Raw genomic sequence first — 68,060 nt, 5'->3', positions numbered from 1 at the left:
TGTCCTTCCAATATTAAAGGGACTATTCCAGGATGCCTTAGTATGTGGCCTATAAGTCTGTCTCTTCTTTTAACTATATTTTTCCAAATGCTTCTTTCTTCATCTATTTGCCGCAATACCTCTTCATTTGTCACTTTATCCACCCATCTGATTTTTAACATTCTCCTATAGCACCACATTTCAAAAGCTTCTAATCTTTTCTTCTCAGATACTCCGATTGTCCAAGCTTCACTTTCATATAAAGCGACACTCCAAACATATACTTTCAAAAATTTTTTCCTGACATTTAAATTAATTTTTGATGTTAACAAATTATATTTCTGACTGAAGGCTCGTTTCGCTTGTGCTATTCAGCATTTTATATCGCTCCTGCTTCGTCCATCTTTAGTAATTCTACTTCCCAAATAACAAAATTCTTCTACCTCCATAATCTTTTCTCCTCCTATTTTCACATTCATTGGTCCATCTTTGTTATTTCTAATACATTTCATTACTTTTGTTTTGTATTTGTTTATTTTCATGCGATAGTTCTTGCGTAGGACTTCATCTATGCCATTCATTGTTTCTTCTAAATCCTTTTTACTCTCGGCTAGAATTACTATATCATCAGCAAATCGTAGCATCTTTATCTTTTCACCTTGTACTGTTACTCCGAATCTAAATTGTTCTTTAACATCATTAACTGCTAGTTCCATGTAAAGATTAAAAAGTAACTGGGATAGGAAACATCCTTGTCAGACTCCTTTTCTTATGTTCTTCGATTATTACTGTTGCTGTCTGGTTCCTGTACATGTTGGCAATTGTTCTTCTATCTCTGTATTTGAACCCTAATTTTTTTAAAATGCTGAACATTTTATTCCAGTCTACGTTATTGAATGCCTTTTCTAGGTCTATAAACGCCAAGTATGTTGGTTTGTTTTTCTTTAATCTTTCTTCTACTATTAATCTGAGGCCTAAAATTGCTTCCCTTGTCCCTATACTTTTCCTGAAACCAAATTGGTCTTCTCCTAACACTTCTTCCACTCTCCTCTCAATTCTTCTGTATAGAATTCTAGTTAAGATTTTTGATGCATGACTAGTTAAACTAATTGTTCTGTATTCTTCACATTTATCTGCCCCTGCTTTCTTTGTTATCATGACTATAACACTTTTTTTTAAGTCTGATGGAACTTCCCCTTTTTCATAAATATTACACACCAGCTTGTATAATCTATCAATCGCTTCCTCACCTGCACTGCACAGTAATTCTACAGATATTCCGTCTATTCCAGGAGCCTTTCTGCCATTTAAATCTTTTAATGGTCTCTTAAATTCAGATCTCAGTATTGTTTCTCCAATTTCATCCTCCTCAACTTCCTCTATAACACAATTTTCTAATTCATTTCCTCCGTATAACTCTTCAACATATTCCACCCATCAATCGACTTTACCTTTCGTATTATATATTGGTGTACCATCTTTGTTTAACACATTATTAGATTTTAATTTATGTACTCCAAAATTTTCCTTAACTTTCCTGTATGCTCTGTCTATTTTACCAATGTTCATTTCTCTTTCCACTTCTGAACACTTTTCTTTAATCCACTCTTCTTTCGCCAGTTTGCACTTCCTGTTTATAGCATTTCTTAATTGCCGATAGTTCCTTTTACTTTCTTCATCACTAGCATTCTTATATTGTCTACGTTCATCCATCAGCTACAATATATCATCTGAAACCCAAGGTTTTCTAATAGTTCTCTTTATTCTGCCTAAGTTTGCTTCTGCTGATTTAAGAATTTCCTTTTTAACATTCTCCCATTCTTCTTCTACATTTTCTACCTTATCTTTTTTACTCAGACCTCTTGCGATGTCCTCCTCAAAAATCTTCTTTACTTCCTCTAACTCAAGCTTCTCTAAATTCCACCGATTCATCTGACATCTTTTCTTCAGGTTTTTAAATCCCAATTTACATTTCATTATCACCAAATTATGGTTGCTATCAATATCTGCTCCAGGGTAAGTTTTGCAGTCAACAAGTTGATTCTTAAATCTTTGCTTAACCATGATATAATCTATCTGATACCTTGCAGTATCGCCTGGCTTTTCCAAGTGTATATTCTTCTATTATGATTTTTAAATTGGGTGTTGGCAATTACTAAATTATACTTTGTACAAAACTCTATAAGTCTGTCCTCTCTTTCATTCCTTTTGCCCAGCCCGTATTCACCTACTATATTTCCTTCCTTGCCCTTTGCAATGCTTGCATTCCAGTCTCAAACTATTATTAAATTTTCATCTCCTTTTACATGTTTAATTGCTTCATCAATCTCTTTGTATACACACTCTACCTCATCATCATCATGGGCGCTTGTAGGCATATGGACGTTAACAATCATTGTCGGTTTAGGTTTTGATTTTATCCTTATTACAATGATTCTATTGCTATGCGTTTTGAAATATTCTACTCTCTTCCCTATCTTCTTCTTCATTATGAAACCTACTCCTGCCTGCCCATTATTATAAGCTGAGTTTATTATTCTAAAATCACCTGACCAAAAGTCGCCTTCCACTTCCCACCGAACCTCACTAATTCCTACTACATCCACATTTATCCTATCCATTTCTCTTTTTAAATTTCCAGCCTACCAACCTTTTTTAAACTTCTAACATTCCATGCTCCGAATCGTAGAATGTTATTTTTTAATTTTCTGGTGACCCCCTCCTTAGTAGTTCCCACCCGGAGATCCGAACGGGGGACTAGTTTACCTCCGGAATATTTTACCAAGGAAGGCGCCTCCATCATTGCTATATGAAAATGCAGAGAGCCACATTTTCTTTGAAAAAAAGCAGCTGTAGTTTTCCATTGCTTTCAGCTGCGCAGTACTCAGAGGACTGAGTGATGTTGATATGACCGTTTAAGTCGTCCTGACTCACGCCCCTAACAACTACTGAATGAGCTGCTGCCCTCTTTCAGGAATCATTCCTTAGTCTGGCTCTCAACAGATACCTCTCCGATATGGTTGCACCTTCGGTCCAGCTACTCTGTATCACTGAGTACTCAAGCCCCCTCACCAACGGCAAGGTCTCATGATTCATAGAGGAGGATCATTCTATAGTTTGCTGTAACTTGTGGAAGTACCAGTACCGAGAATAGAGAAGGCTTCCATGAGGATTGGGATGGACCACTGATTATATGAATGCAAGGTCAGGTAATTGACCTATGAATTGGTAAGAAGTTATAGTTTTTTGAGGAAGACTTTTAAATGATGAAACAAACAACTTCTACAAATACATGTAAATGATAATTTAGTCGTAACCAATTCTAAATTTAAAGATAAATAAACAGGTTACAGCTTACAGGAATTAAAAATATTTGACTATATAACTGTTGTTGGGAACTGAATTGTTGATATCCTTGATAACTTCACTGTTAACTACACATCATTACAAGAAAACAAACTTTTAGCACCCAACTTCTTTTGTTTTTTTTAAATTTATGATTTACCAATGTTTTACGTTTAAGTAACCAATTCATTTTTTTTTTTTAGTTTAACCCTGCTGTTCTGTATTAACATACTGTTTGGATCAGTGATGTGTATTTTTTATGAAATTATTTGTATTTTTTATAAAAATAACAACTTTCTGGTTAAAATTATTTATTATTAATATTATACAGTAAAGTAAATAATAATACTTATGTATTTATGAGAAACAATATCAATAAAATGAATAATGAAATCAATGACACCAAATACATTAAGTTGGGTAGCTTATTGTTCTACATTTTACAAATTTTGAAGCATAATGTTTTATTGCATTAAATAAAAATTAAGACAGTAAATGTAATGGATGAAAACATTAATTAAATGAAAAATAGCCTGAAATATGAAACTTTCACTTCAAATTACTCAATATAAAAATATAATGCAAACTTACAAAAATATTTAATAGTCAAGATAATGGTAAGTCAAACTTTTCTTGCATAAATGTTTACTTTATTTAGAATAAATAATGTTCATTTTATTGCCAACTTTTGAAGGACAAAGCTTGCACCATATGCATTTTGTCCCTTTAATTTTCCCATCAGAAGTTGTTGGAAGAGGCCTCCCTTATCCACACTGGGTAAAATTATATAATATAATATATGTATTGTTTGAGTCATATTGGCCTGAACAATACATTAGTACAAAACTAAAAAGTAGGTCAATAATAAAAAAATAACATTAAAAACAGTCATGTGGCTACATCCTTCAAAATAAAAGTAATAGTCCTAAAAACCTAAAGTAAAATCTTCAGCAGAAAAGAAATGACAAAAGCCCTTTTGCTTTGTATTGACCAGAACATTAGGTACGTGTCTAACCCAATCTAAGATTTCAGCTTATAAAGTTCACAAAGAGTTATGAACAGCTGCTTATACAAAGTATTAAAGAATTCAGCTTATTTCACTCTCAGAATCAAATGTTGGAATATATCCCACTTTTGCCTGAGACAATCTTACATATTCTATTTCTCTTATACCTTTGAACACAGAAATTTTGGAAATTATAAATGTCTGTTGTACAGTATCTAGAAAGTTGCTGTGTAATGAAACTTTTCAGAAAATTTGAGCTTCACTAAATAGTATACTTGTCACATTCACAAAAGATGTGTTCAAATGAGAAAAATGTGTTCCTCTACTGAAAAACTATTACTTTTCTTGAAACTATTGATTTAAATAAACCAAACGAAACAAAGCAACTTTAATTACAACTCAACAACTGACATGTTAGTTTATTAGTGAGCAATGCCGAACGAACCCATAGGGCAACCAACTTGACACCAAAAGAACAGAATGCACCACATAATTCTAAACCATACTGCACAGCAACTTTCCCAATGTACTGTATTTAATTTATTCTTTTTGATTGGTAAATTAAATTATTATAACACACAGTAACTACACAACTAATATTTGGCATATTTCTTAACTACTTTACTTCTGAACACTTTAATTAATTGACACGTTTTTTGATGAAGAGGGAATAAAAATGTTCTCTTCATCAAAAGTTCATTCAGATAGGATCTGATGTGGTAAAAAGATGAAGTTATAAATCAAATTACAAATGATGCAACAAAGGAAAGTTCAACCATTTAAAGGTGTAGTATATCTTAATATTATGAAACTTGGCTTTAGTGAATATACACTTTAGCTATTAAGCTTATTGTCTAATCGTTGGATGTAAAGTGCTACAGATTGACATATAAGCCATTCCATTCATGGCTGGTAACAGAATTTCCAAAGAGGGGTGTCTAGTCTGAAGTTTCATGTAAAACAGAAATTCCACACTAATGCACAGAAAGTTTTTTGCCCTCTCCTTGAGAACAAACCCCCTCCTAACAAGATAAGCTCCCTCTCCTCAAAAATGAACTCCCTCTTGTATTTCTTATAATTTTAACTAACTTTTTTGGGGATGTCTTTTATGCCAGTTTTTATTTTCACATTAGTATAAAACCTTGTTTCGTAATGAAATTAAAGTAATGAAGATTAAAAAATTAATAATATGAAGTAATGTACAGCTGCTGAAATTAATCTTCAAGCTTAAACGCCTAGTACGGTGCATGTTATTCAAACTGAATACATTCAGTGTAATTTTCACACACAGAAACAAATTGCTTTCTTGCATAAGTAAATACAATTTATTATTTTATGTTACTGTACGATATATGAATTACTTTTAAATACTTTCTAATTCTGCAGTTTGTACTTTATAAATGATTAAATATTTTTCCAAAAAAAGAGATGTTATGATATATTTTTAAATGTTATAAAAATGTAGGCATATTCTCAACAAGTATTATAATTACATCAGGAGACAAACACTAAATGAAATTGTTCGATATATATATAAACATAGTTTATAATCTATTGTGATTTTAATTTTATTGTAAAAGTAAACACAGACAAGATTTATAACTCAGGAAAGCATTATAACTCAGGAAATGAGTCACCATTCTCAGAATCATATCAAGAAACAATATAGCTACATTGTTAGCTATGTGCTCGTAGTTTTCAAATACAGCCAGGCCAATGAAAAAATAATTACCCATAAGCCAACGTTATTGAGTGTTTGATTATAAGACAATTAACTAGTTGCTTTTTGTAAATTCCATGTAATGAAAATTAACAAATTAAGTGTGCATTTGTGTAAACTCCATTTCTTTTTATACAAGTTTTGACTGAGAAAAATAATCACACTTTATAATCTGTTGTGTATTTTTAGCATTTTATAATTATGAGTGAACTTAATTCTATCATAAAAAAATAAAAAATAAAAATGAAGGTAATACATTTTGATTTGCATGTTATAACATTTTATGTATAGGCCTACTATTATACAATTCCAAGCTTCACATAGTACATCTGTAATTCTTGTCATGTTTATTGTTTTGAAAAATACATAACAAATTTTTTCACAGAAAATGGTCGGATATTAATTAAAAACTTTTCATTGAGCCAATTAAATTTGATATAATATATATATAATCAGATTAAATTTAAAAATGAGATAACATTCAAAATATTAACTAGACATTAAGATGAAAAATTGTGTTCTGCAACCCAATACTAACACCACAATACATCTTACAAAGGACCACTTGCTGTTGGTAATTGAGTAATGTTATGCTAAAAGTAAAGTAGAATGATAAGAATTGTGGTTGTCACTGACGTGGCACTAAGCATTAAGATTGGATGCACCGTCTGTAGATTGTAAATAGTTGTAAAATTTTCACTTTTGCACAACTTGCATTACGAAAGTCTGAAAAATTCTAAAAGTCTGTAAATTCAAAGACAAATAACAAATACGATATTTAAAAAATAAAACTAACAACTAAGTTTGAGATTAACAAAGTTCAAAAATGAGTCTCCTTGGATCCTTTGAAAACTTATCCAAAACTTAATCTTGAGTTATTGTGATATCTCAGTGGTGTTCAAGTTCACCAATCCTGTGTGCTTCCACTGCATTTCTGAGATAAGTCTTCAGTCTTCTTAAGGATCTTAACGACCTTTCAGAGATTGCAGTTATGACTGACAAAGTTTTCATTACCTTGAAAATTACCTTTCATTAAACAAGTTTTCATTACCTTGAAAATTTGTTTTACATGTGGGAATGATGAGCTCATACATAATTTGCTTTGAAAGCATCTGATAAATTGAGTTTTTCTTGAAGAGCAAATTGTCAGCATAACTTGACTTCACCCAGCCATGCATTTTGCGAACACTAAAGCAAGTTGTCATATGTGTCATACAGATGGTTTGCAGCTTCATCTACATCCATCGTGCTAAAATATTAGTTTGCATGGTATGGTAGTTAAAATGCTGAAATTCAGAAAAAATTTTCATGCTTAGAAAATCTGTCCATCAAGAGCTTATGTTTCAAGAAAAGGTTTAAAAATAAAAAGTCTGTAATAATCTTCTGGATCCTTTGCAGGCACATTACTACCATGAGTTTGTCGTTGCGTTATCTGTGACGTCTTTATTTCAATATCATACTTCTGACAAAAAGGACGATATATCCTGCTTCGCAGTATCAAAAGTTTCCTTGAACTCAGAATATGATCTACTAATATCTTATTTAGTGCACTAATAGTCATGTTGGCTAACTTAATAGCCTGCAAAAGTTCCATATTCTCTTTTTGAAGCTGCATAATCAGTTGTAGGGTAATAATAGTGTACAAACTGCATCACTGCAAGAAATCTGAAAATCAGCACTTTTCAAGTACTCAAAAGTCTGTAAGCTACACTTGCTACCTTAGTCCACGTAGTCAACATTTTTTGAACTGCTTTAAAAACAAATGGCTGTAACTCAATATATTTTTGAACAGCTTCATGATGTTCAATGCAAGATCCTGGACATAATTTCTTCAACATTTTATGCTTGGGCTTAAGCATCTTGCTTCTTTCTTCAGCTTCAGTCTCTTCATCTGCTGCGCTGCCATCTTCAGATTTTACTTCTTTCAAACAGAGCCACTTGTCATTTTGGGGTATTAAAAATACATAAACAGTTTCAATCGTTTCTAGTGTTTAGAATGTGCACAATTTCACATGTATTTGAAAATCCCAAGTTTAGGTAATGTGACACAATGGAAATGCATTGTTATTTTATATATTTTTTTAAAGGTACGCATGAGCACTATGCAATTTGCTGCTTATTGCAACAGCCCCATCATATTCCTGACTGATTAAATACTCAATTTTGATGCAATTTTTTTTAAAATTCCATTAGTGTGTCTGCAAGATTATGTCCAGTACAGTCATTCACTTCAACAAAACTTAGAAAAGCTTTGCAAATCACATTTAGGTCTTCATAACAGCAACACATGGCTACTGACAACCGTTCTTTCCCAGAAATACCAGCCACCTCATCTCCTAGAACCAAAAATGTCTCAGATTTTTAACACGCTCCACAATTTTTTTTTATTACTTTATTACTGTTTCAATAATTGATTTTGAGTTTTATTGCTAATGTATTTAGCATTCTTCAAATTAGAATGCAACTCTAGTTTTGGAATGACATTGCAGTAAGGCTTGAAGATCACCATAATTTACAACTGGTTCCTCTTCAGTAATATCTCCATAATTTTCACTTCCTCTCAATGCCTCTTAATGTCCTTGTCTTCCATATAGTAATACTTTTCTACTACTGGTTATAATTTATTCTTATTACCTTCAATTATGTTCTTATTGCAGTGCTCTACTTATACATCCACTGGTAAAACAGTTCCCTGAATGAACCTGTCATCTAGCTTCTAATGCGATTTTACTTTTCATGTGGTACTATTTTGTTTGATGACCACAAAACTTTTCTAATATTTTTATCCAATACTCTGTTACTAACTCAGTTACCAAAGCTCTTAACTTTTTGTTGTCCATACTGCCAACTTTTGACCTGGCAAAGAAAATACAATATTTACAAAGTGCTCCATTCAGTTTTGGAGAATAATCAAGCCAATCAAATTCCTGGAACCAAACGTGTTTAAATTGTAAATTGCAGTGTTTTTTGTTAATCAGAAACTGGAAATTATGTACTGGAATCAAAAGTTTAACCAAGTTCATTTGGATTATCATCGAAGCGCTTTCACTCTTTTTAATCTTTTTACAAAATCCTCAATATCTACTCATACTCCAAAACTAAGAGAAAATTATAACATGAGCTTACTTTACTGTAATTTTTTATATTTTCAATTTCTTCATAGGCATTTTCATATTTTTCTCGTTCATTTTGTCAGTTTTCATTGGCTCCACATCCCTCTTCCTGATTCTGGCCATCTTCAATTGAGTTCAGTCCTCTTTCGATTTGTCCACCTAGCGGTTTTGGCTCCTCTGCAGCGACACTTTACTTCTTCTTAAAATATGAATCTACAGTGTTATTCTCATTTGATTGTCTCTTCACAAGAAGAAACTAAAGCGAAAAAACCAACTTTTATACATGCAAAAATTCTCTTTGGTCCACTTATACATCTCACACACATGGTTGCTTTCTATACACCAAAAGTTCAACAATTTGAACACCTTTACACCTCAGTAAATAAATTCACATTTCATTAATTACATATTCACAAATATAAAAGCATTTATTCTAAGCAAAAAACTGCAAACATACCAAAATTAAACTCCAAAACAATGAAAAAAAAACACAGTACAACAAATCTCTGGATTCAAATTTCAAAACTGGATACATAAATACTGTAGGATACTGTTAATCAATGCTGATAGATGGATAGACCCTTATGTTCTATTGATAATTTGATAAACACATAAATGAAAAACAAAATATTACAGGATGTACATTCCTAGGTTCGATTCATGTCAGAGAAGCACACTGTGGCATCTGTGGGGCAGGAACTGCAGTCATACTTAATACACACAGTGCAAGTACGAACTCGCCATCATTTCTCCTCTACAATAATACTGTTTCGGCATGGCGCAGTATGATGAAGTATAGGTCATGTCATGCAATATAGTACTTTGTTATATAATTTTTATTTGCCCTTCTTTTTTCTTTCTTCATCTTTTTAAACTATGATTTTTCCTGTCTTTTCTACTCATTTTTCCTTTTTTTTTGTGAAGGGGGTGTTTAATACTCAAAACACCCCCCCCCCCTCCAAGCTACCAGCTCTGACTCCACTACCAAACACACTTGCGGTTCTTCACAAGTCCTGTAATTCTTAGCATGGATCTAGCACGATCCTACATAACCTAAAGAATCCAAAATAAAAGAGATCAAGGATTAGAAGACAGAGGATGATGAAAAAAGAACAATTTTATTCATTCCATGGAGGAAATGTGACATGACAAACAATTTCCCCCAGAGGACAGTCTAAGATCTACTTCAGGTAGTTAGGTGGCTATTCTGTCTTTAATTTCTCTGGAGGAGCGGGCTTTAAAAACTAGGATGGGACAGAAAATTATTAATCAACAATTGTGACCAGCTTACATATAGCTGTAATAAAAAAATATTTAAGTCACCTAAAGCAGGTTTAATCTTTCTAATATAACAGTTTCACTCATCTCTGAAAATATGTGGCACAAAGAAATTTTATTGCGAACCATTTAGTCTACAAAAAAAAGTTACACCATTGTAAACAGAACCACCAGTAATATAAATATAACACTGATAGACAAAAAAAATCTTTTTAATGTTTCTCTAAGTGTGATACCATTTCTTGAATTGATTTTTTGCGTACATTACAGATCTGTAAATACAAGTTTTCTATCCCTTAATTTTAAATAAATTACTCTTCAAAAAAAATTAAGGGAAAATATAATTATAGAAAATCTGTAAAATTTATAATTTTGATTAATTAAAATTTTTTTAATTAAAGGTGTAATGTTATTTCTATTTGATTTTATAGTAAACTCACCACATATATAATAAAAGGCATCAACATCATTTACATAATTTCAAGGCATTTCGACACTGCACTGTTAACAAACTTAAGACAGCAATACGACTGAAAAAAATTAATTCATTCCTAAATCCCCAGTGCTTAATACAAATAACACAGCTGTTTTTCAGCTACATGTTTTGACCTGCACAGATATGATTAATCTTGTGCATTAATCTTGTGAGAGGGCTCACTCTTCAGTATTAGATATAATGTCATAATAATATGTGACTATTATATGATTTAATTCTTTGTCTAGTATTGTTTATTTATAGCTTACAAATTATGTTAACAAAGTTAAACAATAAAAAATAAGCTAACAAAATACAATATAGGAGCTCAAAATGCTAACTATACATTGAAAAATGAAAAAAAATCCTTTAATTAAAATTTAAATGTTTTTCAAAAATGGTGGGTAATAGAAATATTCTGAGTTTATATTCGTTTTTAGCATCAAAAAACAGATTAAAATCATGTATCACATGTTAAGAAACAAAAATTATGTTTATCAGTGTAATCAGTCTACACACAAAGAGTGAAATTTGATTTACTTGGAATTTATAAACTTGATGGTGCTAATTATAAAGTGTGTACAAATTAATCTGAACACTGATGTTATTTAATAAAAAGTAACTTTGTTTAAAAAAAAAAATCATACCTGCACAATTTGTGAATATCTAGTAATCAATATGTCCTCCTTTATTCATAATCACTTCTTGTATACGATTTGGCATTCATTCAATGTATACTAGACATTTTTTGATTTCATCAAGAAATCATATAGATATTATTGCTTTAATAACATTTTTCCAGTTTAACAGTCCAAAAGAGCCTTTTTTGCACACTGTGTATGTTAAAAGCTGCTTTTCAGCTGGCCATTGACTTTCGGTCCAGCTGCAAGAAGTCAGCATCTAACAGTTGTCACATGTAAATCTGTTCCACTGGGTGCTATTTTTCTTCTTGATTTAGGTCCACAGCAGATAATTTTGGATCAAGTTTACTCTCCTACTAATAATCAATCCTGTGTTGGAGTAGTTTTTCTTTTACACCCAAATTTGCCTTTCCTTTGTGGTGAAAAGGAACCAGTTTGTTTAGATTGTTTTAAAATAACATTCACTATCCCTAGTCCAACACCACACTTAGAAGTTATTTGTCAGTGTCATACTAGTATGCTCAGAAAGAGAAACAATTTTTGAACGCTTTCTTCCAAGATACAGAACAAAAAATACAAAAATTTGATTTTGTAATAAAAAATGAAATAAACTTTCAAGAAAACACTATTTATAACATGAAAGCTGGTAAATAACCAAAGAACAATAACCTCACATTTCACAGACAACTTCATGAAAATCTTAATGCTTCTTTACAAAATAAAAATATTACAGTGTAATATTTTTATTTTGTTGTAAATATTCTCTCTTCATAATGTTAACACAAATGCAAATAAAAATAATTTTTCAATTTATTTAAAATAAATTTTATAAATACTTCAATATAACTGAGTGCAAAAAATACATTCTTCACATTATAAAAATATTCATTATATAATATAAAGAGATATAAAAATACTACATGCTAATAATCACAACATATAAATGTTTTTAAAAATTCATCACAAAAAAGTGCAATATGAAGTACAAAGACACCTGTATTTGACTAGAAGGACACTTATTAAGTACAACATGAAATCAAATAATTAACAGCTGGTATAATGATATGTTAAATAATAATATATTGACTAGCATCATCTTAAACTTGTCACAACATCTTCAGAATCAGAACATGCACTTAAGGGACGTTTTCCACCATTTGGTGGAGGGAGTACAACATCTAACGATTTTTCCAGTTCCCAAGCAAATCCTGAAACAAAAATTAAATATAAAGTATTTAACATATAATCAAGTGAAGTTCTTAATGGTTATTGAAATAAATTGAAAAATAAGGTTACACATCAAAAACCATTTACATAAAATTTTTCCTAAAATCTAAACCAACATGGCAATCTTGATTATTATTATTATTAAACACTCATTATTAGTGGACATCACAGAAAAGTATACAAAAAAAAAAATAAACAAAAAATAGTAAACAGCAGTACAGAGTTCTTATAGATTAAAAAACAAGTCTTTAAAGGGATTTTAGAATAAGAATAAATAAGTAAAGTAAAAAAAGAAAAATACAAATAAGTGTTATTCTAGGCTAGTGTTTCTCAAACTGGTGGTTGAGGTGATATAAAAGGGGGGTTGCGAAATTAGTTTACAACTTTACAGTGAACAATAATGAAATCATTTATTATAAACATTTACTTAGATTTATAAGTACACATGTAAAGAAAATAAATTAATTAGATGGTTGCATTTGTTTTTCATTTAAAAGTTTCTCAACACGTGAATCTATGTTAGAAACACATAAAAGCAAATTGTTTTTGTGATAAAAGACATTTCCAATATTTAGTCTTTAGCACAACCGTAGACATAAAACCCTCTTCACAGAAGATATGGCAAAAGACATTAATATTTTCAATGTTTCGGTAAAAAATTTTCATATTCACTTCGATGAGTAAACTAAAATGTACCTAGATCTTCAGATGCGAATTGCAGTTATAATGTTTAATCAGGAAACATTTCGATGAGCTGGATGTGAATCTCAACTAGTAACTTATCAGCTGCAACATGTTTTCATTAAATGGATTCAGTACCCATCTCTTTAAATCATTTTTATTTTTCAGGAAATATTCCGCCAACTGAAGTCAGCTCATGCAAATGCATCTTGATGCTATCCAAACTGTGATAAATAATAGTGTCTTCTTCATTCAAATTTTTCTCAATTAATCGTTAGTGGGTGGAAACATATCAAAATTTTTGCTTTGAAGGTGAATAAACCAGATATCAAACTTCTTAATGAAAGTATGAACTTTGTCATTAATAAGATGTTTTTATCACATATTTGTAAATTCACATTCAAGTCATTTAAATATGAAAATACATCAGCTGGTAAGCCAACAGCAACATATACTCATTATTCTGTAAAAATATTGAGAATGGAGTTTGTTTATCCTGGAAAAATATTATTAATTCATCTTGCAATTTCAATAACTGGGTTAACACTTTCCCCTGTGATAACCATCTATCTGACATCTATATGGAAAAGAAGAGATTTTTTCTTTTAGCACATTTCATCGCATAGTTTAGAAAAAGCCTATTCTGTAATGATCAACTTATAATAAAATTAACCACTTTCAAAGAATTTGTTTGAGATTTTCCAGCATATTTTTTTTTGATAAGAGCATGTCTGTGAAGGAAGCAGTGCGTCCATTCCGAATCTTAATTTTTTCAGAAATCCACTGTTCTTTCCTATTATTGCCTTTGCACCATCACTACATACTACAGACATTTTGTCTAGTCTATGTTACAGTTTTTAGTAGCTTCATAAAACCATTAAAAGACATTGTCTGTTGCATGAACAGGTATTGATTTGCAAAACAACATATTTTCTTTGACAGATCTGACCCTATTGCATTCACATTTCACAAAACATAAGAACTGAGAAATGTTTGCTGTGACTGTTGGATCATCAAACTGAATACTAAAAAATTTATTTGAACTCTCGATTCACCTTGATACTGTGTCATTAGAATGCAGAATCTTTTTCAATTTTTTTGCTTCTTCCACGCCTATTAAAACACTGACTATATCAATTGCAGCAGGTAATATGAAGTTTTCTGCAATTGTATGGGTATTGAACATCTTAGCTATTCTTAATGGTACAAGATAAGATGCTTCAATTGCACTTTTACCAGTATGGCTTGAATTGCTTCAATTGTACTTTTATCAGCGTGGCTTGATTTATAAATAGAAGCTTGTTGATTTCTCAAAGTATGTAATTTTCTTTTGAAAAATTCCAAAGGTTTGCTTTTATGATCCCGATGTTTAGTTTCCAAGTGTTGAATTAATTTTGATGACACAACGGACTATGGCTTTCCTCCAATGAGGTAAAACCACAATTTAAATAATTGTCATTGTACAATCTTGTTTTTTTACCAATTGATTCACTGGATGTAGATGGCTCACTTCATTTTTTTACATATTTATTCATTTTCCATAAGAATCTAATTGAAAAATGAAAAAACAGTTACAGTTTTTGAACACACACTAAAACACCAAAACCTCAATTATTATTTTCAATGAAACTATGCTTTTAAAAACTGTAACTGTTTTTAAACTGTAACTGTAACTGTAACTGTAACTGGTAGGACTTATTAGGATAAGTCCTACCATGTTGTTCACACCTGAGAATCTATTTTCATTAGGTCTAAGGTTTTAAATAAAATTTAATACGAATATGGTACCATTACTGCTTTTCTTTGTGAAGAAGAGATGTATAACCGACCTTTTATGTAGTTTCTCAAATGCATTTTCTTCTGGCTGGTCAATTCTATCTCAAACCCTTATATCAGTGTGGACAATTGTCTTTCTTACCCACCTCCCCCACCAAACCCACTCCTCTTTGTTTCGAGAGAAGCTGGAACTACTGACCAATGCCTCTTATTCACTTGAATGGGCAGAGTAAACAAATTTTTTTTTTTTAGTTTTTGTGCAATGTATTTTTTTATATTATTCAATTAGTGAGTTTTTGTTTTTGATCAAATAATTGAGTTCACAACAAAATTTAAGATTTTCAATTAGTCATGATCTTATTTAGTTATGTATCGGTGGTTAAAGTCTGAATGGATAAAGTTCCACAGGAAAATTGTGTATGTATAAATAAGCACTGATCATGCTCAGACAATGTTGGGAATACTTAAAAGTTTGGTCGCACCACTTGTGAAATGGACACATTGTTGTATACACCGTAAAAAGTATTACCTATATGTTGTATGCGCTCCAAAATGAAAACCGTACTAGACGAGACAGTAAAAATTGTCAATTTTATTAGTTTATTCTCTTATTTAGGTTATTTCTACTCTTTGTTATAAAGTGGGAAGTGATCACAAACACTTATTATTGCATTCAGAAATTTGCTGGCTGCCTTGGGTAAGGTTCTGATGCAGTTGCTTGAGCTTCATGATGAAGTAAGGTTGTTCCACATAAATTCTAAATTTGAGTTAACAAACAATTTAAATAATTTTATATGGCTCTCTTATTTATTTATTTGGGTCTTCCTTATTTTGTGGACATTTTTAACATCTTGAATACTCTTTAACTCAAGCCTTCAAGGTACATCTGTCACCATGTTTTCTGTAGAAGGCAAGATAGAGGCAATAATCAAAAAATTTAATTTGTGGTGCAACTGTTTGGAGAAAAGAAAATATGTCTCTTTTCACACACTGAGTGATTTCAGCGAACAACCCTTTTCTAGTGATGTAGCTGAAAGTGTGATTGAACATCTTTCAATCATACTGATTCATACCTCACTCAAAAGGTCATTTCAACTTGTCTGCATTTTCTGATTTGTCTTGAAAAAATGATTGGATGAAAATTCCTTGCTAGATTCGGAATATGACGTTCCTTCTGTTGAAGAAGAAGAACTTATTGAACTGTCTTTTGATCTGATGTTCAAAATCGTATTTTTTATTTATTACAGTTACTAGAGTTTTGGTTCCAATCTGTTTATCCTTTCTTTTACTGTTCAGCCTCCTGAACCACTGTAAGGTATTACTTCAAAGGATGAATGAGGATGATATGTATGAATGCAAATAAAGTGTAGTCTTCTACAGTCTCAAGTCAACCATTCCTGGGATGATTGGTTACTTGAAACCCAACAACCAAAGAACATTGGTATCCATTGAAATTTCCAAAAGGGCAACAATTGGTCTGCAGTCATTTGTCACTATATCTGCGACATCAAAAAGGTTGGGAAACGCTGTACTACAACAAAGTTGACCAAAGTTTTCAGTTTTGTCAAGATTTCTGTTTGTTATAGAGAAAGCTCAACAATAAAACAATATTCTAACCATTTCTGATCTTTCATGTACTGTAATAATAAAAAAAAGTGAAACGTAATAACTTCATATTACACAAACCTAAGATTTTTTAAGCCAAATCATCAGTTTTAAAAATGATGACAGCCCTACTTTTGAATGAAAAATTTGTCTTTTGTACTGAGACAAAAGACATTTATTGGAAAATTTTAACTCTTTCTTTCTGAAATCACTTTTAACTCTTTCTTTCTGAAATCACCACAGAACAGCTTATCATTTTGAAAAAAATTAATTCTTCAATCTTCTATGAACTACCATCTTCATGATATGTTTTCAGTATTTTTCTTATATTCTGTCTACTAATGAGCTATCTAAATTGAAACTTGGCATATGTCAATTTGTTAACACACCTTTCTTCTCACAAATAAGTTTTAATTTTTTTCTTAACATAAAAATTTATGCTTATAAGTTTTTCATGAAAATAAATTTTAAACAGGTTGTGATAAAAAAAAAAATGTAACTCTATAGTCAAAAGGCAGTGTACAGACTACTTCATGCCAAGAATAAATCAGTAACTGTATATCTATTTCTCAGTTAATAGGTTAATTACAAGTTATTTTTTCTGTTGTACCATCTTAAAAAAAAAATCATGGCCATGCAGGTAACAAATAACTGACTCACTTAATCAAAGAATAAAATGGATGTGAATTCCCTGTTCTGAAACATAATAATAAACAAATTCTTATGATTTTCATATGTACTGATTGTTAAAAATCAGTATAAGCTTGGCAGTACACAAGTAGATGCTCTAGAAATGTGAAACAGATTTCTAAATTGTGTGTGTCAACTGCAACTGAGGAATTAAAATATTTATTAATTGTTTTATATAAATGAATATGAATATTTAATTTGAATTGTTTTCATGTAAAGTGACCAACAAGTATTTCCATTAATGCAAAATTTCTAGAAAAGAGAAATTAATATGTATTAAGGTATTGCAAAGGATCTACTTACATAGTGCAATCAGAATCTGAATTTTTAGTATTTAAAATAAATAAATTTACAACACAAGGCTGCAGTGTGTATGTTACTAGTCCTCAGTAAAACTTTTAATATACTATATTAAAACAGTTTTTGATACTAACCATGTTGTGATGGTTTTCCATTTGAAATATGAGCCCATGGTGCAACTGAGCCACGTTGACGTATGGGTGGTAGAATGCCAGTATGTTTTGTTTCAGGTGAAGATACACAATTCTGATTTAACTGCACATTATCATCTGTAGGAGCTGTACGATTATTCTTTCTGAGCATTTGTAATTTCTTTTTCTGCCCGGCACTTTTCTGCCTCAGGTGTTCTAAAAAAAAGAACCATAATTTTCATTATTATACAGGTAATGGTAAACAAAAAAAACACTATACTCATAAAAGAGTAAAAATTATAAGTAAATGTAATATAATATCACTATATTTCTATGCTAAGTTTTTTAAACACGGGTGATGCATATATGGACTGAGTAGCTTCTGCCATGTTGGAATTTCTTATCAATTACTGGGAGGGTGTACTTAATTAGGAAGTTGGATAACTTAATAATATCAATTATTAAGAGCTCAGCTTTATCTATTGGACACTTTATTATTAGTAGCTTGTTGCCGGAAAGTTCTCTCCTGCTCTGGCAGGAGAGAACTTTCCTGCCAATGTGATGCAATGTGGTGTCCACCACAATGCAATTGTGTAACAACTGTCTTACCTTATTAAAGAATTGGAGGATCAAATCTCACTTTCAAATAAAGTGCAGAAAAAAATGTGTATATGCAATTTAATAGGTGTATAAGGAAATCATGTGGTCCACATCAGATTTTTTTAGAAATAGCTACTTAGGTCCCAGAAATAAAATTTAGACAAGGGATTGAATTTAATTTTTAGTAATCATATTTCATTATCAAAATTAGATGAACTGTTTTAAAGAAATCACAGCTTTAATACAAAACCTTACTCTTGTACAATTGTCTAGGAAAACCAAAAATGTAATTTCTGTACTGAATTCAATGTAAAAACAAACTGTTTATACACTGTAACTACACTGTGTAGTAACTGTCTTACTAGAGGATGGAATGTTTAATGAGGAAACTCATTCAAATTATGCTACATAAAAACATTTTTTTTTTTTGCTATTTTGGGAAAAATAGTTCTCCAAGGTTACTTTTACAATATAATGTAACTTAAGATTGTATTGCATTTTACGCAGAAATATTTTGTTCTAATTAATATATCTGAGTTGTTGAGTAAACTGGGTTCTGCTACAATCAGGTATAACATCATTCTGTACGTCAAATTTAAAACACAGTACATTTATCAAAATATGGTATTTTGGTTTGCAACTGTCAAAGATTTAAAAGAAAATTTTCCTAATTTTTTTTTTATATGTGGAGTGATGTAATTTTCCATTGTGAGCATTATATATGTAAAATATATGGTATATTATATTATGTATTAATTGTATTATATATATATATATATATATATATATATATATATATATATATATAAAATTATAATTAATTATGTTTGTATAATTTTTAAATAATGTAAAATGAGATGCAATAAAAAATAGCTGGCAAAATATTGCATGACTTTCCTGGCTATGCCAGTAAAGTAGTCATGGTTTCCAAAATAAGATTTAAGAATCACAATTCCCAAATTTTGAATAAAACATTTTTGATTTTAGAGGCTTCCTTACTCTATGGGAAAACTTTAAAAAATCTATTTATAAATAAATGATTTGTAATAAAAAAATTAATTTAAAAGAAAATTGTTTAAAAATACTGAAAAAATGAAGTGTAACTTTTATGAAAGAAATGAAAAAAATTGCTTCTCATTTTGGGTTCGAAATTAATATATGTGACAAAGCTAATTTAATTTTAATAGCTGTTTAAGTGATGAAGAAAAGTACAAAAAAAGTTTTTCTAATAATAAAAATTAAGAGCTGGAGCCAAAATATATATATATATATATATATATATATATATATATATATATTGTCGCCTGTTTGTGTGGCTCAATCAGGATATTGAGAGAGTGACAATTGAAATTGTTTATATAATTACAAATTATTAGTTTAATATCATAATTAAAATAAGACAAATCAACAATAACAATAATAATAACCACAAAAATATTAAAAAATGTCAATAATAATAAACAATGATTACATACAAAACAAAATTTAATGTAAAGTCAGGATTTATTTACAGGTAGTTAAATATTAAAAACCAGAATTCAGTCCTGCAGACAAAAGACATTATCATGACTGCTAATATTTATACCTTTAACTGGTAATGTATTACTACGAAGATAAGATTAGACTAAAGTTCTTGTACAGCAAATACCTTTCCTGTTCTCAAATAAACTATCCTACAGTTTATGAATGAGTTTAGTACTTTATCTCTTTCACCAATTGTCTATTGGTAACTCATCGAACAACTTTCTGTATTCATGTACTGTCCATACTACAATGCATGTGATGTCACATCGAACACACCCTGCACCCTGTAGTATTACATGTTGATAGATAACGCTGTCTTACAATTGTGTTGAATGCATTGCATATTGACTTCTTAAAAACTGATCTTAACTTGTCTTTCCTGGAGTATTTATACTCCTATTCTCTTGATCAGCAAAACCAGACCCAAGTTGAAGCATGAGAATGACTGTCCGAGTTTTTACATTTTCCCATAAATTCCTACTCTGGTCCGGTACTTTTTCTCATTGAATAACATCTGTTGAGGTGTGTCAGCAGACAGTATTATAACAATTGTTAACAGACCTGAACCTTAGAAAAAAAGATTCCTTTTAGTCCCCTTCTGGATACCTTCCATTATTATATTTTCTACTACTTTTTTTCTTAATTGGCAGGAATCCGTTCCTCAGATCTGTTATATCAGTCTTGTTACAAAATATATATATATATATATATATAAAACTTTCTGGAAATTCAAATAATTCATCAACATACTGATCACTGTGCCACTTAACCTCAAATAACAACAAAATAACCACCAAACACAGTAACACAAAACCTAAAACTAACACCAAAAGTCGACTTTCGTGGGATCCAGCATCATCAGTCAGTACAAAATTCTACAATTACATCAAACAAAAAACCAAAAAAAAGATAAAAACTTAAAAATTTATAAACTGGAATGATAATCCAGTATCATTATCATTCCATTAGGCAGAGAGTTGTTTATGTTTTTCTAAATGTCTTAAGTTTTTATTTCTTTTTTTGTTATTTTTGAGTAATTATAGAATTTTGTACTGACTGATGATACAGGATCCCACGAAAATCGACTTTTGGTATTAGTTTTAGGTTTTCTGTTTTATATATATATATATATATATATACACATTAGAAGTGGGGAATAAATTTTAAAAAAAATTTCTCTAAAAATATTCATATGTAGGTTATGCTTAAGAAATTTGCCAAAGAAAAGTTTTCTCTAAATCTAACGGCCCCTTCAAGAGAACCTGAAATTAAAAAAATTAATAAAGTTTCAAAAAACTTTACTCATTTTGGATTTGGGATCTATATTTTAAAAAAAACTATTATTTCTTGATAACTCTGCATATGATGTAACATAGATTTTAATTTTAAGAGATGTTTTAAGAGGTGGGAGTTGATTTAAAAAAAACAAACTTTTTTGGATTATTTAGATGTGTATTGCAGGTAACAAATTTGCTTTAATAAAGTTTTTTTCTAAAAAGCCTCTGAAGAAAATCGAAATTGGTTTTTTCAAGAAATTGCCTCACCCCCTCATCAAGAGGTGGTGAGGGGGGCCTGTCCTCCTAGACCTGTCCTTGTAAAAAAAAATAATCAAATCCTTCTATCAATTATTCTTTGGCAGACATGAAAATAGCTCCTTCAGAATTCCTTTTTTTTTAAAGTAATTAAATTATTAATATTAAGTTATCTGACCACATTAGCCGACTGTTTGAATCAGGACTTTCATAACCTATTTACTCATGAAAATAATGGAAAATGTTTATATAAACATATGTGCTAAAATACTTCATTTGCAAAAGATTTTTCTCAGATTTCAGCTAGCCCGGTGAAATGAGGTCATACTAAAATTTTTGGGACATTAATTATGGGGCAAAATTAGAGATTCCTTATGATTTTTGATCTGAAAAATTGAATAAAATAGGTCCCAGAATTGAATCTTCAGTAGTTTTTCAGAAATCTGGAATGGAAACCAATAAATTTGGGTAAAAAACCCTATTATTTATGTTGATTTACAATAATTTTGTTAAATGGATAATAAACATATAAAACATGTAGAGAATTTAGTCCTGAACAAAATGGAGCAAGATAAGTTCAATAAAACTAATAACGGTTAGAAAAATTAAAATTTTCTTTAGAAACAGTGCATTACTATATTTGTCAGTAAAGTACTTATTTAATGTATACAAAAATCAAATTCTTTTTTTATGAGGTGAAAAATTTGTAAAAACAGATTTAGTGTAACAAATTCTATTAAAAAAAAAGAAAAGAAGTTAATTACACAACAATTGTAAAATAAAAATAAATAAATAATTTGAAAACTTATTATTTGAAAGTAGGCAATAAAATAACAACAGCTGATCAACAATGCACAATACTGTATTAGTGTTTAAAATCATTCTGTAAGGTACATTAAGTATATCGGGTATTGTCGTTAGTGAAAATACTTTGTGAATTTCAGTTTGAACATAATCAGTTTGCCACTGAAGCTAATGCCATACTTATTTACAACAGGAATATTTGATTCATTCAGAGGAATATAATATTCATTTTGGGTGTGTGTAACGGTAATGCTACAGCTGCTGCAGTAGAGTGTGAAATATATTTTCTGAATCGCAGGAGTTCAGATCCCAAAAACAATTAGTGTGACTTTTCGCAATCTTCGGAAATCAGGTTAACTACCTAATATTTGTACCAGCTTTGAACAATCTATCCAACACTAGACTGTTATTGATGACATTATTATTGATGCAGTTCAGCACAGTCCAGGCGTCAGTATCCAACATCTTTCTATGCAGATCAAAGTTTCGCATTTGATGGTTGGAGGACACTTAAACAAAACAAGTCTTATCCTTATCATAAACAACCAATTCAACATCTACACCCAGGAGACGGTCTGCTTTGTTTGGAGTTCTGTAACTTGTGGAATCTAATTGACAATTCTACAAATATGTTTTGTTTACTGACAAGGCAAATTTCACTCGAAACAGCATAACAACTTATGCAATGAGCATACATGGGTAAAGTAAATCCTCATGAAACAGTGAAAGGCAATTTTCAGCACCGATTTAGTGTCAATATATGGTGCGGCCTTCTTCACAATCACCTGTTTGGACCATTTATATTATGTGGCAAATGCTGAGGTCTACTTGCACATTCTTCAACAACTGCCGCAGCTGCTGGAAGATGTACATCTAGCACTGAGATGCAAAGTATACTTCCAACACGATGGCACGCCTCCCCACTTCTCTGTGCCGTTTCCACTCTGTACCGATGGATGAAAAATATTGTTTTCTAAACAAAAATCATTCTCGTGAGGAATCAATTGTCTGCATTATGGATGCAGCTTAGCTACTTAAGGTCAGCCCGGAAGAACTAAAAAAAACAACAAAAGCAGTACAGAAGTGTGCCAGAAAATATGTTGAAAATGGCAGGCTCATTTATGAACATTATTTAAACTGGTACATATAATGCACTTTGATCTTACGTACTGTTTCTAAATAAAATTTTAATTAAAAAAAAAAATTACATATACAGAATTTAATTCTGTACATGTTTTGTCCAAAAGTTAAAGTTATTGCACATCAAACATCAAAAATAGGGTTTTTACCCAATTTATTGGTTTCCCCTCCAGATTTCTCAAAAACTACTGCAGATATAGTTCTGCGATATATTTTATTAAATTTTTCATGTCAAGCACTATATATGGAATTACCAATTTTGTCCTAATTACCCAGTTAATTAACGTCCTAAAAATTTCAGCATGACCTCATTTCTGAGGTGGCTGAAATTTGAGTGAAATCTTTCACTAGCCGTAACTCACAAATGAAGCATTTTAGAACAGATGTTTATGTGAATTTTTTCCATTATCTTCATGAGTAGAATAGATTATGAAAGTCCCAGGAGAACTTTGTGATACACAAGGTGTTTCACATAGTGTTGTGGCACTTTCTACTAGCAAAAATAATGAAAACAGTTCATACAAACATGGGTCTGGAAATGCTCTGTTAGCAAATTAGGGCTAGCGAAATATTTTGCCTTGATTCCTGGGCAAAGAGTAAAATAAAATCATACTTAAATTCTAGGAACCCAAATTAAGGAGTAAATTTGATAGTTTCTTATGGATTTTGATATGTAGAATTAAAACAGGTTGCAGAACCAGTAGTTTTAATAATATCTGACATAAAACAGAAAAATTTGTGTTGTCTAAACACAAATTTTTTAACGTTTTGTTAAATGAGTGTAAAATTTATTATCAAAACTTATGGAGAATATACTTCTGAGAAAATTGATGTAAAATAGCCCACTTTTGGATTGCTAGCATTGCTGTCTGCAATTCAGCATGATCCTTAATTTGTGCCGGGACATTTGTAATATGAGCAACCAACTCTTCACACGTATGAACTTTTCTCTTGTAGACAATACTTTTCATCCAACCCTACAGGTAAAAATCAAATGGTGTTAAACCAAGTGAATCTGGTAATATATTCATTATTGCAGTAGGGTAATAATAAAAACAGGAGGCTAACGAAAATACTATGTTAAAGATTAAATCATTCCAGTACTGGAAAGTAAAATTTTCATTATCACAATACAATTCAAAATTTCAAAACAGAAAACAACTTAGAATAAAATGACTAGTAAAAGAATATATTTTAATATAATTATAGAATTCAATACAACTGAAGATGTGGAATACTGCGAAAATCGTTTATTAGAAATTACACTGGTAAGTTTAACTTTTATTGTGTTTTGTGGTTTATATCTCATATAATATTAAATTTTATTAACACAGTGGTCAATATGTTAATGAATTATTTGAATTAAATTTTAAAAAAACTTACATATAAGGGCAGTCGAGAAAGTAACTTTCATAGCATGTGGACTGTGATTTTTCTACTTTGTTTGTTGTGAATTGAAATGTGTGCTTCAATGGTAATAAATGTGCTACGAGTTGTGAGGTGCGTTCAGTGATTAGGTTTTTACTGACAAAAAACCTCAAAACAATTGAAATTTATCGGCAACTTTGTGAGGTGTACGGAGTTGGAATAATAAGTGAAGGTGGAGTGAGGCAGTGGTACATTCAGTTTAAAAATGGACGCACTAGTGTTCATGATTAGGGTCGCAGTGGTCAGCCTAGCCTTGTGACTGATGAACTGATAATGAAAATCAACGATAAAATTCATGAAAATTGCTGCTTTACGATTACGGAACTCTTGCTTCATTTCCTGCAAATTTCACAAAGTTTACTGCATGAAATTGAATCGGGGAAGCTTGGTTATCACAAGTTTTGTGCAAGATGGGTGCCAATAATCTTGACGGAAGACCACAAAAACAGTGCGTCTTACTGCATTGCTGAATTTCCTTGAAGCCTATGACAAAGATGGTAACATACTACTTGATCATGTTGTAACAGGAGATGAGACACTGGTATAGCATGCCAATTGTGAGACAAAAAGACAGTCCATGGATTGGGGACACACGAGTTTTCCCACAAAACCAGTAAAATGTTTGCAAACATTGTCAGCCAATAAGATTATGGCAACTTTGTTTTGGGACGCTGAGGGAATACTTCTGGGTGATTTCTTTGAATGTGGCAAAAGAATTAATTCAGAAAGGTATTGCGAAACATTGACAAAACTATGGCGAGCGATACAAAAACAAGCGTCAGGGAAAACTAAGCTGAAGAGTGTTGTGTTTTCATGACAATGCACATCCACACACGACTAATTGTATCGAAGAGCTCTTGGATGGGAAGTGTTTGATCACCCACTGTATAGTCTGGATCTGGTGCTGAGCAATTACCACCTCTTTCCAGTGATGATGACCTGGCTTGTTACACAGCGCTTTGAGAGTGACGCAGAACTTCAAGCCGGTGTAAATCAGTGGTTGAAATCTAAGGCGGCAGATTTCTACAGAGAAAGAATTGAAAAGCTTCTGCATCGTTATGATAAGTACCTCAATTTAAATGGTGACTATGTAGAAAAATATTTTAAGATTGTCCCTTTCAAATGTATAAAACATTTTTTTTTTGTTTGGTTGGTTCTTTATTTCAAAATGTAAGTTACTTTCTGGACAGCCCTCGTGTGTGTGTGTGTGTGTTTGTATATATATATTACTTTACTGAAACTAATCTTTTTACGATTCATATTATTCCTCTTTAATATATTAAATTATTAAATCAACCACCTAGTACAGAAGATTGGGATAAGACATGTCTTATTAATTTTTCATGAAAGTACTTTTATGGAATCCCACATCATCTCGATTCCCCCCCCCCCCAGGGGAGAAGATCCCGCCTCGTAGCATGTGCAGTCACTATACCACCCCCTCCGTTCCTAGCCAGTAGTGGCTTTAACGGAGGACATCTTCTCGCCACCAAACTGATTGCGCACCACATCTTTCAGTTCAGGCCCCGCAGAGATGCCACCGATGCAGATGCCCCAAACGGACATCTACATCGGTAAAGTTCACCCTGAGATAGTTTTAAATTTATGCATTCAAAAGTAGACAACGGACACCTACAGCTACCATGTCGCCCTCAGGAACTAAGCTAGAAGCCTAACCACGGAATGAAGACCTAGCTGTAACTATTAATGAGCCAACTTATTGAATGTCTCAGATCCAAGAAACTGCCACTATAACAAAACTCTCCCACTAAAAGTTTTAAAGTTTTAAGTTCTAGTTCCCTTAAAAAACCCCGCTTAATTACTCAAAATGAGTACAAAACTATCCGACTCTGCTTCGGTCTGCCCGGGAGAGGAGAATGAACGTCCCACACAGCTTCATCGCGGAGTCCTCCCACATCCTCAATCATGATAGACATAATTCCATTATTACATAATAAAAATACTAAATGATGATAATTGCATATTAATTAATACACTATGCTTCAAGCCAAAAGTATCAAGCATCATTGAGAACAAATAATTCATGTTTTAAAAATTAAAAAGATTTTAGAATTGGATACAATACCTCTAACAACATCTACTGTGCAATTTCCTGACTGACCCAAATTTTCACCATTTTTACATTCTAAATCAATTACCTCATCTGCACTTTTAATTACTGTAAGTTCATTATTTACAGCATTACTATTCTGCAACATTTCTTTCTTCTCTATCTCTTTCTACATAAAAAAATAAAAAAAAATTGTTGTTAGTAAATAGGGAAAAATTAACAGAACTACATAAAAAAAAAAATGTTTATAAATTATAAAGATAAATAATTTTGTTATAGTATTACTTTTTCATACAAAAATAAATCAAGTTAATCCATTATTTTGATAAGTGTCCATTCATTAAGAATCAAGGATGGATCTGCTAATTTTTATGAAACTTACAGGATGATTAACTCTGAATACATATTCATTATATTATCAAAAAGTATTCACATGGGAATTTGCCCCTACTCATAAAAAATACTTTTTGGCCGTAGCTGTAACTGTATTTTATTAATAAAGCTAGCCAAAAGTGAGTGATACTTAAAATTATTTATTTTTTATTTGTGATTAACTACTTCTGAGTTAAACATTTCACAAAATTAAAAACACAGATTGATGCTGCTGTTGGTGAAACCCAATTAAGTGGGGAATATAATGAGGTAAAAGTTTGCACCAGATTCTACAACTAGATATTTATTAAATAAACAATAAAATTAAAACATCTATGTAATATAATAAATGAAATTTTGTATGTTTAAATATTAGTAATCAATAATTAAAAAATTTTATTATTAAAAAAATATATTCATCAAATTATGGATAAAAATATTTCAATGCTGAACACATGCTGTAGAAAAAAAACTAAATATGCTAAACTAATCTGCAAAACAACATGAGGGTGCTTCAAATATATTACGTTAAATTTCCCCTTTTTTATTTTTAAAAATACAACAATAAATAGTCAGAGTAAAATACATAAATGTCAATTATATATTTAACACGTACAACTAATACTTGTACTGGTTGAAAAGGGTTTGAGAGATGTGAAATATTATCTCCATCTTCATCCTCACTTTTATCATTTCCTTCAATTTCTTTTCTTTCTTCTATTTTCTTTTTTAAAGCAGCTCTTTCTCTTTCAACAGCTACCCTTTGTATTTCTTGATCAGCCATAACACGTTGATTTAAAGCATCATAATCACTAATAACACGTCGTAATAGCCACCTGTTTATTGAAACAAAATGAAAAATCAATAATCACAAATATCCCAAGTATAAATGGCCAAATGTTAGAGAAAGTAGACAAAACAAAGATAAAAATAATTTGACAAAAAAACCCAGTTATAAATAGTGTTTTGTAATTGTTCCTGTAACTGTACAAAACCCAAACAATGGGTTTCCACTAATAACATCTAGTTTTAAGCTTAAGAATTGGGAAGTCTGTTACTAGAATGGGTGCTTGGCTAAATGTAGACAGCTTTAATTAATTCAATAGTTAATATCAGATTCAAATATAGCAATCGTGGGAAGCCAGGATCTGTTTCAATTTGTGAACAGATATAATTTACTGACTGGATACTGAATTATACATTAAGTCATAATTATTATTAAACATCTAAATAAAAAATCAATGTAAGGTAAAATTTATATGATAATGTGGTAGAATTTAAACTAATATATAACATATTTCAAACAAAAATGACTAAGCTGAAAAATAGAAATACATATAATAATGAGTATAAAGAAAAGTTGAAATTTTTCTAGTTTTAAAATTCTGGGTACTGCTCCAACTTAACTCTTCTATTCAGTATGGTGTCGTTATCCTTCCAACTGTAAAGCAAAAAACAGTTTCCGGTTTTCAAGCAGCGGTTTAAGACAAAAGGATCACAAATTTGGAACTTGTACAAGTAAGAATTATAACATTTTGTTGTTAAACTTGTACTTACAAGGATTAATGAATAAAATAAATGATTCAGAAATTTTGTAATAAAACACTAACATTAAAATAAGCTATGAATTAGCTGTGAATCTATCTGGTCACTAGATTTAGGGTGCTAGTAAATCATTTAACTGTTTCAAATTATAAAATGGGACCTGTTTATAAAATGGAAAGGCAGGAAAGGAGTAGTAAGAATTAAGGTTTGATGTAACATAAATAATGTATCTGCAGATTAAGGATATGAATGTAGTATGGCTTTGGATACAAACAGTATTGTTCTGGGTGATGAAAGCTACTATATTTGTTAGTGTAAAGAAATGCTAATGCAAATAAGAGATGAGTTTTTATTATCAAAGTTTTTTTAGAAAGGCTTAACATACAAAAGGATTCTTGTTACTGTGAAATATAATGACAAAATAAATAAACTAATAAACATGCCTCTCAGTCTAAAGTTTAAGAGTATTTGCAGGGCAAATATTTCAGTATTATTTTCAATCAATCCAGTATAATGGTGAAAGTCTGAATTACATAGGCCCTTCAATATGTACAGATAGTATCATTCCAAATAAACGTAGATGAAGGGCTTTTAAATGCCGAAAATATTGAGTACTGTTTGTCCTACGAACATGTTGAAATTTTGTACTTTGATGGTGACAAACCTGTGTTATTTTTACTAAAAATAACATTCCTTATCTTAGGACTCTGATACTTCAAGCGTATTGATATTAATACTTACATCAGAATGCATGCAATCAGAGAGTACATTTTAAAAATATTTTATAACTGATTTTGTGCTTTCAAATCAAAAAGTTAATTCCATCAATAATAATAACAATAAAAGCAACTGAACTGAATTAAAAAAAAGAAGATTTATATACAGTATTAACAAGTTTTAAAATTTTCTATAGTGTGTTTTAAATTGTTCCTTAAGCGATTTAATGTAACTAATGAATAATATAATTTTATCCTCTTAAAAAAGGTATCAGGCTTAGTTGAACAAATTATGAATTGATAGTATAATTCATCTTTTTTCCAATAGTAAAAAAAAAAATATGTACAAGAATGTTAAAGAAGAACAATTTGTAATTAAAACAGACCAAAATAATTAATTAATTAATAAATAAAAAAAATAAAATTAATAACCTCAAAAATACAAAGATGAAGCAGAAGTATCTGCAAGCTTATGAACAATAGTTTACATAGATGGGTAGTAGTTCACCAGACGGGGAAATAAGACCCTCTAGTTATAGGTATGTTCAAAAATTACTTAGGTTGATAGCTTTTTACCTTACTTTAGATATTTTCATTTATAAGATGCTACTCCTTGATATTACAGATGTTGTCATCTAATGTAAAGAGATGATGCTCTCATCATCTTATTCAAAACCCCAATAAAAGCTTATTATGAGGTACAAAAATGTCTATCTTGCACCAATTGGAAGGAAGTTACAATATAAATTAATCATAATGATTAATGATTTCTACCTGTAACCATTATCAATTCCTGGATCCAATCTTCTCTTCCTGCCATTACTAATAGGTGCAGCAGCAGCAGCACAAGTTTCAACTAGAGTTGGGCATTGCTGCATATTGACTAGAGTTTCTATATTTAATTTATCAACAATATCTAGTTCATCAAGGGCACCGGCCTTATCCTGTTTGTTTGCTAACCTTGAAAAATACACAAAAAAATAAATCCATTAATTGGCAATCCAGAGAATCAGTAAATGTTTAATTGCTATGTTTATTGCTATGCTTGTAAATCAGTTTAATTGCTATAATTAAACAGTATAATAAATACTCTACAAATTTTATTTTTCAACTTTCAATTTTCCTGAAACTATACTTGTTTGGGGGTTTAATGCTTCTACTGCAAATATTTTTCTTCATTTATAGTGATATTTGTTTGTTAGGTGCAATAAAAAAATAACTTCAGATGTCTTAACATAAGGCACAGGTCCCTTCTCATAACATTTTCAAGAATATAGATGACCAGGCTTATCAGGGTAAGTAAAAGGTGAAGTTGTTCAGGCATTGCTGTTATTATTTTATCATACATCTGAATAATACATTACACATCAAAATGCCATGTCCACTGAAATACATGTAATATTCAGCTCATATTTAGACTCCTGATCACCAGAAAATGATTAGAAATAAATTAGACATACTTTGAATGAATAAAGTGAAAAAGGAGAAATGTTGAGTGAGGACTTCCACCTTCACTACTCAGGTGCCGAAAGAAGTGGAGAAGAAGAGGAATGGAGTTGGTGTATTAATAAAAAAGAAACTAGTAGGAAAAGTAATTAAAGTAAAATATGTTGATCGCCTGAGGATGATATGGATAGAAAAAATAAAGAGAGGATAATGATAAAGGTCTTGTGATCATTCAAGTGTGTATATATATGTATGCCAACATCACAATATACTGAAGAAGTTGAGGAGTATTATGGAAAACTGTAAAATATAATAGAGAAAGAAAGAAAGGAAAAAAGGCATGTGTATTGATGATGGGAGACTAGAATGCTGTGGTTGGTGAAGCACAAGAGGGAAAGATAATAGGAAAATATGGCTTAAGTAATAAACAAAAAAGTAGAGATTAGTTGAGTTCTGTATGGAAAATGATATGGTAGTGGGAAACACAATGATTAAAAATCACAAAAGATTGAAAATCATATACATGGGTGTCGGGATTGGATGGAGAGAAAGAAGTAACAAATTGATTAGATGCTCATACAACAGAGATATAAAAACTATGAAAAGTGCAAAAGCTTATCCAGGTGCGGAACTCTGATCACAAGTTAGTAGTAGCAGAAATCAACTTGAAGCTCAAGAAAATAAAGGTTGGTAAGAAACAAAGTACTATGATTTTGAAAAACTAAAAAACAGAGATATTCAGTCAAAGAGATGAAAAATGGCATACTGAAAAAAAACAAGAACAGGAGGGGAGCCAAACAGTGTGAATGATCATTGGTTAAATATTAAAAACAGTATAAAAGAAGCAGCTGAGGAAACGATAGGAATTAAGAACAGAGAAAAATTATGGGAGGAGTGTGTCAGTGAAGAAATGATAAAAAAAAATGAATGAAAGAAATGGAAAAATGTTCTGACAGAGGAAGGTAAAAGGAACTATAAAAAGCTTAATATTAAATTAAGAAGAAAAACTGAGATAGCAAGAGAAAAGTGGTTACAGGAAAAGTTTGTTGCAATAGAAAAAGAAGAGAGATATGATCTAATGTACAAAGAAGCTGCAGAAATGGTATTAAAAAAAAGTGGAAAAAGTTGTACAGTCAACTTCAACAGTCAAGTTATCAGATCAAGTCAAAAAACAAGGACATAGTAACTGAGAGTAATAAAGTGAAAAAGATATGGGAAGAGTAAATCATGGATTTATACACACTGAATGACAGGCCAAGGGAGTAGATCCAGGAATAGAAGAAGAGAACAAAGTTCATAAAGATCACAAGGGCTATAATATATTAAAATTTGAAGCACATATGGGCATGAAAGCGATCGCTAATGGAAATACTGGAGGATGTGATGAATTGACGAATGAGTTGTTTAAAGCTCTTAGCAGAGGGATGACAATAGGTGGTAGAAGAATAGTATATATATAATTTGCTGATGACATGGTGGTGCTGGCAGAAAGTTTAACATGAAAATTAATGAAGGTGGCAAAGATGAAAATATTAATGTAAGAATTGGGACTGAGATACTAGAGCTGATGGTGAAATTTAAGTACTTGGGTAACCTCATAACAGATGATCTTAACAGTACCAAAGAAATCAAAAGGAGAATAACAATGGGTAAGGAGGCATTTAGTAGGAATGGAGTTTGCTATAAAGGAAATTAAATTTAGATTTGAGGAAGAGATTGACAAGATGTTTTATTTGCAATGTTATGCTTTATGGTGCAGAAATGTGGACTTTAGGAAGACAAACGATGAACTGAGACGTTTGAGATGTGGGTTTGGCGTAAAATAGTAAATCTCTGTTGGCAGGACAGAGTAACAAATGAGGAGGTGTTGAGAAGGGTAGAAGAGGAAAGGAATATGTTAAATACTATTTCAAGCAGGAAAAGGAACTGGCTAGGATACTGTATGAGAAGAAAGTGGTTACTAACAAATGCAGTTGAAGGATTGGTAAATGGAAAGAAGATTTCATTTGATTGATGGGGTTGTGGAGAGAGGAAAATATATAGAAATGAAAATACTTGCACAGGACAGGAACAAGTGGAGAACAGCCATGGCAAGACATGTCCCATTGGCAGAACACAATGAATGAATGAATGAATGGTCATCAAACTGACTGGTGGTATAGTGAACATCATCACTCCTATCAGAGAATATGTAATTTTATTGTCTATACAAGGGTATCTCTACACTGAGTTAATAGTAACTCGGGTACCAAGTAACTAAAATCTTTTTTTATTTACTTTAACAGGTATTTCCTTTTACATTTTCTACATATGAGGCTCATTTTTTAAATAAGGCCCATTTTGAAATAAACGTTGACAATGGCTATGAAACAGATTGTGCATGTGCAGTGTTCAGTATGAAGTAATATTCAACTTTATTTATTTATCCAGCATCAGCTATGATTATTGTGATGTGTTAGCAACTTTCATTGAGTGGTAAAACAGAATTTAATGAAAAAATCAGTTTTAAAATTTTATAATTACAATTAGTTTTTCAATAATGTATTAAAATAATATATTTTTCATACAATAAAAAAAAATTATTACAACAGAATATTATTCTTTTCTAACACTTTACCCGATTTCATTTTCCACATCAGCTGTTCTGGATCCACTAATTACAATTTTAAAAGGAAAATTCAAAATGGCATGGCATTCATTCATCTTTAAACCTACTATTATTTTGCATTCTAATAAAATTATATACCTGATACTTACAGAATATTGCGTGATGAGTTTATTTTGAAAAGCTGTATAAGTAAATGTGTATAAGAGGATTAAAAAAATTCACTGTTATGATGGGGGATGAAATAACAAACACTTTTAAATATAAATTAACTTTTCTGCATTAAATATTGTGAAAAGGGAAGTAATGAAACAATCACGTATTAGACTACATAGGTGCTGGTTATAGAAAAGGTACCAGTTAATCATTTTCCTGTGAATTATTGTACATTACTTGTACTAGTTTAAAATATTTATTAAAAATTTCTGTACATCAATAGTATACTGATGATTATTTTTAACAATAAACATTTTATTACTTAGGTTATCAAATTCAACTAGTTTCTTAAATTTTATAATAATTATTCCTGATGGGGAACAGTTATTACATGAAAAAATGGTTATTACATGAATAAACTGCATTACAATTAATCCAAAAATGTCAACTAGAGCAAAAATAAAGAGTAAAGATTAGTAACTGATAGTTAATAAATAATAATTCCAGAATTTGTTTTTTCATTTCATACAGTCGACTTTCATTTTGAGTTTTTCATTTCGCATAGTTGAATTAGACTGAACATTAGTAAAAATTGTAAGTATTTTTTAAAAAACCATTCTCTGTACTTTGAACATACATTCAGGTAAATTAAATTAAATTGTCTAACAGAAAAAAGTTTATGGAATAAAATAACATTCTCTATTTTTTACCATTATTATGAATCTAGTTGCACTGCTTCAAAACTCATCAGCAAAGATATATTATTGTTGTACAGTATTCCATTTTTGTTTCAATTGATTTAGCAATTATTCATAAAACAGATTCATAGTCACATTGGAACTGTCAATCATATTAAAAAAATTAACATAATGATGGATAATCTTTTGCTTTTTAGTAATTACTATAAAGCTATATGCTATACTTAATTGTTTATTTTTTGTAATATTTATACATTAGCCACACACTTTAACTTCAAATAAGAATAATAAATAACAGTACTTCTAAATAAAACAAAATATATCCTAATGTTAATTCTATAACTGAAATTTGATTTACCAATGCCTAGTAAATTTTGGCTTTATTTTTTAAAAAGTTATTTTTTACAAAACCTAGTGGCTAATTAAAAATCTAATAACTGTTTGAGGATTATATTTTACTATTTATAAAAAGCACACATTAGATTATAGATTACACTATGCTAATTGTGTTACTAATTTAATCTAATTGTTTATAACTTTGCTAATGACTTTGAAGCATAACTTTATAAAAAAATTGATGATTTATTTTATTTTTCAATCTTTCCTGTTAAATTACATAATTTTATTCCATGCTGAAATATTTCTTCAAAACCATTATGAGTAAGGATAAAAACTCATCACATTCTCAAGTAAGTTTCTCTGTAAAAACGACCTGAGTGATCTAAAAATTGTTTCACCAGTTTGGTACTTTGGAGCATTATAAAGAAGTTTTAGATAAACAGCTACGTAAGTAAAATAAAAATTTTTATAAAAGCCAGGAAGCATGGTGAAGTCATTTAAACTGGATTTTTCAAAAATCTGTTTAAAAACTGTTTACTTTCAATATAAATTGAAATTTACAAATATGCAGAAATGATTTTTTATGTATTACTCAGAATCATATTAATATCTTTAATGGTATTAATATAATTTTTTGTATAATTTTTACAGTACAGAAGTGCACTAAACTTAGTGAACAAGTTATACTGTGTGCAATGTACTAAAAGGTATGCAAAGGTGTGTCATTCACATAATACGAATGCACAGCTGTTAGTTCAGTACAGCTAGCGCAGGATTTCTTTTTAAAGAAAACACTATTTGGATCCACCCTTAATAAAATAAAATAAACAAGACTACTACTGCATAATATTGACAAAAAAAACTTGTTCACCAAAACTACAACCTAAAATTAAAAACAAAAATACTTCAGTTAAGCAGGATTCTATTGGATATACTTTAATAATTATACTATACTGGCAATCGAAGAGTGAAAGAGTGTACTTTTTCTGCCTAAGTAAAAGGATATAATTCTTTTTCTCTTAAATTTATAAATCAAGAATCGAAAACTAATCTCAGAACTGATATTTGAACTAAAAATACATATCAATTTTCTAAAAATATATTTAACTGTTCAGTTAAAGTGATTCTAATAAATATTTTTTTTTTATTATTCCTCCGATACCCTTCAAAATATGACTACTATATCATTATCATTTGTTGTATGACCAACTAATTCTGATACATTTGATTATAGTTATAAAGTGATTACTTATACATATTGATTACATTTCTTTTGTTATTCAAACAACAACAAGCCAACACACAATTGTGTTACATACTGTAAGAAGGTTATTCAATAATTAAAGTCCCAAATTGTTTGTTGCTAAAATTGTTTAAATCATGAGATTTTTTTCACTTTTCAACATCTCTAGCAAAATTAATACACTTGCCCCAAATCTGAATCAGCTTATTTATACCTATTGTATAGAAATCTTAATCCTGATGTCGTACCTCATTCAGCAGATTTTCTTTAACATCATTAACATTAAACTTCTTCTACGTAGTGTGTCCTGAGTGAAATAAATGGAAATCTGATGGGGCAAAGTCAGGACTGTGGAGGGGTAGTTCTTCACAATGAAATTTATCAGTGATTTTTCCAGTTACTTAAGCAGTGTATAATTGGGCGTTATTGTCAAGCAGAATGATGCCTTTACGCTGAGATCCAGGACATTTTTTTAGTACTGCTGACTTCACTTTGTTGATGTGCATGTCACAGCAGTATATTTATTGTTCATAGATCTTCTAGAAATTTGACAAAAACCACACCTTTTGATTATTTGCATGAATTTCCTGCTGATGGTTGAGAATAGAATTTTTTGTTAGATGAACTTATGTGCTCTGTCATTTTGATTCCAGTTCATAATAGTGAATCCACGTCTCATCACAGGTTAGAATACTGTGGAAAATTGGATCACCTTCCTGTTGACACCATTGTTTTAGCTTTGTGCACATACAAAATCTTGTCTCCGTAAGGTGATCTCCCAACTACCTTAGAACCCATCTTGTACCTGGCTTACAATCCTTGAGCTCTTTGTTGATAATGTATGTTATGAATTAATTATACAGACACTCACTAGTAATTTCTAAGCTACAATCTCAATTTTCATCTATCGATCTTCTTAGATGAGAGAATCTATGTAAATTTTAAGCGCTGGAATTGAAATTTCAATTAGATGTCTAGAATGGTGCTCATTAGTCATTGAAGTTTGACAGTCTTTAAATTTTTCTATCCACTTGTAAAAATTTCTGTGGTTCACACACAATTCTGTCCATATTATTTGGTCATACAAAAGTAAATCTTAACTGGGTTTTTATCTTCGGAAAGCAAAAGACAGATCACGCTATTCAACTAATTCACAAACTTCAGTTAGTGTTCCACTAATTAAAACTTCAAAAGGAGTCGTCATTGTAAAATGGGATTATGAGGTCATAAACAAAACAATTTTACTCATAAAATAGATGATCAAAAGTGATCACAAGGTTACTGACTGTTTTGCCTCCAAAGTTGTTTGTGTCTAATTATTGAATGACCCTCATAATTTTATTTATGATGACTGTTACAGTCTATGAAAAATGATAAACATTCTGGGATTTGAACCTAGAATCTTCTAGATAAACACAGACAATACAGGGGCTGGAATGGTAACAATTAAATAATAATTTAAAAAATTAGAAAAAAATAATCTTGTAATTTAATAATGTAGTACAAAAATGAAAACGAAGTGTTGTTTGAATTAACAAATATATAAACATTAAGGTATGAAATGTACATTAAAGTAAATAATACCACATTACAAATTAATACAAACTATGTAATAAATTTTTATTTAAAAGAAGTAAATTAATAGTAAGACTCTAACTAAGTAAATACAAGGTGAGATAAAAAAATAAGAATTTTTTAATTCTGTGCATTATTTTCTTTTTGACAGATTTCATCTTTCTGCCATTAATTTAGGAAACTGCATAGTGCCAATTTAGTTAAGGGTTAAATAGAATTTTTTTCAGCTAAATCTAATACATGATCATGTAAAAATAACTTCTCAATAAAATAATATGATGTTGGATATCTGTACTTTTTACAATTAAAGTATCAGGAGCCTCTTTCAGTAGGAATTATCAGGCAATTATTGGAAGATTTAAACATTACAATGCTGTAACAGAAAGGTAATAGTAATAGAAAGGAATGTTGCTTTAAATAAAAATAACTGATTGTTTTGTTCACAGGATGAGTGTTATTTGCCTTAAAGAACCACAAGATCAGTCAAATTAGAGTGAGTTTGGGTGACGATGCTGAGCCTTGTACAATGCTTCTAGCACATATGTGTCTCAGTTAACTCAAAGAAAGGGAGACTTCAAATCCATCTCCCATTAATTCTGTTTAGTGAAAATGGGGATTAAGCCCTAGGTGCTTAACTCATCTGCTATAGTGGAAGGCTCTAGATCTGTTTTAATTAGGCCTTCTTTAGAATATTTTTTATTCTGGAGTGTAGAGATAAATAAATAAGGTTTAAGTTGCATTTTTGTAACTACATCTGGAACCCAACATATATTTGTTAAATCAGTTAAGTACTCTCTTGTGAAGAAAGCAACTGCCAGTACCAGTCTTATCTCTGCTGAGATCTTGTTGGAATGATAAATGCTGGGTGCTTTTGTTTGGATTGAGACTGGAAGGGTTCCCATTAAGTTTAACATTTTTAACAATCATTCAAGTGGCGTATGGTTGGGGGTAAGTATTTTTGGATGACTGTCTTCCAAATTGGTGTTATGTAAGAGTAATGGATCTACATGAAGATTTTACGATGCCACTTGGTTGGGTTTCTATTTTTAGGAGTTCGTATTTTAATGATATGGATGACATTTGACACCTATAGCTTGTAAACAGTGCAGGGAAGGTTTCAGTCCTTGTCATTATTTTAAAAATAAATAGCATGCTTATGTAGGGATAAAGAAGATTATATTTTGAATAACATTCATACTTGTATTAACAAGCTGAAACTGTTAGCACACTTATGGTTACTCTGTAAAAAATATTATGGTATTAAATTATTATGGTTATTCTGAAAGGTATATTAATTAAAAATAACAAGAAGTATGGATTTGATCCCAAACAATCAATCCATGCAGGCTTAGTTCTTTGGGTGAGCTGATAATATTATTTACTTAGTTCCCAGATGCCCTACTCTCTCTAGTATTTATATAGCAGTTTATAAACAAATATTGCTAGCAGGGAAAATGTATATATTTTCTAAACAGGTTTCATGTTAGTAAAGAATTTTTAGAATGTGTTAATTTAATGTTTTTTGTTTTTTTAATAGTTGCATGTAAATGAAGAAGTTTTTTTTATCAGTTATTGTATATGCATAATAGTAATGTATATGCATATAGTAGTGCATTTGTAGGTTTTTTTTAACCTAATTATTCTATGAACGATTTTTCTTCTTTCCTAAATTGTGTATGTGTTAAAATTATTATTATTATATTAATATTTTATATTATAATTTTGTTTACTGACGTTAAAAGTTTTATTGTTTAATGATGCTTAAATGGTAAATATATGCTAGTGTATTTGTTAATTTTCAAATTTAGAAGTACTTAAGCTAACTGCATTTATATTTAGTTTCATGTGTATCTATTTCTGCCAACTCCTTCTGCATATCTAAAGTAAGGTTAAATATTTGCATATGAAATAAAAATAACTAACCCATAATTTGATGCTAACTATTTTAAAAGACAACATTTGAAAAGCATTATTTTTTTAGTACAAATTTTTTTAAACTCAGATTTAATATATTTTAAACTTTTTAGTTTTATTTAAAACTGATTATGCCTACAAAACTACTTCTTGTATAGAAAAAATGGCATTCATAAGAAAGCAGGTAAGAAAGCTACATATTAAATAAAAAATAAAACAAGAAATGCAGAAAGATAGATGAATAAACTGTTAATGAATGAATTGAGGTTCAATGGATTCTTATTAAATCTTTTATATTTTTACTCGATCAAACTTCTTATATATTACGATTAAATCTGGCTAATTATTATTATTATGCTGCAATAATCCAAGATTAAGCAATGATGTCGGTAAACAAATTAAAAGGTTTTTCAAATTATTGTAAACAGCACAGTACTTTTTCATTTAAAAATTCATTCATTTAAGTATAAACCTATGAAGGGACCACCAGACAAACTTTCTCTTTTAAACCTCTCATTGATAGAGTAAAGTTTACAAAGCTTAACTATCTTAAAACCTGTTTCTACAAAATAAGCTTCAGATATTTAAAAAATTTACTGAATGTAATACCTGTCTTAATTATAGATGAACAGATACATAGGATTTAGTTGTTTCTACTTGGAAAACACAGAAGTTGGACAAGGATGAATAAATTACTAATTGTTAAGTGTGGGTGTGTGAATGTGAGCAATGAATTTGTCTTGCATTCAAATTGAGGTCCTCATTAGGACTTCATCACAAATTTACACACTTATTGTAAACAGAAACTAGTGCTACTTTTGTAAACAGAAACTAATTAGCATTCACTCTCTGAACTCGGGTTCAGTCAAAATGAGACCAGCAATAACATTTTGTAGACTAACTCAAAAATCAATGAAAATAACGTTTTTGGCATTAAGGTAGTCTTTCTGAATAATTGATTGTTTAGCATTGGGAATTTCAAGGACATTTGAGAAAGCACATGTTCGCATTACAGTCTTAGATCACAAAACTAAAATCTTGATTTTTTTTCTAATATGTATATCTAATAAATATTATTAAACATATATGTGTTTATTAATGTGATAGGCATAAAATTAAAATAATAGACACTTACACTAAAAAAGGTTTTCCTGCCAGTTTTTCATTAACTAGAAGGTCTTCAAAAACCTTTTTACATTCATCCAGTCTATCAGAATCACTAGCATCAACTACAAATATAATGCCATGAACCTGCAACACAAACATACACCATTACAAGAATAAACAACAAAAATAATACAAACATGATATGATTAGTTTGAGTCATAATTAGTTAAAAACTAAACTTTTGCAATAAAATTATCAATATTTGATAATTTTAATGATTATTAATAATCAATTTTGTGATTAACTAAAAATTTATTACAAAACTATAAAACTTAATAATTATTCTAATTTATTATAATACTAAAACCTTTTTTCTCTCATACTAATCATATGATTCTGTAACAAAATGCTGTAGGACGTCAGTGATGGCACATAGTTTTGTTTACCATCTGTGCCAGGTTGTAGTTTTGGTTGAGAATGCTACTGACCATAACTTTAGTGACAAAATGTCCTTAAAAGAGAAGTATAGCAGAGCCATTCTAGTACGGTGCTTTTTCCTCTAATTATAGCTATACATATACTCCCTTCTGAAAGCGCCTTGCTATAACTGCTCGGCTATACATTTGAAATTTATTTAATACTGAAGATGTTTACTTAAAATTTATATAAAGTTTACTTTTAATCTAACTTAAATTTTGATCAAGTAAGCATTTTTGTTAACCTGTATTATATTTCTAGTAAAAAAAAAAAAAACTAACTGCTTTTAATATTAACTAATGCCTTTAACGAATAGTTTGACAGCAAAATTGGTCAGTCATGGATATGTTCTGTAATCAAAATATATTGTGCTGATCAGCAATGTGATCTTTAAAAGTTAAAATGGCAGGATTACAGCTTTTTTCCATTTGTAAATTTAATGGTACAAGTTTCTCTCAGTGGAGAATTGAAGTAGTATGTGCTTTAAAAGTGAGACATTTATGATTGTTGGTGGATCTAAATGGAAACCATCAATGTTAGCAGACTGCGAAAAACAGGATAAAGATGATGCTGTTGCCATGTTTACAATTATTGCAACTCTTCTAAGGAAATGCTTAATAAATTAAAATTGATCTTTACACAAGAAATGGATTTTAGTAAGATGTTATTATTAGACAAATTTCACCAATTAAAAATGGATTATAGTGATATAATATACAACATATTACAAATGTTGAAAATCATGCTCTGCAAAACAAAGACTCTGGTGAATCAATCAGTGATGCTTCCATTTTAACTAAAGTAAGTATTACAACTGCAGGCAACCATGGCTTTTGGTGGATGAAAGCAAATGACTAAGCTCTACGCTGTGCTACTTGATGAAGAGTCATCACTAGTTGAATTCAAATGGAAAAATACAGCATTGATTGCATCTTCTCATTAGAACAAGAGAAGGTATGGGTCAAGACCAACTTTTCATTCAAAAGAAACTCAAATCAAATTCTCTACTAGTAACTGTCAATGAAAACTTGGTAATGCTAGAACAAACAATACAGGTAGGCAAAAGAATAAATCTAAAATTACTTGTTATTCAAGTAAAAAGGGGCCATTATGCAAGTGATTGCCCTAATAAAGCTTCTTACAATGAAGCTGGTACTTTTAGTGCAGAAGCTGCAAGTTTTCAAGTTTCAATAATGACTACTGGGCAATGGACAGTAGAGGTTTCACCCATATGAATTTTAACTGTCACTTCTAGTGAACTGAAAATCTACAATGGCATGGAAGTATCAAGTTGGGTAACAATACAGAATTACCTATAAAAGGAATTTGGACTGTTACAATACAAAAGTTAACCACTGGAAAGTGGGATTTCCAAACAGTCAATGTATTATACTCTTAAGAAAAACTTATTTTCTGGAGAGGTAACAAAAATCATAAAAGAAAATAATACTGCTAATATTTTTGATGGCAAAGAAAGATTTATGTCCACAGCTGTTCACAATAATAATAATAATTTTTATCAGATGGCCTTTCAAACAATAATTCAGCCTGAAGTCAATTAAACTCAAATGGGCACTAAGGTTAGGATTTCGAATGAACATACTGGCCACTTACATGTTAAAACTCTTTTTAACATGTAAGTGTAATAAAGGGATAATAGATCATCTTGAAATATTAAGTGACATTCAGTTTGTGTCTAAAAGCTGAATCACACTATAAGGCATCTGAGCATGATGAAAGGATATTCAGTAACACCTGTGATCCAATGTCAGAGGAACTGCTTGGTGGAGCTAATTATTTTATTTAAACATGACTTTAGTGGTTTTCAAAAAGGTTTTTTCCAAATCAGCTGATTCGGAAGTCGAGAGTTCCAGCATTCAAGTTCTAGTAAAATCTGTTATTTTTACACAAATTTGAATACTAGATCGTGGATACCTGTGTTCTTTGGTGGTTGGGTTTCAATTAACCAAACATCTCTGGAATGGTCGAACTGAGACTGTACAAGAATACACTTCATTTACACTCATACATATCATCCTCATTCATCCACTGAAGTATTATCTGAAAGGTAATTACTGGAGGCTAAACAGGAAAAAGAAAGGTTTGAGGTTAAGATTAAATCACTCAGGGTAGACAATACAGTTGTAGTAGATAAGCATAGATTTAAAGAATTTTCTTAATCAGAAAGGAATTGAACTTGAGACTACTGCACCTTAAACAGTTTAACAGTTATCTGCTGTTCAACAAAATGGCAGATAACAAGATATGTATGCAGTAGTTGAAAGAGCTTGCTCAGTGATATTGTAACAAGATCGGTATAACAGATTCCTACCAATTATTATGAAAGTAATAATTCATATAATTGGAGGAATCCAGAAATAAATAAAAAGCAGAACCTTTTTTGTAAAGAATATGTCTGTTTTATAATTGTCTTTTGTTAGACTCCTTGCTAACACATAATAAACACCTGTTGTACAGTGAGAAGAGACTAGGTTTGGAATTTATGGGAACAAAAGCCTCGATCAACTGTTCTCACATTTTGACTTCGGTCTGGTCTGGCAGGTAAAGAGGCTAGCAGTATAAATAGCTCTGGAAGACCAGCTAAAAATCAGTTCTGTTCTGCGAGACATTGCTATGTCAGTCCGTGAGGCGAGGCTGAGAGTTGTATGGGTTCAGCGGATTTCTGTGAACCAGTCCAGCAAGACATTACTGCAATGGTCCAGTGAGGAGGGTCACAGGTGTAAGTCTGCGAGATGAGAGTACAAGACATCAATCCAGGGAGGAGAGTCCTGAATCCAGTTCAATACGAGTAAGGTGATGCCGTGAGTAAATCCAAGTATACAAGAAATACTTCGGTGAGTTGCAGTAAAACTATAAGTGTATAAGTGAAAGATATAATGCAATAAACTTCATACATAAAATGTTAGGGTAGATAGCAAAGGTATTTGCAAGTGAACACTATATGATTGTTTGTTAATACAAGACTAGTGGTTAAAAAGGGTTAAGACTGGTGGTTTCTTTTGTTAATAGGTCCGAACCCTAGTTTTCTATTTATCTACTTGGAGTAAATTCTGAATGATTATATATTTTGAACTCTGTCTTATGTGTAATCTGTATTTATTGTTTACTATTGACATTTTATCACTATTTGATAAGTAATATTTTGATTGTTATTCTTTGTTGATTATGCTCTGTTTTTATGTCATATTTACTGTTTTGATTATGTTATCTATTATGTCATGTACCACATTACGTATTAATTGTTTGATTTCTTATTATTGACATGTAATATTATTATTGTTTACTACTATTATTCTGATTATTATTGAGGTTGTCATTACTATATTAATATTTGTGTTTATTAATTGTCACTTATTATTATTATTATTATTATCATTATTGTTATTAATTTGTATAGTTGTAATTATGAACATTTTAAACCAATAAAATGTAATTATATAAATATTCTAGATTGTCAACGTATTTAAAACAAGTTCCACTATCTCTGTGGGAGGAAGCTGTAAAAACAGCTGTTTACATATTAAATAGAACAGCAACTGTTCAAGCTCCTGACTCTACTCTGTGGACACTAAAAAAATTTTTCTTGTATATTTAAAGGTTCTGACTCTGAAGCATATATGCATGTTCCTGATCAACTGCAAAAAAATTACAGTCAAAAAGTTGATTTTTGTTGGACACAGAAAGAAATAACAACGAATATCTGAAAACACATAGCAAAAAACAACAGCATTTCAAGAAAGTGAATATTTTCTTCAACCAAGAGATACCATTCATTGCCTAAAATGCTATAAAATAAACTACTCAGAGCTCAGAGTTGTGAACCTTTAAATTCCTTTAACGCTTCAAGAGCTATGAGCTTCACTCAGTTTGAACAGTGGAAGGTGCCATTTAAAAGAAATAAAATCACTTGAAAAGAACAACACATAGGAAAAAGTGCAGTTACTCAAAGACAAGAAAGAAACGGTACATCATCTGCGGTACATATTTTCATTGGTTCCAGAGTTATAACCAAATAAAATTTTAATTCATGAAATATTTGGATCTTTCAAGGGAAGGCACATCGATTCGAATCAGACTTCATCTCCTTTTTTTAAATTTATTTAAACATATATATTTTTTTAAATTTAAATAATTGCTTTATTAATAATTATTAACCTGTAATTGTAAATAAAATTTACAATAAATAATTATTCAATAATAAAAAAATGAAAAAAATATAAGAAGTTATTACCGAAATAAAATTTTATGTACTTTTAAAAATGTGTAGATGTAATTTAACAGGCATTATTACATATGCATATATGTAATAGATTTGGTGAAACAACTGATTATTTAATAATATTAATTGAAAATTAAAATTTAGAATCGTATTATTTTTGGATTTTCTAGTTTAATTTTTTTTAATTATTCTGGAATTTCTGTTTAATTTTATCTACATTAAAGTTAACTGACTAAAAAAAAATAGACCCTCACAAGAACATATACATACAATACATCTTATAGCAATATACACTGAGGAATAATGCCCGATCATGAATAAATTGCAGAAAATTCTTATTTTTTAGTTCATTACTCCTGTTGAATTAATAATTGTACAAATATCTGATGTTAATAAAAACTAATATTTCAGAAAATGTGTTTATTACACAACTTTATTAAAGAATTGTAGATCTCACTTTCAAATGAAATAAGTTTAAATGAAGTACAACAAAAAATGTGTATAAGTAATTTAATAGGCATACAAGGAAGTCATGTGGTGTTCACATCAGATTTTTATTACTTCTCTAGAGAAGATCATCCATGAAAATTTCCAAAATCAGTAAAAATATAATCTTTTTTTATTTTATTTGAAGAAGTAAATATAATATATTTTTGCAATTCTTTAAAAACATACCAATTAACAAATTAAAATATGTAATAACATAAAAATCTTAAAATTACTATTTGTAAATGGAAATTTTAATTACTTACATCTGCAAAATATCTACTCCATATATCTCTTATTTGTGGACCTCCACCTAGATCATATATTATAACTGTATATCCCCTATGAGAGAGCTTCATAACATTAAAACCAACAGTAGGTATCACATTCTCTACTGGTTCTGAAAAAATGTACATTAAGATATTGGAAATACATCTTATAGCAATATTATTTTATTTTATATTCTATTTATTGCAAAATAAATCATATTTGCTACTGGAGAATGTTAATTACATAAGATATGTTAATTAGAGAATTACAGGCATGAACAGAAATTAAAGGTTGGAAAAGTAAAGAATGGCTTGATCATCAGCTAATTTAATAGTTAAGGTTAACTAGGTGAGCATTAAATGATGTTTGCTGATATCATACAAAGTTCAGTATATATTATTAAGAACATTTAAAGGATTTATTCATTAAATGGTCAACCAATTCATGAACTTTGTTGACATTGATACAGAGGGACATAAATAAACCACTGAAAACAAGTGGTGAACACCATTTAAGTGATCATATTGTTAAATTCATCTTTTGCAGGCTCCATCCTGAATATAAATCATGTATTCAGCCTTTATTTAATGGTATCGACGAGCTACACAACAAATGACCACAACTTCTTGACACTTACCTTAACTTCTGGATAGTGATACTTCTAAAGTTGTCAAAAGACAACTTTTGAGGGAAAATTAATACTTTTTCATATTTCCAGTTCTCAACTAGTCATTCTTTAAAATATAAAGACTATTTTTAATAACATATCTTAATATGTTGAATCCATATTGTATATAGTTACCGCTGGATAATGCAATTTATTAAACATTAACAAACTACTTTAATATTCACTGATAGGAATCTTCATTTTTAGCTTACTTAAGTTCAAACAACAATCTGAATTACAGATACTTCTATCTCAAAATAAGTCATAACAATGCCTATACAAGTTAGACCATAATTTACTACAACAAAGCTTTAATACAATGAATGGTCAAAATACATGTTTATAATCTTAAATGCTAGTCAGTCCTCACTAAGCTATCATTAGTTGTTATATTAAACCTAGACAAAACAAAAAAAAAAGGTGTACAAATGCAAATTCTAGGGATGTAGCAAATTTATTATCTTCCATCAAAGGCATTCATTTTGCTTAAGTTTTAGCCAAGTAAAAATGTGTATAATGCAATTAAATAGTTATGTGTACTAATTGTGTTCTAACTCAATCAACTCACAATAAAATGATTAATCATAATGCATTATATAAAATAATAATAATAATTACATAACTCAATCAACTGTCAGCATATACACAATAAAATAAAAAACTGAAAAGCTGAGTAAATCTAAAAGAATGTTTATCAATGCTGCACTGATTGCATAACATTAGGACTACATTTAACATCTTGATTCCCCCCCGAGGGGAGAAGATCCCACCTCATAGCGTGTCCGGTCGCTACACCACCCCCTCCGTTCCTAGCCAGTAGTGCCTTTAACGGAGGACATCTTCTCACCCTCAAACTGATTGCGCACCACAGCTTTCAGTTCAGGCCCCGCAGAGATGCCACCCCGATAGTAGTTTTAGTTTTATGCCTTCAGAAAGAAGACAACGGACACCTGCAGCTACCACGTCACCCTCAGGAACTAAGCTAGAAGCCTAACCGCAGAATGAAGACCCCGCGCCTAGCCCTAACTATTAGTGAGCCAACTTACTGAATGTCTCAGATCTGAGTAACTACCACTTCAAGAAAAACTTCCCACTAAAGTTTAACACAGCGAAATTTGGTCCTAGCTCCCTTAAAGAACCCCGTTTAGTATAACTCAAAGTTCAAACTATCTGACTCCCCTTCGGTCTGCCCGGGAGAGGACACCTACTAAATCCCTTCGGCAGTCCTGCTCAGGGTGAGGAAGTGAAGGAAGCCAGCAACTATTGTCCACTCTCTACAAGTCCTCCAGTTGACTCGTAGATCCGAAACAGAGTTTACTCTCTCGACTTCCCTAGTAACTCTGGTACGCTCAGCTTCGTACCGGGGACATATGTGTGGACATGGTCCACGGTGTCATCGACCCTACAGTCCGGACAGAAGCCGGAATCGACCAACCTAAACCTAGCCAATTTATCCCTAAAGGCACCATGTTCGGAGAGGAACTGCGTCGTGTGCCGATTGGGGTATACTCAGCTAACCGCTCGCAACTCTCTAACATTGGGGAATATACCATGCGTATAACGACCTGTTGAAGAATCGTTCCACCTATCTTGCCAAGAGTCAAAATCTCACGCATACGCCCTGAAGTAAGAAGGCCTCCCTTCTTTGCAACATACCGCTGGCTACGTTCCGTAGCCGAAATATCCACAGGTTTGATGCCTGCGATCACAGTTACTGCCTCTCGCGAGACAGTCCTGTAACCGCCGACAACCGCTTATAAAAGAAGACGCTGGGCTCTTAATAGAATGTCCCTATAACATTTGTACCGCATACGATAAGCCCAGACGGGCGCAGCGTACAACATAATGGCCTCGCAAACACCTTTGTAAAGAATCCGCATGGTACGGAAATTCAACCCCCAATCGGGATGGACTACTCTACGGACGCGGAAGAAAGCATCAACTGCCTTCTTCGCCACATACTGCAGGTGCTCCTTGAAAAGAAGTCTCTCATCAAGGAGTATCTGGGTCAACACCCAGATACTTCTGAAGAGTGACATACCTAATTGAACGACAGTCCATCACAACCCGCGGGTGGCGAGTTGCAACTAGCCGGCCCTTCAAAAACATCATAGTGGTTTTCTCCGCACTGAAAACCATCTTATGCTGAAGACTCCACAATCGCAAAACCTTTCATGTCTGTGCCGCTCGAAGCTCAATCTCAGCACGCGAAACGCCCTCGACCAGCAGCAGCCCATCGTCGGCGTAAGCCACAACGCGACAGCCACCAGGCAAACGCAGTCGCATGAGAGAGTCGAACTCGATGGTCCAGACGAGTGGACCTAATACACTGCCCTGTGGACATCCTTTAGACAGGGTCTTTCCTACTTGCGAACTGCCGTCACGAAGGACAACGGTTCTTTCGCTGAAGTAACTCGAGAGAGTACTAATTTCATTCCGCGTGCAACCACGCTTCTGCAATTGAAACAAGGCAGAGGGCCACCACAAGTTATTAAATGCCCCGGATATGTCCAAGAAGACACCGAGTACATATTTGCACTCACTACCTGAAGTCAGATCCAGGACCCTAAGAATCGCGTCCTCTGTACTCTTGCCGGATCTAAAGCCATACTGGTCGTCCATCAGCATGTGATTTGAAGTCAACCTACTACTCTACCTTGCGGAGGTAGAGTACCTTTTCGAAAACCTTTCCAACAACTGGCAAGAGCGTCAGAGGACGGTAAGAACTGACGATCGGGTCCTTGTCGCCACCTTTGAATAACAGCTTCAAAATACCGCGCTTTCAGCAAGACGGGAAATACCCGGCGAATAAACACCTATTGAATACCCTAGTCAATGGGCCAAGAATGACAGGCAGAGTGCGGAGTTCCACCTTAATACCATCATATCCGGGGGCTTTGTTCCTAGCAAAGCTACAGATTACTTGGCGGACTTCCGCTTCAGTAATCTCCGAAGACACAGAGTCAGTGTTAAAATCTACAATCGCCGCTCGAACTCTCCGATGATACGAGGTCTCACCAACCTCGATATCATCGGGGAGCAGATCGTCCATCAGAAGAGATAGAACACGATCTTTCTCAACTACAACGCCGTCTTGGGTTGAGAGAGCCGACAGAAGATTGTCCTTTTTCCGCTTGTGACCAAGTACTCGATAAACAACACTCCAAGGGTCTTTATTCCCCTGCTCTTGAACAAAAGAGCGCCAGGAATCTCGCTTCGAAATCCTAATACTATGAAAATTCTCGTTCCTTTTCTGACGATACTCCGCAAACAGGACCTCGCGCCGGTCAGGATCACGCGCACATTGTGCGGCTCTCCTGAGTCGGCCCACGGCCTGCTTTATCGCAGTCAAGTCCCGAGCCCACCAACCAGCTACTCTCTCTCGACCCGTGCTCCGGGGGATTGAGAGTTCTTCTGCGGCTTCAACCACCGCAGAAGAGAAATTCTCTGCCATGTTATCAACACAACAGGGGCAATGTGTTTATGTTGTTTTCGTGTGTGAAGTAACTTGTCTACAAGTTTTTTATCATTTTATTTCTATTCATTTTATGTTTCATCAAATAGCAATGGGTAAAAGAAAATGTATGTTTAATGTTAAACTGCAACAGGAATACAAAGAAGCTACATTTTCATACCACACTGCTAGATACGAACTCAGTTTCAAAACATCAGACTGCACATCTAAACTGGTTAAAAAGTTATATGACCCAAAATTTTCATCTGCTAGAACCAAAACCGAGGCAATTACTATTAGTATTATTTCACCATTTATATTTGAAAATGTGTTGCGTTCTTTGGAAAACATTAATTATGTAACACTAATGAGGCATAGCTCAAACAGAAGTGAAGTAATACTTGTTAGTAAGATAACTTGTAAGATATTTCAGTCTGGCGGAGGGAATTCAAGTTAACTTTTAATTTCAATGAAGTGTCAGGTGAAATTGGTCAAATTTTGACTCTGTATCTTTTGCAGTGTGTGAAAAATACAAACTTGAAGAAAAGTTGGTTTGTTATACTGATGAAAACAGTAACAGTCATTTTGGTGGTGTGAAGAGAAAAGGGAATTAAAATGTATTAAGAAAATTCAAAGTGATTTAGATAGACCTATTTTAGGAATTGGTTGTTCAGCCCACATTGTACACAATTCAGTAAAAACAGCATGTGATTCTCTACCCCTAGACATAGAAGTTATTGTTACAAAAATTTATATTTTCACATACATACAGTAAGATAACAAAGTAAAGATAAAAAGTTCTGCAAATCTGTGGAAACAGATTACAAAAAATTATTGTCTCATAGCAGCACAAAGTTCCTTAGTTTGTTACCGCAATAGAAAGAATTCTTTCCATTTTTGATGGCCTAAAATCATACTTCTTATCTTGTGACAAATGCCGATAATTATTATTTTACTTTTTTGAAAATCTAGAAAGTGAACTATTTTTGAAATTTGTATGTGGTGCTCTACAGTTATTTAATAATGTAGTTCTGAAATTGGAAGCAAATTCTATCACAGCAACAGAAGCATTTCAGACATATTCTGAATTAATTTGTCAACTTCAGGAAAGAAAAACCCAAAAATTTATACCATCTTCTGTCAAAGAATTGCTATGTACTCTAAAAGAAAATAAAGACGTTCAGGAACAAAAATTCTTCTGATGTTTAGACAAGTTGTGGAGAACCAGTTTTGATAAAGTTATTAAGTTTTAGTGGATAAATTTACAAACTGAAATTGCCTGGTCTGATTTCAAAGAGAGTGCAAAATTTGTTAATGAAATTGTAAAAGATTCCATAAATACTGTTGACCTATTTTGATTTTTTTTTACATTGTTGAACCAGGTAATTCAAAATCAAAGGGTAGGTTGTGGTTCATGTTCTGAAAAAGTACCAGATACTATTGAAGAGAAGTGGAAAGCAATTTTTAAAGTGTTTCAAAAGATTGATATTTCATGTTGCAATATTTTAAAATAGATCAGTTTGTGATGTCTTTGTGTGGGACATCTGCTTCAGTTGAGAGAGTTTTTTCAATTATGGGGAACATTTGGTCTGCAGAAAGTAGACTTTCAGTATCTACTGTTAAACATCTGCTAAATGTTAAAATTAATTCACAACTTTCTTGTTGTGAATTTTATGATGTAATTAAAACAAACCATTTCTGAAAAAACATGTCATGTCTCGTGAAAAAAAACCTGAATAAATAAAATTTAATGTTTCAGTAAACTGTTAAGACTTTTAAGTAATTTAAAAAATATGTCCTGGGTTGGACCCAAAAAATATGGTAAGCCTAATTATTGTTAAAAGTTTTGTGACTTGTTTGGAGAGTCCAGAATAACACTACAGCTGCTACTATGTAGTGTAAATGGCTGATAAACTACTGTCAGGGATTCTATTATTACATATGTGAAGTGGTAGCCCTAGTAATTAAGATTTTTTTAATCCTGGTGGTAAATAGAAAAACATTTTGTACAGCCTTTGCTTTAAAATCAAACTAAAGTCAACACTAAAATCAAAGTCAGAAAAAAATTATAAAAAATCCTTATGGCTCTTTTGTTCAGATTGATTATATTTAAGAGATGAAGCCCTACTAATCAATTTCAGTACAAAATATTTTAAGCATTTTTCTATTATATTCATCGTTTTAAACAAAAACATCATCACTACTATTCTGGCACTTTTCTCTGATAATGAAATATAGTAATACTTTTTTTTAATGGTTTCCTCTCAAACCCTTACAAACATCTGATTCCTTCCACACCTTGGTAAGGTTGGAATTGTGATGAATTATCTTTTCAGCAAAACAGTAAAGAATGCTTTAAACATGGCGATATTAAGTATTAAAAAATTATTAATGAAAATATCAAAATGGTAGTTTAGAAAACTGTGATTAATATTTCTGTTTAGTTGATAAAATAATCATTATCAAAATCTCTATAAAAAATATTTTTTTTTAATCTCTTTTAATACATCATGTTGCCACAGATTTTATTATTGTTCTCAACTCATCTCTACAGAAGTGTTTTAAATAGGGTTCTTGACATAAGAAAAGTTTGCAGTTATTAAGACATCACAAAGTCAAATTTAAGAAATCTTTAATTATCCAAGTTATCTATTCCAGTTTTCTTTTTTTTTTTGTTTTTTACAGCATTTTATGACCAGATTACCAAAATTAACAATTTACTATAAAAAAGGACCCTGAGTGGTCACTTACTTCAATCTAACATGCAATATTAGTGGACCTATTATATAAGAGAAAATGTATTTATAACAACTTGTAACAAAAATAATTAAATATAGTATAATAATAATTGAAACAGTTTGAGTACAAAATTAGTACTCTCATTCATGACACCATGGTTTCTGAAATTATCACATTATTAAAACAAAGAATATTTTAATTTTCAAAAAAATTGTATACAATCATTGATTAAAAGGTAATAAAAAAAAACCCAGAAAAATACTTTTATGTAACACTTTAGTAGCTATAAAAACACTTTTGCTTACTTAAAATATTTTGGATTTACTTTTATTTTTTTCATAATTTCCTTTTATTCCAATAAAACTAATAAAAATAAATTTAAAAAATGCATTAATTTTTAAATATTTTGCTGCATTACGTACGTACCGTTACATAAACTATTAGCTGTACTCGACTTGCCAGCGTTATCTAAACCAACCATCAGAAGTACAATTTTCCTGAAAAGAAAACAACATATAAGTGACTAGGACATACTGAAAATAATCACACAAAAATTCAAATACAACCGTTCGAAGTAAACATGAGAAAAACGATTCTTACTTCTGTCTTAATCTAGATGAATATTTTCTTATAAGACCAAACGCCCGGCAACAATTCCCCATTTCTATTAAAACTTATACCTAACCCATATTTAAAACATACACAGATTTAAAGTATTATGCACTTCGACATTATCCTTGTAAAGGAACGGTACACAAACACCGTCCAGGTTAAAATAAACAAATCATAAACATTTCCAAAGCCTTCTGAATTAATAAACAATAAACGGTACACACATGCCGGTTAAAACAAGTGAACTCAGCGGGATAACTAAAGATTGAATTCGTTAATTAATGACTAAAAATTATAAATTAATGTTTTTTAACATTTAAACAGTTTAGATTTTTTTTATAGTTCTTGAGACTTTCCCAGACTTACCTTTTTTTTGTACAGAGCACAAATTTACGTATCGTGATAAAAAAGAAGGTTTTAAACTTACAGTAATTCCGGTCTTATTTTTATTTAGTTATTGAAAACATACTTCTTTTTTATACCTTTTTCTTTTTTCAAATTAGTAACCTTTAAAAAAACATTAATTTATAATTTTTAAAGTTCACTTCTTTCGAGTCATAGGCTATGCTTGTGGAAATTATTTCTTCCCTCCCGGTATGACAAACCAAAAAGTTCCATTCTCTTTGAGGTAATAAGATAATTAATATACAAACAAAAATAAAGTATAATTGTGAGAAAATCATTTATCGCACATTCACAAAACTTTTTTATCTGATTCAACGAGACTAGAAACATTCAATGACTAGTCGTGGAAACTCATTTAGACCAATCTGAACTTCTAGCCTTCTCATTGTGCCGTTCAATTTTTTTTGTCTTCAGTCATTTGACTGGTTTGATGCAGCTCTACAAGATTCCCTATATAGTAGCAGTCATTCCATTTTGGTATACTTGCAACATTCCTAACAATTTGTTTTAAATTTTCCAAATGTTATCTGCTTGCACAATTTTTCCCATCTACCTGTCCCTCCAATATCACAGCCAGGATGCCTTACGATATGGCCTAAAAGTCTGTCCCTTCTTTTAGCTGTATTTATCTAAATGCTTCTTTTTTTCATAAATTTGGCGCAACATCTCTTTATTTGTCACTTTATCCACCAATCTAATTTATAACATTCTTCTATAGCACCACATTTCAAAAGCTTCTAATCTTTTCTTCTCAGGTACTCTGATTGTCCAAGTTTCATTTCCTTATAAAGTTATGCTCCAAAAATTTACTTTCAAAAATGTTTAAATTAATTTCTGATGTAAGCAAATTATATTTCTGAATGAAATCTTATTTTGCCTGTGCTATTCAGCATTTTATATTGCTTCTGCTTTATTAATACTACTTCCCAAATAACAAAATTCTTCTACCTCCTTAGTCTTTTCTCGTCCTACATTTATATTCAGTCGTTGTCCATCTACTTTATTTCTAGTACATTACATTACTTTCGTTTTGTTCTTGTTTGTTTTAATGTGGTAGTTCTTGCATAGGACTTCATTGTTTCTTCTAAATCTTTTTTACTTTCAGGTAGGATTACTATATCATCAGCAAATCATAGCATCTTTATCTTTCCACTGCACTGTAACTTCGAATCAACACTGTTTAAAATCATTAACTTTGCTAATTCTATGTAAAGATTAAAAAGTAATGGGAATAGGGAACATCCTTGTCACCCTTTTATATTATGACTTCTTTCTTTTGCTCTTCAATTATTGCTGTTTGGTTCCTGTAAATGTTAGCAATTGTTCTTCTATCTCTATACTTGAATCCTACATTTTTTAAATTCTGAACATTTTATTCCAGTCTACAATTATCAAATGTCTTTTCTAAGTCTATAAATGCCATGCATGTTGGTTTGTTTTTCTTTAATCTTCCTTCTACTATTAATCTGACGCCTAAAATTGCTTCCCTTGTCCCTATACTTTTCCTGAAACCAAATTGGTCTTCTCCTAACACTTCTTCCATTCAATTCTTCTGTACAGAAGTCCAGTTAAGATTTTTGATGCATGACTAGTTAAGCTAATTGTTCTGTATTCTTCACATTTATCTGCTCCTGCTTTCTTTGGTATCATGACTATAACACTCTCTTTGAAGTCTGACGGAACTTCCCCTTTTCCATAAATATTACACACCAGTGTGTATAATCTATCAATCGCTTCCTCACCTGCACTGCACAGTAATTCTACAGGTATCCTATGTATGTATGAAAGAGCCTTTCACCCATTCAAATCCTAAAATACTCTATGAACTCCAGATCTCTATAACACCAGTTTATAATTCATTTCCTCTGTATAACCCTTCAATATATTCTACCCAACTATCAACCATTTCTTTCATAATATAAATCACTATACCATCTTTATTTAACACATTATTAAGAGTCTAACTTATATACCACAAAATTCTCCTTAACTCTCCTGTATGCTTCATCTATTTTACCAATGATCATTTCTCTTTCCACTTTTCTTTAATCCACTCTTCCTTTGCTAATTTGAACTTCGTGTTTATAGTATTTCTTAACTGTCGATAGGTCCTTTTACCTTCTTCATCATTAGCATTCTTATACTTTTTATGTTCATCCATCAGCTACAATAATATATTCTCTGATATCCAAGGTTTTCTATCAGTTCTCTTTGTTCTGTAAAGTTTACTTATGATGATTTCTGATTTAAGAATTTCCTTTTTAACATTCTCCCATTCTTCTACCTTATATTTTTACTCAGACCTCTGCAATGCCCTCCTCAAAATTCTTCTTTACCTCCTCTTCCTTAAGTTTCTCTAAATTCCACTAATTCCTCTGACACCTTTTCTTTAGGTTTTTAAACACCAATCTAAATTTCATTATCATTAAATTAGGTTGCTATCAATGTCTGCTACTAGATATACTTTGCAGTCGACGAGTTGATTTCTAAATCTTTGCTTAACCATGATATAATCTATCTGATACCTTGCAGTATTACCGGGTTTTTTCCACGTGTATATTCTTTTTTTTTAAACTGGGTGTTGGCAATTACTAAATTATACTTTCTGCAAAACTCAATAAGTCGGTCGGTCCCCTCTTTCATTTCTTTTGCCCAGCCCGTATTCACCCACAATATTTCCTTCCTTGCCTTTTCCGATGCTTGCATTCCAATGTCCAACTATTATTAAATTTTCATCTCCTTTTATGTGTTTAATTGCTTCATCAATTTCTTTGTATACACACTCTACCTCATCATCATCATGGGTACTTGTATGCATATAGACATTAACAATCGTTAACAGCTATGGTTTTGATTTCATCCTGATTACAATGATTCTATTGCTATACTTTTTGAAATGCTCTATTCTCTTCCCTACCTTCATGTTCATTACAAAACCTACTCCTGCTTGCCCTTTATTTGATACTGAGTTAATTATTATTCTAAAATCACCTACCAAGTCATTTTCCTCTTCCCACCATTCATAATTGCTGAAAGTGACATTACATGATAAAATTAAAAAATTGAATAAAAATTAAAACAAACAAGCCCAATGAATCTAAAACCCTTTTGTTTTAGTTTTTTATAGAATGCTTAAATAACAACTTTGCTTAAAAGTCAACTTTTTAAGTATTTGTTAAATACTCAATACATGGATAGTGCTCGCTTCGAAAGTTACCTCTCTTTCTTATTCATTGTTAACGGAAATCTTAATGCAATAACATTTTCTATTTAATAATTAATAACTCTAGAAAAATTAATTGAATTTTGATAAATGATATAACAAAATAAAATTTGATTTTTTTTTTTTTTTTAATTTCATTGGCTGAAACCATGTAGGGACAGTATCTTTCACAAAATGTGATTTAGTCAAGAGATTGAAAATATTACATGAAAAATTAAACTACGTATGACATGTTCTCAAAGCTTTATTGCTCACTCAAACATTATCCTTAAATTTTAATAAGAACTCTGATAAAAAATTACTGGATCAGCTCAGTGGTTTTTTTTTATTAACATCGGTATAAAAGTTAATAGCATAAAATTTAAACATAGTATCAGTTGTTCCCACAACAACGAAAAATAACTAAAAAGATCTTCTACAATCAACCCAACCAGTTAAAAATAAGTTGCTTATCTTTTTATAATAATTATTCTACTTCTCTTCAGTGGTTTTGAAGATTACACTGTTTTTAACTTCGCTTTTCTGTAAATGGTCTGAAAACCATCTTTAGTAGTTAATCAATAGTATCTGATTTGTACTGTTACTTGTTTTTTTTTTTTTTTTTTTTTTTTTTTTATCAAATTAAGAATGTTTTAAATTTAAAAATCTTCATGTGAATTGAAATCATGAATTTTACGGGTTACCTATGATTAATTACATAAGTATAAACAAGACAAACTCTTCTCATCTTGTCAAAAGTTACGAATTAGCTTCTGGCTCTAAAATGATCATGGCCAACTCAAATCATGAAGAAGGAACCAAATAGAAAGAAAAAAATTTCTGCAAACACAGTTCTACTCAATTGGTAAACGAATCCTTTCATTCTGCTCAAGTAATGAATTTTTACTCATACTATTACAATGTTGTACTGAGTAATATTCATGTTAATCAAAATATGACATACAATTATTCATATTGTATTGTATTAAGATTGAATATTTAAATGTTTTTTGACATATATTTCATTATAATTCTAACATTTACTTTTGAAAAAAAAAAGAAGATTCTTAACAGTTATTTATTCTACAAATTCCTCAAAACCATACAGTGCAGAAAATCTTCAACCTTCTCTTCTCATTCAGTATTCAGTGGTCAATATGTGCCTGTCTCTTATCAACAATACATCAAGGTCGAACAATGTTTCAATGGAAGACCTATAATTATTGATCATTATAATGAAATCAAATATACAGTTGACTGTTTTGATGAAATCTGCATATTCTATCCTATGATAAATATGCATATGCATGATGTTTTGAATATATTAAGAACACCAGTAAATTACTAGGAAGGAATCTACGTATGTGTTAAGCAGACAACTTATAACACCTCTGCAACTTGCCAACGATTTCTGAGAAGTACATTCCTTACAGTTCTAAAACAAGAAGAAAATTACCCTTTGGGTTTAAAGTTAATAAAAAAATTCAATGTCAGATTTGTCCAATTATAAAAATAATGATCATGAATTACTGCATTTTACAATATGCCTTTCTCCATGGAATATTAAGGAGAAATTTACAAAAACTGCACTAGTAATAATGTGCTCAGAAATTGATTTCACTGAAATTACAAATATTAAATGAGATTTCACTTTTGTAATACAAATTGCTGTATTTAAGCTATTTACCAGGCAGGAATCTAGGACAATTAATTATAAATTTAAAGACTTTTTTTATGAGACAACATATTCAAAGCTAAGATATTTAAATTATGGTAGGTAGATTTTCATTGTGATATCCTAGAACAGGGTAGTTTCATCAGCAGCATTAATTTCCTTACCTAACCATCTGTATTAATCATATTTTCACTGACTTAAAAAGTTGTTAAGTAAAATTAGATTACTGGTAATAAAGAGTGAGTAGTTTACCATTCTTTCCATTTGCTTGCATTAAGCGCCTATACAAACAGATGTTTGTATAGTCTTTATATTAAAGTTTGTAAAGATATTTGTATTAAAGTCTTTAACCAGACTTTAATAATGGGATTACTACAACTCCACTCCACTTTCCTATACATACTTACTACAGGAAAGGGACACTACTCATACATTTTGTAGTCTAAATATAAAGAATGGTTTAATGCATAATTTTACAGATAAAAAAATGTGCTTCACAAATTCGTAGTCAAAATGACTATTTATTGACAATACAAACAGTAAAGTAAAATATAAAATAAGAAAAAAATATATAACAAAAATTATAGAGAAATAAAGTAAAATGAGCAATTAAATATTTAATCTTCCTCACTGTACAATATAATTACTGCTTATTATAGTCACTTCTACATTTAATATTTAATTTTCACATTAATGTTTACACAATTTCATTTTTCTTATACTATCATCTAATCTTTAAAATACAAATAAGATTTAAAAATAGAAAAACAATACATAAAATAATTTTCAAAAACAATCTATAAATTTTTTCTAAGATGTTATCAGTGCATTTTAAGATGTTTTTCAATGCATTAACAATTGTACCAACAAAAAAAAAAGAAATTTAATACAGAAATTGAGTACATGATTTATCATAGGAAAATAGTCTCAAAATGTGAACATAAAAATCATTTTGAAGGATGAAATAGTCACTCAGTGTTTGGAGATAATAATTGTACTGAAAAACATGGCTAAAAGGCATTAAAAAACTTATACAATTTTGTTATTTCCTATTTGGAATAACAATGTGCAGACTTGTTTTAAGGTCCACATTCTTGCTGTTATCAGTCAACTAATGAAACTCATAAGCAGAATAATTATCAGTTTTTATTAAAAAATTCTTTTAGCTTAGTTATAGAACAAACTATAATGTAATAAGATTTAATTCAAATTTAAATAATGGTGTCAAGGGTACAAAATTCTGATGTATAATCTATTACTAAAATAAAATGACAAGAAAAAAGACTTCTGAGAATAATGTAGGCTAAGAAAAATTACAAAAGTGCAATAATTATCAACTAAATCATAAACTTTTATGTATCAAGTATGTAATGAAGTAGCATAACCAATGGTTAAGCACACCAGTACCACTGTAAACTGAAAGCGTATAATTAAGAAGTCAGAGAAAAATAACCCACAACTAGTCTGATTCTAAGAGTTATATTGATTAACTCTGATCAATTTAATTAATATGAAAGATTTATAGCAATAAAGTAGCATAACCAAAACAAAATTATTTCTTAGTGTCATCAGCTGATACTGTATATTTCTTAAAGGCATCCATGTTCACGAAAACAATTATATCATATCAAAATTAAAAGAAATAAGTCAGGATGTAAGTGTGACTGACTGAAAACTGATAAGACACACCTAAGAGAATGAACTAGAGAATATTCTTTACCTGCTACAGATGCTGAGTTCAATTTTTTTAGTGAAAAATAATAACTGTTTTTGTTAAAAAAGAAGAAACTTCAGAGGAAGAATGTGTGATTTTAGCCTGAAAAAATAACATTATAGGGAGGAAGATGAAATGTATCACAAAGTATGAAAAAACTCAAGAAGTCAAACTGATGGAAGATAAAAGTACTGGAATATATTTGCCAGATAGTTACAAAAAGGGAAAAAACTTAAGGACATAACAAATAACAGATTTCAAAAAATAAAAATTGGTAAATCACAAAGTGAAAAAGTAAATAAAATGCAAAACATTAAATTTATGAATAAGTTCTTTGTTATTGTGATAAAGAGCTTGCAGTTTTAGTCTTAAGTCAGTACTTTTTATTGCACTTGCAACATATCTATAAACTTCAAATTTTTTATGGTAGACTCTGTACCTTGAATTCTTTGGTTGAAAAAATCGTGCAACAAATGACTTCCTTTTATATCTCAATAAATGTTCATTGATTTTTATTTTTTCAAGACTGTAAGCAGGCTACATTACTATAACTTTTTATTTTATCATCTGAATGACGCTTAAGTATGTAAATTACAGAGGCTTTTTACTGAATTTAAAATATCAAAAATGATCAGTTCATGAAAATAATTAACATTTATATAAGTTTACTTCCTCCTGATGATTAAGCTTATGTTTCAAATTGGATTTCAGTTATTACAATTTAGAATGTATGTAGAATGGTTCATATAAAAGTAAACATTTAATAACTTACACAGTATAAAAATTAAATTCATGTATTATATTATTTACTGCAGAAATTGAGATTCAATGCAAGAATATAGAGTATATATAGAGTCTTTCTAAGTATCAGCTAATAAAAAAAAAAGTTAAAAATAAAATAACAGCAAATTATTGAGGGGAAATATTTTTAAATGTATGGAACTGGATTCCTTTATCAAAGGAAAATCTAAGAATGACCAAAGAAGAAAGACACCTGAAAGTAGTTGAAGAAAGCAAAATTTAAAAGAAGATTATCAAAATATATATAAAATAGAAGATATTACAGTGATAGTGACCATACAATTACTATTACAGTGAAACGATTTATAGCAATAAAGTAGCATAACCAAAACAAAATTATTTCTTAGTGTCATCAGCTGATACTAAAAAGAAAATACTAGAATGATTAGATTTTTGTACTGGATTTTTATTCTTTATTTTCATTTATCTACTGCTGTGCTAATTATGAACAAATTATTTATAATTAGACTGGTGTTACCTGAATCTGTAGATGTAACAAGTGCATAAAGATTATAAAAATATATTAAACATCTTAAAATACCAATTTAAAAACAAATAAATATAATAATAAATAATTATTACAGATAAAGTTTTAACTGCAATAAAAATAGGAAATGTAGACTAAACAAAATAAATCTTATTGCTAAAAATAAAAATTAATAGAATCCCACTAAAAAATTAAAATAGATTCATTTTGTAAAATAATTAAGCTTCTATCACAAGTAAGCTAATAGGAACAATTCCATAAAAAGCAAACAAGGCTTACAAAAATTAAAATTGTTCAATTGATAATAAAATTATTTTTCAAAACCTTGTATTGGCTTACAAGACACAAAAATAATTTAATATTTAAAATAATATACAGAAAAAAGTATGACGTTAAACTTTTACATATACATATTTACATCTCAATCGTTATTATGTTTTAAAATATTTATATTTTGTAGATTACATTACACATAGTTAAATATAACATGCATAAGTTATACTTATTCCAGTGTTAATTATGCTCTAAAACTTACACTAAATTTTCATGTCTTTTATACTTTATAAACTTTCTATAGGAATGTTTTAAACTAACAACTGACAGTTTTCTCATAAATAAGTAAATACATCACCTCTCAATTTTAAAGCATAATTTATTTTCCTAATGTGTACATTGCAATCTGTTCAGCTAGTGAACAATAAGGAACTCCCCAAGGCTCAATGAGATGAGGATAATATGCATGACATGTAAATGAAATGTAGTTTTATAGAGACTCAGGCCAACCATTCCTGAGACTTGTGTTAAACCTCAACCACCAAAGTATATTTGGTATTCACTGTATAATATTCAATCCGGCATATTAAACAAGGGATTGTCAAGGAATAATTTTATCTTAAAATAAATAGTAAATTAAAGATAAGAAATTTGTATAAAAATGTCTTATTTTTAATTTACTTTATATTTAGTACAGTATGTTATGTAAATATGTATAAAACGATGAAGTTGATTTGGAATTTAAAATTTGCTACAGGATTACTTCTGTAGGAACTTAATCATCATGTATTATATGATAACCTTCCTATTAAAAAAAAAGTTTGATTCAACATGGAGGAACCAAGATGTGGACAAAACTCAAACAGACCATAAAGTAGTAATTTTGTAAATATTTAGATCTGCACTTGTTTCTTTAACTCCTAGTACCCCTTAGTTTTGAAATATAAAACTGCTTATATTTCAAAACTAACTTTTACTAGGATTAAACCTCAGAACCTTCGACTTCAAAAATCAGCTTTAAAAAGCTATGTATTTATTAAAATTCTAAATCTGAATTTTAAGAATTTTTATTTAAAATTCATTAATTTAAAAATACAACTAACAATTATTAATTACACGGATAATGGAATATATTATTATATTCATTATTATTTTATATATATTATTTTCTTTATTCATAAATCTAATAAAATATAACAGCTACAAGGAACCATGCAAATTTAGAAAAAAAAGGAAGGAATCCGGCTAAAGGAAATAACAGTTTTATACATGGGGTTTGAATCCTTTTCAAGTACGCTACAAATTTTCGATACCATATTCTCATGCACATGCTTCCAGCTAATGGAGCTTGTTAATGTTAATAAGGATATGATATGAAATAAATGAAAAATTCTGACCTGGAATTGAACCCAAGCCTTTGGTAAATAAATCTTTCTTATTTACTGAATAAGCAACAGAGGAGGCAAAAAAACTTATTTTGTAATCCTTTTAATAATAAAATACTTGTTTCTTGGGCAACTTAATAGATATGTTCATGAAAGAAGAAAAAATGTAAAAACAACACTTACTGGTCAAATTCTTTATATAGAATTTAACATTCATGTCTGTAAATTGCAGTATAGATTATATTTACACATATTAAAATTATTAAATTCAATGGTAACCATAAAATATATTTCTTTTTAAAAGCATAAATATTAGTTACAAAAACAGTCGTTTTTCATTTTTTTAAATGTAATGATTTCTACAATATCAGAGTTATCAGAAACAGTATAATACTGAACTGAAAGGTCATTTATAATGAACTTTTACAAGTTACAAAAAGTTGAATACGTACAAACAAATTAAAAGATTTTTACATTTTCTTTTTTATGAGTTTAAAGCTTTATTAATGTGGTTACATAATGGCATTAAAAAATCTGAGGGTGGATTATTCCTAACTCAAAATGTTTTTTATAATTATTTTTCATCAATCAGATTTTTAAAAAAAATAACCATACAATCAAGAATTTTTTTTTTGTGTAATACTACTGGTTTGTTTGTGTAGACAAGCCGAGTAGAGATGAGTTTAGTTATGAAAAACATTCATAATTACAATCACAGATGAGATGACACTTGAAAATAGAAAATAACATAAATTACATTAGTGCACATAACCTACAGTATTGCTATTATAAACAGCAATTTATTACCATTAAATGTTTTCCTCTCCACAATTTCACATTCCCTGAATAGTTATAAAGGGAAAATATGGTGATCGTGTCAAAAACAGGGTGTTGGGATTTTTTTTAAACATAAACCTTTATAAATACTACCACCACTATGACTCAGAATCAGTGAGGAAATTATAAAAATATATGTTTATATTTCAAATAATTTACTTAAAATACTGGGACACAAAATTATGACATGAGATAAAAAGAATAATAAAGTAAATATATGGCAAATTAAAGGTGGCAGTGGTATTGTTAATAAGTACCAATTTTTCTTTTAAACTTATTGAAAAATATGCATGATATAAAAGTATCTAACTTCTTTTTTTTTTGACAAGTAATTTAATGAAAGCAGTAAAACTTGGTAAAACACAGCACTAGTACATAATATACATGGGTGTTTTTTTTTATAACCTCATATAGCAACAATTTTTTTTTCTGTGCAACAATTGATGTAAGGTTTATTTTGCATTTTTCTTAACAAAAAGATGATCAAGTCAAGGTCATATTAAGTACTAGACAAAAGAGAATTAAGAATAAAAAAACAAATCACAATGTGTAAATACTAAACTAGCAATGCTAATAACTGGATTTCTTTGTATTACTACAATGTACAAGTATCTTATCCTAAAAGTTTATCTTAAAGCTATAATGAAGTAGTAATACTTAATATGGATATAACTTATGTATGATTATTTTACATATTATACAAAAATAATGATCACATGCCTTTTTAGAATATAAAACAGTAATAACAATATAAAGCCATGATTTTCTGTATTATTACAGTAAAAATAAGTATTATTATAATTAGATATTATGTTATTTACATAACTGTAAATCAAATCTGTGATTCTATTAGTTATAAACAGATTAAAAATTATAACTACATAACATTTTACTTTTGCTTAATATGTAACCCCCTGCATAGACTTAAGATTTAAAAGTGTTAGTAACAACTAATGAACACATTATAACCACTGCAGATATTGAAAAAACACATTATTAAGGCACAATCTCATTTCTTCAATTTCACTTTTAAAAACTTTGTTATTATACAAATATTAGAATAGTAAGACACAGGTTAACTGAGGCAGCACAATTTAATAAATTTATTTATGTTAATAAACTAAGCAAAAAAAAAAAAAATAATAATGCATCAAATTACCCAATAACTAATAACATAAAAGCAAAGAGAACAAAAATGTGGCATTGTAAAATTTAAAATCAGAATACTAATGTTTTGGAGAAAAGTTCAAAGTGTAGTTAATGGTTATTAAGCAATTTAAAAAATATAATTACCTGAGAAATGAAGTGTCTGTGGATGGAGTCACAGTTGTTTTTAACTTGCACAGGCATCAAAGAGTGCATGGAGCCATTACAAATATTGAGGAATGAAATCAGAAAACAACATTGCTTATGCAAGCAAGGCATAGGTACATGGTTAGACCACAAAAATAATCTACAATACCATATACTCTTAAATAACTAACAATAAAATTGAAGGATGGCCTGGAAAGAATGAAGAATCAGTGCATTTCTAAACAACTGATAAACTACCAACCATCAAGCAGAGTGGGAAGGTAAATGAAATGATGATCAGGAAATTAATGATCCCAAAAAAAAGGCTAAGCTCAAAACCACAAAGAAAAGACAGATTTTAAAATGGTGTATTTTTCAAGCAAATGATTGAAATCTTAAGTATTTAAATTGCTCATTACCAATGATTTCAGTGCTAGAGAAGGGTAGAGGGGAAATAGTTTTGAATTATCTTCTATACTACTTTTTTTCAACATAATATTTTCAGAAACACTGAAACAAACAATTTTTTTTCTAATTTATGCATTTAGAAAGTTAAGAGTCTGCCTAACCAATACCTGAAATCTGAAAACAGTGCAATAAATGTGTTGATAACATAGTTTACCGATGAAGACATGAGATCAGTTAAAAAAAAAAAAACAAATGGAAACTGTTGTAACTGATTGAAAACATAAAACTTTTATCTCAGTTTTCTATTTTTTTTTCTGTCAATATGCTATTTTATAAAAGTAAAATTCTGTTAATAAATATTTCTATAATTTGTAATTATTCTTATTCTTGAAGTACAGAATAACTACTTATCACATAAGGCAAGGTTTTTGCCATTAACAATCATGACTGCAAAGAAGTAGCTATGAAGTTGAACAAGAAAGTCATATAGAATAATTTTTAATAAGATGAAGTCAAAATTTTATAAGTATGCAATCAAATATATCTTAACCATCATGGAAAAAATTATTGTTAAGAGCTATTGTGTAACATGAATTCTTATTTCGAACAGATAGCTGTATAACTTTGTAGTGTCCTTTGACAGATTCTAGAAAAACAAAGTAAAAATGAATAAGATCAACTGGCAAGAACAACAAATAGTCTCACAGTTGAAAAATGTAGTGATACCTATTGAATTTCCGTCAGACTTCAAAAAAAGTGTTATAGTAATGATACCAAAGAAATCAGGGGCAGATAAATGTGAAGAATACAGAACAATTAGTTTAACTAGTCATGCATCAAAAATCTTAACTAGAATTCTATACAGAAGAATTGAGAGGAGAGTGGAGGAAGTGTTAGGAGAAGACCAATTTGGTTTCAGGAAAAGTATAGGGACAAGGGAAGCAATTTTAGGCCTCAGATTAATAGTAGAAGGAAGATTAAAGAAAAACAAACCAACATACTTGGCGTTTATAGACCTAGAAAAGGCATTCGATAACGTAGACTGGAATAAAATGTTCAGCATTTTAAAAAAATTAGGGTTCAAATACAGAGATAGAAGAACAATTGCTAACATGTACAGGAACCAAACAGCAACAGTAGCAATTGAAGAACATAAGAAAGAAGCCATAATAAGAAAGGGAGTCCGACAAGGATGTTCTCTATCTCCGTTACTTTTTAATCTTTACATGGAACTAGCAGTTAATGATGTTAAAGAACAATTTAGATTCGGAGTAACAGTACAAGGTGAAAAGATAAAGATGCTACGATTTGCTGATGATATAGTAATTCTAGCCGAGAATAAAAAGGATTTAGAAGAAACAATGAACGGCATAGATGAAGTCCTACGCAAGAACTATCGCATGAAAATAAACAAGAACAAAACAAAAGTAATGAAATGTAGTAGAAATAACAAAGATGGACCACTGAATGTGAAAATAGGAGGAGAAAAGATTATGGAGGTAGAAGAATTTTGTTATTTGGGAAGTAGAATTACTAAAGATGGACGAAGCAGGAGCGATATAAAATGCCGAATAGCACAAGCTAAACGAGCCTTCAGTAAGAAATATAAGTTGTTTACATCAAAAATTAATTTAAATGTCAGGAAAAGATTTTTGAAAGTGTATGTTTGGCGTGTCGCTTTATATGGAAGTGAAACTTGGACAATCGGAGTATCTGAGAAGAAAAGGTTAGAAGCTTTTGAAATGTGGTGCTATAGGAGAATGTTAAAAATCAGATGGGTGGATAAAGTGACAAATGAGGAGGTATTGCGGCAAATAGATGAAGAAAGAAGCATTTGGAAAAATATAGTTAAA

At 30.4% G+C, this 68,060-nt stretch overlaps 1 protein-coding gene across 1 annotated transcript; it reads right to left on the bottom strand.

The window, feature by feature from the left end:
* Positions 1 to 12,351: 12,351 nt before the first annotated feature.
* LOC142321915 (ADP-ribosylation factor-like protein 13B) lies at positions 12,352 to 53,873 on the bottom strand. The gene is made up of 9 exons (XM_075360434.1): positions 53,716 to 53,873; positions 53,542 to 53,612; positions 46,252 to 46,385; positions 40,811 to 40,926; positions 30,474 to 30,659; positions 28,055 to 28,274; positions 27,082 to 27,235; positions 17,971 to 18,183; positions 12,352 to 12,765 (listed from the first exon to the last, which is right to left on the bottom strand). The coding sequence occupies exons 1-9, from the start codon at positions 53,775 to 53,777 to the stop codon at positions 12,650 to 12,652; spliced, it is 1,272 nt and encodes a 423-aa protein (XP_075216549.1). The 5' UTR covers positions 53,778 to 53,873; the 3' UTR covers positions 12,352 to 12,649.
* Between the last annotated feature and the right edge of the window lie 14,187 nt (positions 53,874 to 68,060).

Source organism: Lycorma delicatula, chromosome 3, assembly GCF_047948215.1.
Source record: "Lycorma delicatula isolate Av1 chromosome 3, ASM4794821v1, whole genome shotgun sequence".
NCBI lineage: Eukaryota > Metazoa > Arthropoda > Insecta > Hemiptera > Fulgoridae > Lycorma > Lycorma delicatula.
Note: the sequence above shows the minus strand (reverse complement) of the source record. Positions and strands in the feature narration are given on the sequence as shown.

Excerpts from the sequence above, each read along its gene's own strand:
- LOC142321915 (XM_075360434.1), bottom strand. The coding sequence starts at position 53,777 with ATGGGGAATTGTTGCCGGGCGTTTGGTCTTATAAGAAAATATTCATCT. Across the intron at positions 28,275-30,473 it reads GGAATTGATAATGGTTACAG|GTGGCTATTACGACGTGTTA; the intron begins GTAGAAATCATT and ends TTCAATAAACAG. Across the intron at positions 18,184-27,081 it reads CACAGTAGATGTTGTTAGAG|AACACCTGAGGCAGAAAAGT; the intron begins GTATTGTATCCA and ends TCTTTTTTTTAG.